Genomic DNA, 72,089 nt, shown 5'->3' with positions numbered 1-72,089 from the left:
ATAATCGAGCCTGAAAACTATGTCATTCTGGCAGGAATATGGTTTCCAGCTGTAAAGAAGTGATTTCCCGTTCAAAAGCCCAGCTGTAAATCAAATTATTTTAATTCAACTCATCTAATTTATGCTGAACATTTCATTTATGAACTCTCGGACAAAAAGCTGCAGAGACAGTTTAGGACGAGGTAAGGGAGGCTGCAGTGACAGAATTATCAGAAGTTCAAACAAGAAGTTTCTAACGAAGAAATTCAGCCTTTTCTGAGTGCATGCATATAAATGAAAGATGAACCAAAGTACCGCCAATATGCAACATTACTATTCCTAAAATAACATAGCAAAATGCACACGAAATTCCCATTTATAGGTTCAGTGAACAAGGTACCATGCATTGCACAGTAAAATAGAAAACACAGGTCCCTCTAGAAATATTGAACACAAAACTTTGTCACTCACATGGTTGATATTGGAAAAATACAGTTTATTTAGTAGAACCAGCACTGTACAAGTTAAAAGACTAAAGGAGGTAATTAGTTTGGCAATGTCAAATCATCCCTTTTTCACAGGTACAAAATATTAAAACAATGTTGCCCCTGATTGGGTTAATAAATTGCTGACATTTTTCGTCATCAAAGTGCAAATGATAAAAAGATGGTAATAATAAATTATAAAGAAATAATATAGATAGACAATTTGATGCTGAATGATTAGCTCTGTTGAAGCTTGACAGTACATTGTTTATGAAACAAACGGCTTTTTTTTTTTTCTAGAGGCAGAAGTGCACTGATGTCTTTTTTTTTAGTAGTTGCCTTCCATACCAGCGTGCAATAGTTAAGGTGGGAACAGAATATGACATGGTAAACTTGATACTGGGTCTGAAAGAGGGCATACCTACAACACAGGACAGTTTTTTGGATACCTGCTCAATATGACTATCCCATGTCAGCTGACTTGAGAGTATACACCTAGGATTTTATGCTGTATCACAACGTTTATTTCATGACTTCTTAATTTTGAGGTTTGGGGAAACATGTTTGTTTTTAGGTACAAATAAAATTTCTTTGATTTTAGTTTCATCAATTTTTAGGCTGTTTATTTGGTAGTTCAAGCAGTTTTTACAGTGCACACTGTTAGCCATTTCAAACATATCAAGTTTATTAGTTGAGCTAAAAAACAAACTTAAGTTGATGCATGAGATCATTTATGTATAAATTAGATTTAAGAACAGCCCAAGAATGCTGCCTTGTGGAACATAGGTGCAAATCTATCTAACTGGCTTAAGGAACAAATTTCTAGTTCATCCCAGTTGGATAACAATGGATCCACAACTGTAATTCAACTGCGATTAACTGGAAATTTGTTCCTTAAACCAGTTAGACCAGTTAAGGTTTTCACCTGGCATAGCAATTTAGAATGATAGCCATTGATGTGAATGTACCGAGTTCAGCCGGTTAGATATGATTGCAAAAGAGCATGGGCACTATAACAATCTAATTTATTAAGAGTTACATGGCATAATAAATAAAACAAAAATGCCAAAAGTGAATATGTCAGCCTTAATGTTGTAACCATGGAAGGGCGGATCGACCTGCCCTTTCGAAAGCCATGCCAAGATTTTGATAAAATATTGTGCTTGACTATGTCGAGGTGGCTTAGAATAACCTTTTCAAGGCCCTTGGAAAATATTCTTTCGTCTTTTATATATGACCAAAACTTTTCCTCATTTCATGTCATTTAGAAAACTTCCAGATGAAATAAGCAACTAGAGGTTGAAAATTCTGTCTGGTAAATTCTGTAAACATGTAGTGCTAACAAATGTCAACGTCGAAGCTAGTGTACCACAAGAAAGTATGATGCACTTACAATTCATTTGTGCGATGGCAAAGAGAGAGTTAAAGTGGCCCCAGTAAAAAAAGAAAAAGAAAGAAAAAACAACAACATTGGAACCCCCTGGAATGTCAGTCGGTACTGACGCACTCACTTTTTTTCCAATTGGAATTTTCCTTTCAAGTGGGCAGCCCAATTGGGCTCAATGGGTTCCAGTTGGAATTCATAGGAACCCATTGGAAAGTCTATTTGGAACACTTGATTCCATTTGAAAATCTCATTCCAGTTGGTTCCAATTTGATAGGTCAATTGGATCCTGCAACTACTTGTGCAAAGTAGTCTATAGAGTGCCATCTGTGCATAACTATACTATTAATCAGTTCATATATGTTCCAAATGATTACTCGGTTAGATGAATCTCTACCAACTGGTTAGCCCACTTTATCAAACCCATTACATACAGTGAGACAATTACCATCTGAGTACAATTGGTATGGCCAACTGCACTGGATGTATCCATGGGAACATTTCCATATTTCACAAAGAAAACAAACACAATATTCAAAATAACAACGATCAGCAGTAAACTTCTGGAAGGACAGAAAACTGGACGAGTTGGTTTGGATATATGACTATCAGTAGCTTAACCTGTAAAAAACAATTCTTCCTCTTACTATCGCTGCGCCTACAAAATTAAATGAAATAACTACACTCGAATGGCAAGACTGGCCCCAGCATGAGAGTAGGAAGAAGTATGTTTGCTGGGTGTATGGAATCTTGTGTTATATGCATCTGTGAAACTGTACAGTATTGCATTTCTTATGCGAGACGTATGCTTGCCTGTACTCCTTGATATCCATCAAGCATGTTTCCATGCAAATTGTAAGTCAGTCTACCTTTTGTCCCATTCGGTATGTTCCGTTGGACCCATTGTATGCAATGAGTGTGACCCATTGTATATACATACCATTGGCACATCCCATTGGACCCACTGAGTGCCATTGGTCTCACCCATTGGCTGCAATGGGTTAAGTGTCAAAAAACACCATTGGTTCCAGTTGGAAAATTAAATGGCTACAGTTGAAAATATCCAATTGGTCTTTTTTGACTGAGCTCGTATAATGCAGGCCCTGAAAGCATTGATTCAGGTTGAATAATTAGTACTAGTACTAGAACCCCTTTATAGTAAAGTCACTCGGACCAGCAAATTTATTTACTATATCTGCTTATCAGAGCTGCTGATCCTATAGTGGTAAAGAGTTTAAAAAACTTTGCTTTTGCGATTCTATAGGTATATTTTAATTCATGGGAAGTACGTCGGCGCGGCCAGACGCACTTCAAATTTTTGTCAAAAATGTATTTACTATAAAAGTGAAAAAATTATAGTCATCTGCGGAAGACGAACTGGGACTTGAGTTTTCATTAAATGTAACCGTGAGCTGTTTGCTGTAGCAAGTTCTATGCTCAATTCAGTTCAATTGGCTTGCCATAATTGGTCTGTACATCAGATGTCAGTTTATTTTCAAGGTGAAGTTAGCAAGCAGGAGATATATATGGCTTGTTTCTCTTCATTGGTACTTGAAGCAACCACAGTACCAACAGTCTTATATTTTAATTAATATTTTCCAAGTGCTGTACTGGAAGCTTCACTTTCAGAAGACTGCAAATATAAATAAAGTAATTGCAGTACTCAAAAGCAGTAGATATTACTGCTTCATGTCTCCTTATCCATAAAATGAATGAATGAATGAATGAATGAATGAATGAATGAATGAATGAATGAATGAATGAATGAATGAATGAACATTATATATTTTACACTTGACCACAACAGCTTGCAGTTGGTAATGTTCACGCCATAAACATTTGCACCTGTCTCTCCTCCCCCTCCCCCCCTTTTCACTCATGACGGCAAGTGTAGGCACCACTGTGCCTATAGCTGACACAACAGTGAGTGCTGCTGAGCACTTTCAACTAGTTTTGAATTTCAACCACCTTGCACCATCTGTCCCTTCGACGGACCCTCGACGCCTCACGTACCTTAAATTCTGCATGGAGAATTATGGTTGTGACTCAGTGACCGCAGACGAAAAAGCTACCACTCTGTAGCTTGAAAGTGAGTGACCCAGTGCAAAAGCAACATAAACAACAAAATGGCATACAAGGGAGCTTGCAAACAAAGCTAACGAATTACACGGCAATATGTATATATATATATAATGGAATAATAATGTTGGTGTACATCAACCATACTCACGACAAAATACAACTTTAGTGCCCTCAGAGATGGGGAAAAGAAATCATTTACCCTGGAAGTATATTTATTTACCAATTAAATGAGGTAATGAGAACTACTTTAGCGCCTCCAGTGTCTTGCATAATTTATTCTTAAGGGTGGCAGAACCAATTTATCAGTGCATCGGGTGAAGATATATTTCTCTTTTGGTTTTAATTTAGCGAGGGACACAAGAAAAGCAGCTGCTGTGGGAGAAGAGGACCTCAGATAATATCCTAGCTGGTATTTAGAGAGGACATTAATGCATACAATCTTATATTTAAGAAAACAAATCAGCTGTTATGAGCTGTATAACTGTCCCCGACAATTAATCTAATTACTTTCTGTTGAAGCATTAGTAACTTATTAATGTTAGTGCTTGATGTGGTGGCCCAGACCAAATGGCAATAGTTAAGATAAGATTCGAATATTGTGTTGTAGATTATCAACTTTAGATTTGGAGAAAATTCTGAGACATCTGCAAAGGACGCCAACAGACTGTGGCACTCTCTTTGCAATGTATGTAATCTGTTCTGTTCCTTCCGTATGTGCATCAAAAATGATGCCCAACGATTTAAAGCTGTAGATAATTTCTATTCTGTTATTAATTTTTAAGGTAAATAAAATGGGCATTGATGAAGTTACTTTAAAGTTTAAAAGTCAAAAGAGATGTCTTACTATTGACAATTTTAACAAGTCCATTTGATCTTAACCGTGACTGAAGAACAATGTTTCCTCTTTTTAATAGGTTACTTATATATGGACGACTCAGTAAGAAAAAGCTTTTATCATTAGCATACAGAACATATATAACGTCGAAAGCAAGTTTATATAACTATATCATTAATACAAGCATTAAAAAGAAACAGACCCAGAAGGCTACCCTGGGAAGCTCCACATTGTATAGCTCTTAAACTAGGCAGAATACCATCAATACAGACAGCCTGTTTACATTGACTCAAATACGATCGAAACAGAATAAGAGGGGAGCCGCGGATGCTGTACCTTTCAAGTTTATTAAGCAATATTTTATGATTGAGGAGATCAAGTGCTTTACTAAAGTCTAAAAACATACTTAGCGTTGTATTCTTACATTCAGTACCCTGAAAAATAATTTCTTTTTGCAGCAGCAGAGCAGATTCAGTGGATCGTCGTTTGCAAAAGCCGAACTGACTGTCATTAATATTAAGAGTGTTTTTTGAAGAGTTCTCAGTTTTTTTAACTATAACTTGAGCTTTTGAAGAATCGGATAGAATGGATATTGGTCCATAGTTAGATATTTCTTTCTGATCTCCTGCCTTAAAGATTATTGAAACCTTGGCAGACAGGAATGAACAGCTCAGAAATGATGAAGACACAATTCGTGATTCCTTTTCTTAAAGGAATGACCAGACAAATGAGTGCTCATCTTGTCGTTTGTTGCTATATGTGCCCCTATCCATTTTTGTGTGCTGTCATCCCTTCATGCAATACAAACATGTTCAATCTACTACATTAATGAGCTTCATTTCTTGTCATATGGAACACAGAATTTGTTCTCAAACTGCTTCATATCTTCACTTTAACACATTCTGGCGGTTGAGCTGACTGCTGTGTGAGCCACTATAGCATCAGGGTCTTTGCTATATCAGTTTTTGGTGATGACATGGTCCTGAAGATGCTGTCTAGTAGCTGAATGGGCACTTAATGAACATGTCTTGTTGCTTAATGAAAAAAAGAACTCTGAAATAGCTTCCATCCCTCCCTTATCATGTCTTCATTCAATTTTTTTCAGTTACAAAATTTTTTACATCTAGTGGAAGTACCTCTCAAGAATGAGGATGTGGCTACGAATACAACGAAGTTTGATTTCAAGTGAAAATCAAAGCCTTGCATGAACATGGCATCACATTTTGCTATTTCTGTCTTTTAAAAGGCAATAAATGATAAATGCGAGTGGCAGTCAAGTGCTGCAAAACTACACACGCTGCACCTTCACTTCTTGCCACCGCTGCCTCATGCTTTCTGCTGCACAGTGCTGGGAATGTTCGCCCGTTTCTTCCCCTTAACTATTTCTTGGTACACTTTTACTCTCCTTTACTCTCTGAACGGACCGCGCCGCTTCCTTTCCATGTTTGTAGACAGCTTTTTCCTTTTTTATCCTATGCGCTGCGTGCTTTCCCTCACGGCTCCAAGGCCTTTGTAAAGTAGGCTTCTTCTGAATACTGTTAAGTCTGGTGGTAAAGCCACTTAAAAGGATACTTGGTGTTATTTTTGTCTTGAAATACAAATATATATCTTTTCCTCGTGATTTTAGGTAGTACGCGGGCGGCGATGTCATATCTTGGGAGTCGTCGCCGCGGCCAGGACCACTTTACTATAACCGATTTTTACCAAAATTATCTTTACATAAAGAGGGGAAAAAACTGGGACTTCAGTTTCACTTTACTACATCCGAGTTTATTACAATGGGGTTCTACTGTAGTTATATGCTGCATCAAGTGGTGAACAAAGCTCACTGTTTCTAAATGCATCCATGAGTTACCAATTAATACTATCGATATTATCATATACATTCTGTCAGAATCAGTAAAACTGCATGCTGCAGAACATGCATGGTACAGCTAGTGAAGTGAAACTGCAGTTCCATTTTGCCGCCTATAGATAACTTCAGTTTTTTTTTTTTTCCATTTGATGTGCGTATGTCTATATACTATCCACATGGTAAGTATAAGTATTTAAATAGCGCTCCAACCTGATGGCACAGTGATTGGGTGCTCGACTGCTCTATTGAAGAATATGGGATCGATTCACAGCTGTGGAGCCTGCTTGGAGGTGCCCATGTGCTATGCGATGTCAGTGCACAAGTGGTAAAAATTTATGAAGCCCTCCACTACAGCATGTCGCATAGCTTGAGCCGCTCTAGGATGTTAAAGCTCATCCCAGACGAAAAAAAAACACTCATTTCCTGCTGGATTATGGAACCGTGTACCAAAATTATCCAACTGGAAAACTGTGATTTCCGGCTGGGAAAAAGCAATTCCAGCTGGAACGACATCTATTTCCTGCTAGATTATGGAACCAGAAATCATGCATGCCCAGCTGGAATTTTGAGATTTCCAGCTGGAAAATTTACACCTCCAGTCAAGCCTCTATCTGGAATATCATTTTTTTTTCCAGCTGGAAAATATGGCCGTCCAGCTAGAAATTCAGCTGGAAATGTGCTTTTCCAGCTGAAATGGGTACGTTTGAACAAAGTCTACTAGGTGTCTATTTTCATGGGGGATAACCGACCTAAACCTAGTTACTAAGGGCAATTTTAGTACACTCAAATTGATGTGCTTGATATGTGCGCCATCTTAAATGTGTGTCAAATTCAGCTGCCTATGAAAACAGCTTGTATTAAATATATGTGGGTACAATGCAGATGTTTTAAACATTAAATATCTCAGTTTCTCTTAGGCATGAAAATGTTCAACACAGCATGCCTCTCCAGGGCATGTAGGTTTCAAGTTACATATCATTAGCATAATCGCATTCACTATACAGCTAGGACAAAGGCATCTATAGTTTTTCTCCAACTAACCCTCTCCAGTGTAAACTGCTTTATCCCTACAAGCTATCTACTTCACCAGCCCACCTGGCTATCTGGGTCCCCTTGTTACATATATCTTTTCCTGGAATTCATTCCTTTACAACTAACTGTTGGATATCTTGCCTTTGAGCTCCTGCTGGTTCACTAATCCACTAGGCTCTCTTCCTACCTTCGCTGCTGTCTTAGATTCAATTTCAAGCCTTTTTGAAGTTTCTATCTCATCAATGGTCACAAGCAAGGTATCATATACTTGCTCTTGGAGGCATATCGATTACCAGCTGCTAGCCCTGATTTCAGTGGGAATATACTTGCCAGATGCACTACACTAGCATTACAATAAAGGTGCAATTCACAATAGCCCACATTATTATTTTAGATACATGAAAAGATTATCACTTAAAGTCAGGGGGGTATCATTGTGTCTGAGAACCCTCATCAGTTTTTACGAGAGGTCTGAGACCCCCCGCACTTGAATATATCCGGTGTCCAGCACTGCACGAATATGAAGCAGGTGCATCCGTTTGGCAAAGGCCTTTATTGCCTCATCGTTGTCGTCAGCCAAAGTATCACACTTTTGCGGCAGCTCTGATCGGTCGAGACAGGATGACGTCATGGAGGTCTCGACCAATCACAGAGCACCACCACAGTATGCGCGAATGCGTGGCTCCATATGGCAATCAATGACTGTTTACTAATCAATTAATGGCTAACTGCAAATAAATGACTTATTATTTATTTCATTACTAATTACACATTAATGCCTAATTCATTCATAATTACTAATTAATGCCACACACCTGGTAAAATCAACCACACAACAGTAAATGTAGAACAACTGCAAAGATACAGGGAGCGCGATCTTGTCACTGCGCTGCCAAGCAGAATGCATTGAATAAATGAACTTGCAGAATGTGAAAGAGTAGTCACTCGCTTTACTTGTAGCAGCACTCATCGCTACATGCGCAACAGTCGCGTAGCAGAATGCAGCACTCAGGCTTTTGCCTTTCATCACTTTAGTCGCCAAAGTGTCCTCGAATTTTATTCTTTTCAGTGGCAATCAGAGAATGCTTATGATTGTTAAAAAATTTTGCAGCAAGTTTTTGTGAGAATTATTACTTAATTTTAGTAAGAATTAGAATTTTCTAAAACCTGTGATGAAGAAAACAAAAGTTAGTCCCTTTACACAGAGGCTGGAACTAATTAAGGTATTTTCACATGCCATCTCTTCGGTTTTGCCGGTTCGCACTGTGTTTTGGTGCTAGCTGAGCAAATTGTCAATATGCTCACGCAATATTATTCAGATGATGTACTTGTCACCAGACAAACCAAGCTGGTAGCTCTTAGAATATTTTTTGCTAATTTTCATTGCGTTCACTTGAAGTGTAAAAATTATAGCATATGTATTTTTTACTTAGTTGATTTTACATTTAACGTGCAATTAAGATGGTACTTTCTATATAAAATGCTTTAAAGAAATATTGCATATGTTACAAGTGCTGACACTTTGTTGTTTCACTATAAGCTGCTTTACATCACAGATCATCGATCATGCTGGCAGATTGCAGGGATCACTTTTTCAGGTGCATGTCATAAAATGATCACAAAAACCTCCTTAATATATATATATATATATATATATAATTTCTCCCATTTAAATAGAAACATGTGCAAAGGCCGCCAGCCCTTTCTCTCACCCTCTTAGTTCCTCCTCAACAATTGCGCTCAAATTTCTAGAGTCTCTCAGATAGAGCCAGACTTTAAGCACTGAAAGTAATTCATTCATTTCAAAATTACTTTTACTAAAGTGACTCACTGCTGTTTCTATACTTCATACTATGTACTCCCGGTACGATTCCAAGAGAACAGTAATGACATGCAGCAAGCCTGTCCCACAGTGATGGATAAGCAAAAAAAGACAGAATTGAGTAGAACTACATGTTCAAGGCCTCAGACCTGCCCTGTGTCTCCGGATCACAACCATTCTCTAAGCAGAATGTATACATGTAAGGCATTGAGGGTCCATCGAAGTGACAGATGGTGCAAAATGGTAGAAGGTCAAAACTAGTTGAAAGTGTGCAGTAGCACTCACTATTGCATACTGGCTATAGAGTGGCGCCTGGTTACACTTGCCATCACGGGCAAACAAGGGGTTTGGGGGAAGAGACAGGCGGAAATGTTCACGGCGTGCTTGACCACGATTGTTTTTGTTGCCATTGTCTTATATTTTTAATAGCCTGTTCTGTAGGAAAAGGGGAGGGAATAGTCTTACTGGATAGAATTTGGCAGGAAGATGAAAGAATGTGCTCTAGTGTTTGGAGAGGTTTTGTTCATAAGCTTTACTTAGTTTATATACAGATAAAATCCAGACAGTAATTAATGAAAAGGAATTTGCTCTGCAGAAGTAATTGTAATGTCATCACTTTTTGGGAGCAGTATTTAGCAATTTCATTATATTTTTAAGGCTTAGCAAGTAATTGGTAATGTAATTTAATTGCTTTTGAACAGTAACTTTGCCAAGTGTGCTGCCAATTTACCCCAGGATAAAAGACACCAAGTGTCTATTAGGAATGAAATAGATTAAGACATGCCAGCTGGACTTGTGAATGTAATCAGGTAGCTCAAATGGTTTCTCTACTTCTGATTGGCACTTACTTCGGAACATTCAATTTGAAGGCCCTGTTGAACATTCAATAAAAAAATGTTACAACTTAAACTGCTGTGTAGTTTGCATAATTTCTATAACCACATAAGTTGTGATTAAACGAAGTAACTCTGACTCCTGAAGATCTGCCACTGAATGCAAGAGGAGGGTCCAATGTGCGAGGCTAAGCCCCAACAAAGAAAAGATCGTGTCAACTCTTCGGGTATATATAGTGTTACTATGGTCTATGTGTCATATGAATGCATGCCTGCCTGTCGCCCGCTTGGAGCTGCCATTTCAGGTCAGTGCCAGCAAAATAAGCATTAAAACTGGAAGCCTTAGCTGAACTGCCTAATTGGAATGTTCAATTTATTCAAACTGGTGCTTCGAGTCTGTGCCAAAAGCATATTAGAAATTTTGCAACTGCAAACCTCAATTGAAAATCATAATTTTTTTTCTTGACTGGGCCAGTGTCTTGATGAAAAACATACCATACTGCCCATATTGCAACTTTCACATAATAACAAGTCAAAAGACGATGCCACTGCACTGACTTAAACAAATCTCTGAAAGATGGAAACTATAGAAGTATGGGCGGGGAGGCTCCACGAAAACTGCTGAGTCAATTCAGATACAGGGCACACTCAGTACAACTGCACCTTCCAAAAACAGGAGTTTGCATTATGTACCGTTTTTTTCTGACTTACAGATTGATCAGCCACACTGCTGAGCCATAATGCAAACCTAGTGCGCGGTCATACATATATAGTTTCATATATAAGTACCAAAGGCAACCAAAGCAACCTCGAATATTCACCAGCTGTTGCTGCCTGCAGTTCCTTTCTGACAAGCGATATTAACCGACCATACAGCCTGTATTTCCTGTCTCTATCAGATACATTAAACACTGAATTATTAATTGCGAACGCGTAGCCTAGCTGGCCGCAAAAAGGAATTCGGAGGTAAATAAATGCAGTGCCGTAACGTACAGCCTTAGAGCTATGGAACAGAACACTGCACCAACTGCGTATTTGAAGGCGGAATACTTTCGGCAGAACAACGAGATAAGCAGCCCACGGGGAGCCTAATTCCCTTGCGTCGAATGAAGCGCACAATGCACAGCCGAACCCGAAGCCCAGAGCGAAGCTAGAAATTGCACTACACGAGAAAAACTTCGTCTGCAACTGTACGTCACAATCAAGCCCGTCCAAACTCCGCGCTTGATTGTAGCAACCAAGCGCGGATTTCTCAAATCCTCCTTGCTAATTCCAGAGATTAGCAAGGAGGATTTGACATATGAGTACGCGAAACGCTTCGACTGAAATAGGCATGGAAATAAGCCATGAGTACAAGTGCGCGACCAACGCCATGACCAACGCAACCAACGCGCCAACGCCATGCCAACGCCGCCGATACCTAGATAAGTTAAAATTATTAAGAAAATGTTAACTTATTTTAAGCCACAATTTTAAGTTATAAATTAGTATTATAAATGTTTCACTTGCTGTTGCGCACATTTTTTTCTTTTGCTTAGTTTATGATGACGTAGGGTGACGTATTTTGTGCGTGGCAGAGCTCCTTGCTGTGCGTCCTTAAATGCGCTGTTCAGGGCGCACTGGACATATAGCATATAAACTTTGCATATAAGATGGAAGGGCACTTACCGTTTGTATTTTAGCGAGCTCGTGAAGGCGATAGTCAAGCGAGATGCGCATCGTTGTTGTACACATGTACACCGGCGCCATTTGCACAAGCGCGTCCTTCGTTGTCATGACAACAAAGACTACGTTGTAACGTTTTTTTCCTAAGGATTATTTGCTTTTGCTTAGAAAGTTTACGCGTAGAAGTAATTTGCAATAGTCGTAACATTTTTTTTATAAACCCAACAACGCACCGGATGTGACGGCACCGAGAGCGCAGCCAATCGCGTGTCGTCCTGCTGCGTCTACAAGCGAACGGAATAGCGCCAATAGCGCGCTCGGGATCTGCACAATTATCCGATTATCCCTCCTCGGCCAGCAGAGCGAAGCCTAAGTGGCAGCGTGGTGAGTGCTACTGGCTGCTTAGATGTAGCGTGTTGTTATAGTTAGCTGCATTTTTGTAATATGCTGGCATTTAGCTCATTAAGATTTTGCACGCTGCTGCATCTGTGGTCATTGCCTTGTCACGATTTTCACGTTCCCATGCGCAAGCTTCTGCGTGATGAAGCAGCGGTCGCAGAGGACGCGACATTCCCACGTGCATTTCACACATTGTATGCTTTCTTCCCCTCTTTCTGCGACGTCCGCGGCCATGTGCTGCACTAGTAATTTTGGTAATTACCTTGGGTTAGCTACGTGCCGGTCGGCTACTGGTCTTGATGCTCGGCAGCGGTGTAGGTTTCGCCAGAGGTGCAAGTGCTGCTCCAAACTGGTTTCCCCTACTGCTTCGAAACGTAATATTGCTCTCAAACTGCTCCAACCTGCATGTGATTGATGGCAGGGCACTAGAGGCATATAGGTATAACGCATTTTTTGCACTGGGCTTAATACACACAGGTGCTATGGAAGCGTAATAACTATTTGTTCACAAGTAAATTTAATATGCTCCAAAAGTGTTTGGAGAAAATTAAATACGTAAAATGCAGTGTGCATGTGACGTAGCCTAGCCGGTGGAGAGAAAAGCAAATAGCGCGGACATATCTGACTGAAAAACTTGTGCTGTAGGTACAAGCAATATGAGGGTTCCAGTCCTTAGAAACCGTCTCAAGGGCGTTGGAAAGCCATACAGGAGGCTCAGCACCGCGCAAGCAAAAACATGAGAAGGTAGGAGGCAGTCAAGTAAAGAAGGAAACTGGGGACGTCCCAAAGCGACTCGGGCTATGAGAGACGCCGTAGTGGAGGACTCGGGGTTCTAACATGCACGGCACCTTCTTTTCTCCTCCATCGAAATGGCCTTTGGGAACTATAGTCGAGCGCTGTAACCACTGCGTCACGCCGGCGGGGTTGAAGGAAAAGGCTACGTTTCAGTGTTATCTATCCTGTCTGAAAAAATTTATCCACACAGACGTATAATCAAAGAATGCACAATGTAGAGAGTGGAAACGTCGTGGTCGTTGTGAACGTTGGCGCTGCTTGGGTGCATTGAAATTGTAGACTACATTATAATCTGTCAAGTCAAAGCAGACAAAAGCTTTAGGTCATACTTGGTGTTCGCTTGTGATGAGCAAGTGTTCTATTTGCTGCTAGTCTGGTCCCAATTGTTGCTTAGGTCAGCCTACATTATTTCAAACATCTTTGCATCTTTGCATGTTTCGCCTGTTTGTGTTGTTTTGTCAGAGGTGCGTGTGTAGTCTGAAAAGCGTTGAACAGTGAGTAAAAAGGAAATAAGTAGGGGTGTGCGAATAGTACTTTTTCCAAACCGAATCGAATACGAATAGTGCACTCTTGCTATCGAATCGAATACGAATAATGTAGCTAAAAAGCGAATCGAATACAAATCGAATAGTGAAAGCAGCGAATCGAATACGAATCAAATAGTGAAAGCAGCAAATCGAATACGAATCGAATACTCTGCAAGTTATGTTCATGTCATTTGTACGTTGATTACAAAACATTAAAAAGTGTCTGAAATTCAATTTTATTCAAAATGCTGTTTGATATATAGTTCACAACAATGTACAGCTGCGTCAACCTTGACTACAGGCGAGATAAAGTCTAAATATTTAAAAGCAAAAAGATTGCACACAGCCATAAGCAAAAGAAAATAGCACTCAGTAAAGTCAAGTGGAGTTGGCAGGAGTTAATAAAATTACTAGATGCAACTTGGCTAGAAATATAGCCTGGCACTACTAGAATGTACAACTAGAAATTGAGTACTGTCAACATTGCATCAGTCAAACAACATCACATCAACTAAGACAAGACATTCTCAGACAAGTCATCAAAAATTTTAAAAATGCTTGACTAGATTAAGGCTCTAACACTGCGGGGAAATCACACAGAAAATGCAGATGCATGTCTACATTAATCTGCAGTTTTTATTTGAGCCTTTAATGACTAGGACTGAAACTTGTTGCAACAGTTATGAGAAACGACCATTCACAAAGATAAAATTTGATATCCCAAAAGGTGGAACATTAGAAGTAGTGCAGATGCAGTGAAACAAAGCGCATTTAACAAAGATTTAAATGAGTATATGGAACACTGGGCATGTTGCAATGGCAGCACTATACGTAAAAAAAGTGTTTAAACTATGGGAACAAAATAAAGGCAGTCTTGTGCATCATAATGTAACTAGGGATATTCACCAACAAATGGTTCTGGACTGTAAAATTGCACAGCAGGTTTGTTGGGAAATGTTATGTGATGAAAGTGAATGAAAGTTTCAGGGAATAAACATGTAGCATTACTTCTCGGCAGATTAGAGACGTGTGAACTATGACACGACTACGAGAAGTTGCCTCCGCGATTCGTGATATGTCCAATCTTTAAGAATGTTTCCATGCGAATGGACCGTGTCGCGGCCACGCTGAAGCATGTAGGCTCCCTAAAACGGTGATCTCTGCTTCTCGCGTAGGTTTATTGCGGCAGCAAGCTGTGCTTGCTCGGAGCTGACGCTGCCTTCGCGAGAATGATCGGAGGTGACTGAGACGTTAATTCGTGCCAGTTATTCGAAAAGTATTCGAAAATTATTCGAACAGTTTCGAATAATTTTCATTTTCCACTATTTGATTCGTTTAACGAATCGAATATTATGATATTCGATTCGATATTCGAAAATTTCGAATATTCGCACACCCCTAGAAATAAGTTGGGGACTTTGGATGTCACGAATAAAAAGCTGCAATTATGAGCAGCGTTGACCCTAGATGCGCTCTCCAAAACAACTAGTATGCTTCAAAGCTGGTCTAAATTGCCAGCTTCCACCTCTGTTCCATTTACGCTCCACCATTCCTGACTTTGACGGAGTAAAAAATTCTGATTATTGACTGCTTTTTCTTGTGGGCCAGCTGTGTACCTCTTAGTTTATTGTCGACATGGCATTATATGCTTGAGGCTTGTCATAGCGGCATGGAACTATAATTATGCGAGTATCCTGTGGTGTGAGCATAATGAAGTACGATAAAAACGCTGATGAAAATTCGTAATACATATGGTTTTCGGATAAAACTCGATTTCGCTTGATTTTTGCATCCCAAACATGTTTTGGAAAAAATATGCCTGTAGAACTACTCTAAATTGGAAACTGTACTGGATACATTCAGAAGCGGATGCCGGGTCAGTCATTTGATGACTACCAACCGGCCTCTCTCAATTTCCTTGACCATTTTGCAAAGAGTTTAACAAGTACTTACTGGAAACAAGCCCAACTAATTGGCACGACGCAACTTGTGCTCCTGCAGGCTAGCTGATGTGCATTGACATAGTTCTACCTAGCTAATGGTAGCTGTTATGTTGAGAGAACATTGTCGGCTGTTCGTCGAATGTTTAGGGGAATCCCCTAAGGTGGAATAGATCTGTTATAGGACAGTAATTTCTCGTTGACATCCAGCCAAGTGCAGCCATGCGGCTATTTCTCAGTGAAGTTAAAGGGGTCATGACACCAATTTTGGTACATAAACTGCTTATTGCATCGTATTCCTGATGTGCCAACCAAATAAACCTCTAAGTTTCAGCTGCAGATATTTTTAAGACTAGTATTTTTTGGTTTCTTCATGAACAGCTTGCCGATCTGGCAACCGGCGCAGCCGGTGATGACATAGGCCAACGCCGTATTGTCTGCTGCATGTTCCGAGTACGAGCACCATCAACCGTGATCATGCCACTTACCGAGGTTACCGCAAACTGAGCTTTTCGTTGATCTCTGTTAGCGCTTTTAACTTAGGGAATAGCGGCATCTGTAGGCGGGATTCAGGTGCACGTCGACGTCCGAATACGAAAGGCGCACGAGTTGCCCTGCTCGAACAGAAAAGCAGCACTTAAAATGCGTAATGTATATAATGCCGCCCGATAATGCTTTTGTACAATCTCCAGGTACTGCCCGACAACGCAGCAGACTAGTGTAAGGGCACGGCGCACTACATCCAGGCATCCAATACTCTTATAGCAGCATGCTGCTTGTTGCCGGGCCCAAGTCTGGCGCTAGCCGCATCATGAAAGTGGACGATAAGCTCATGAGGCTTACAGCAACGGCTCCACCCGCAAACGCGAAGGGCGACGGTGCTCTGGCTGTCTGCTTCTTCCTGATCGTTGCTAGGACTAAATTACTTGGCACTGCTGCCACAGTGGACGGCACTTTGTAATAGATCAGCGAGGCGTTTTAGTAAATGGGCCACTCGATCATGAAACTTGTTTTTACTTTCAACCCCACTGTTTCGTAGTAAAGGAAATTGTTATTTTCGCCGCCTCCTTAGCAGCGGAGCTGAGGTGGGACCCGATGGCCCAACTTTGACCTCTGTCGCCGTCCGGCCAAACACCCCGCGTTCCTTTCCGGTGGGGAATTCTTGTCTCGATGGTTGAAAGCGGCAGCTCTCGCGCCAGTCTCGTTGTCGCCATCCTTAACAGCTCCTCCGCGGCCGGGGAAAATCTCGATCGGCTAGTGGTTGCAATCACTTGCCGAAGACAGATGGGCTTGTGTTCGCTCTGGTGGCTTGTCTTGAAGGAGATCGTCTCCTCAGGCAACAACACCCAAAGCCAACCAACACCAACAAAGGAAAGAATAGGTTAAACTTTCCACACAGCACAGAACTGCCACGCGCGCAAGCGCTCTGAATCCACTTAAGATGCACCAGGCTTTTAAATCCAACAAATGATATTCCTGCATCCTGATCCCCTCAATTTTGCCCGAATTTCGAGTCAGAGCAAGCTCCCATGTCTAGTATGAGGCAACCAAAGGCAAGTTTGACAGGCTGTATACGAAAAGGTGGGTGGGTGTTCTACAGAGCTAGAAAATCAAAACTAAAATTTTCATCACCACTCCCATCTCCTTATAATGAGAATAATTGAAACAGCCTTCCATTTTTTTTTTCTTGTCTGAACGATCAGCCTGACTTTGGAGCGCTCACCGAAGCCGCAAAAAAAAATACTCAAAATTGAGATGACCCGAAAAACGGCAGTCCATGATCGGCAAGCTAGCTCCTGAAGCATTGCCACAAAAGCTAAGAAAATCAATTAGGTAGTTACCAGCGGTCTGTGCTCTTCAGTGTAGCGATTGCCAAAATAATACGCAACTAAAACTGGGCTACTCTGTGCCTCAACTGAGTTTAAATTAAGTCTCTTCCATTTCAGTTCGAGTCCTTGTCGCACACTTCTGTGTATCACGAAACGTGGTAGCTTTACCGTAACTGACACCCAGCATTCGCAGCTGAAAGGTACAGCTGCCTTCTTGACCTCCTGCTGCAAAACTGAAATGTCCGAAAAATTTTCAAGAACTAGCGCAAAACGTTAGCATTATGTTCTATGTACCCGCCAGTGAAAAAAAAAGAACAGCTACTTAGAAACGCTACGCGGGAGTGATAGACCTGCCCCGTCGAAAGGATCACTTTCAGGCGTGCCCTGCGGGGTTGCAGCCTGACTCTTTGTACCTCTGTCGAGGCATGACGAAAAGCGTCGCGACAAGTCTCTGCTTGACCACCGTCTCCCTGCGCACTCGCGGCGTCATTCATACTTTTATCCTGTGCATGAAGTCGAAAAGCAGGGCCGAACAGTGAAGCGCAAGCCAGACGAGTCTTTTGCCTCCCTCGCCGCGCCGTACCTTTGCTAGAGCTCTTCCCCGACTTAGGCATTTGTTCTTTCCCTCTTGAATTTCGTGCCCGTCTCCGCTCAGTCGCGGGCCGTCTATTCGCTCTAGATACCTCGGGCTGCTTTACCTGCTATCCCATGGCCTTTGTTTCTGGACGGCAGCTTTTTATTCCTTCCGGGGCCTGCTGCATTTTCAGGGACTTCGTATTCTGTGTTGTTTGTAAAAGCGCTTTTCCTTTCCTGTTTCCATGGCTAGCGCTAGCGCTAGCACTGAGACCTCGCACAGAAGTCACCTGATCACGAACCGCTTTCGCGCGTTTCCGAGGCGCCCCGCGGGAAAGGTTTTTTTCTGAGAGTCCGGCATTCCTGTTACTACGGCTACCTACAGTCGTTAGAGAGAGCAAATTTGGAGCCTGACACTTATTCTGCTTCAATCTCGCACTGGATCTAGCTCTTCCACGCCTAGAGTGGTTCTTGCGCTTTTCGCCAACAAAATCGGCTTCCTGCAGATTTTGACCCACACGGCGTAAACACTCTTTCTCCTGTACCGAAATGGCATCTATGTTCTCGCAGCGCAGCGTCATCACTCTTGAATCGACTGGCTGTACTTCGTACACTGACGATTCTACTTGCACATTTCGCTGGTCCGTGTACTCCGCTATTCCTACCTGGCAGTCGTCCACACTGAGCTCTGGCCTGTGTAACTCATCTACTAATGACCTCTCGCTCTCTGCATCAGTGCGGCCCAATATAGGCGCACTCTCGCTGCCCAATTCCTCGACTGTCTCACTCTGGCGAGGAGTCAGGTCTGCCAACTCTGTGCTCTTAGACAGCAATTGCCCCTCACTTTTTCTCGGATTAGCGTCTGAACTATCCGCACGCGTCGCACGATCAGAATTTATTCTCTCTTGTTTCTGATACGCAGTGCGGAGGCTTTCTTGGGGTTTCGAAATAACCTCTCCCTTCTCTTCATCAGTGTTCACTACAACTGCTTACCCGAGATAAGGGTCTTTATTCTCTTCCACTTCCGGCAGACTCTTTGCTCTTTCTTCTCGCGGCTGTGTGCCTTCCTCGTGTACACTGCTTTCCCGGTTCACGAACAACGCTCTCACTGGCCTCGCAGCTAAGGGCATACTCTAGAGCCTCTACCCAACAACGGATCCCTACGTCAAGCTCGCTTTCCTGAGGGTTGCTTTGGGCCGTTTGCACATATTCCTGGCTACCTTTTAGCTCGCCTGGTTCCCCTGTGTCAGAAATCATATGCTGGCCCTGCTCCACACTGCCCTGTATACCCCTTCCAAGAGCAACATCAACTTCAGGTTCGAGACCTGTACCTTTGGGCACCTCTCTTTCTTTTCTTTGAACGCGCCGTTTAGATGCTCGCAAAAAATTCTTTCTCACGTCGCGCTTATCCAACTCCGTCTCACATGCCGCTTTCATTCGGACAGGAGTCACACTTTTCCATTTTACAGCTTTCTCTTCGCTGGACACTTGAATGGGGTCCCCTATCCTGTCAACGCGCCTATGCGGCTGAATCACGGTCTCTCTCACCTCAACGGCCTCTCTCTTAGGAGTTTTCGTTTTTCTTTTCCATCGGTTCCAATTAGACGCTTTTTTCTTGTTTGCAGCTTCGAAATTTGGCAACTCTGCAACATTCGGAAGCTGAGCGGGCTTTCTTGGGACATAGGCTACATCGCGTTTCACTCTCCCGTCGAACCTACCAGTGACGTAATCCGTCTTAGCTCTGAAACGTCGACATAAAGCTGCTCTCGCTCGTTCATAGTCGTCAAAGTCCTCATCTGATAAACACAGCACGACATAAGCCGCCTCTTGCGGCAGTACAGACACCAGCATGTGACCAAATATCCTTGTCCAATTTTGAACTTTCACAGGTGCTTTTGAAGTGATGTAGAAATTTATGCTTTCACCTATTTTGAACACTCACAGCTGACACTGCGTCGTATCCCACTTTCCGTCGCGAAAGCTCTGGTCAAGTTTTACCAGTGTGCGCTTGTGCGCAGTTTGTTGCGACTTTTCAGAGAGTCTACAGTGCAGTTCTTGAGCATGTTTTTGATGATCTACTTTCTCGCACCTTCCTTCATTTGAAGTTACAGCTTTGCCATTTTGGACTGCCCTTCGCTTCGTCCTCAGCTCTGAGCTCAAGTATCTCCAGTTCTGCGTCTAGCCTTTCTATTTCTTTCTGCTGCTTCGCCATTTCTGCTTCCCATTCTTGTTGTTTTTTTGCTGCTAGCCTGCATTCTTCCTCTTCCTCACAATCAACTTTGAGGAGTTCCATGTAAAGCTTAATAACTCTTCGTCGCCAAATTCTAAGAGAGCTTTACAAATATCAGGTTTCTCCATCTGATCCTCAACGTCTGCACCCATCTCCTCTCACATCGCTGGCAGATCTGCCTCCGGCCAACTCATAAAATCCATGGTTGCTGCTCTGAGTTGCTGCTCTGACACACTGTTGTCGTGAGGTTGTCACTTGCGTTTCACCTAACAACTTCCCTTGATTCCCAGCAGTTCAAATTAAATAACCCAAAATCCGAAACCTGGCCAATCTCAAGCAAAGTCCAAGCACTCACCCGCAGAAGCAGTACCAGGTCGCATGGTCGATCCAACCGCTGCCATCCAGTTGTTAGAGGTGGGACCCGGGTGTCGTTGGACGGATCGTCGGCCGCATTGACGCCCGCTCCACCTCAGGCAGAAGTGCCGCTGAGCGAAGGAGTTGGGAGTAGAAGGACGAAAACTTGGTTTATTTACATTGTTAACAGTAGGAAAGAACTCCGGAGAAGAACTGATGATGCCCGCACACACACGTAGTTTTAAAGGGTCCGTGTTCCCCAGGTTCCCTAGGTGAAGGGTGGGCTCGTCGTCGAGGGAGTGTCCTTATAGCTTTAATGTCACACACATTAGCGCACTTTCACTCTTGCAGACCCGCTCCCTCGAAAGTTTGAACTTGAAGGTGAGGGGGAGACCGTTGTGGCGGTGTAGAGAGCAGCACACGAGGAGCTCGCTGACTGCCGGTGTCTCACAGTCTGGCACACATCTGCGTCGATCGGAGTCTGTCTACGTCCCATTGTCGGGGGCACTCCTGCGTCGAACCATGTCGAACGCGCCACTGCGTGCCGTTGGAAAGACGAATTGGAGAAGCGTAGTGTAGATGGCAAGCGAGGAGCTCGGCGACTATTGGCACCTTTTGGTCTGGGCTACCCCGTCAACGTCGAAAAGGCCGCCGCGCGCTGTCGGCCAGATGAAGGGGATGACCGCGTTGCCGCCTTGAGGGTACTGAGCCATGCGGGAGACGCTGGGACCCACTTGAACCTTTTTGTTTCCCGATGGCCCGACTTGGTCTGCTGTCGCTGTCCGGCCGAACACCCCGCGTTCCTTTCCGGTGGGAAATTCTTGTCTCGATGGTTGAAAGCGGCAGCTCTCGCGCTCGTCTCGTTGTCGCCATCCTTAACAATGGTCAGCACTGCACTGGCTATGAGCTAGAACTCCCGCCGTATGGGGCGGCATTTCACAAGAAGCATTCATTTTTTAAATTCCTTTTTCGAGGGCCTATTATTATTATTACAAGAAAAACAATTTTGGCACACTTTTCTGACGCTGGCGCAAGGGATCCGCCGGAAGGCATGTGCGCGGTGGTGGATGCCTGGGCAAGAACTAGATTGCATTTCACTACAGTCTGTGTTCAGGTTATTGGGAGTCATGCTGGTTAGCGCGAACACAGTATCGGCAGCTTATTAGTGCCGGCACTGAGGCGGCCGATGTCGCTGTGTGATGTCACGAAGCATTTCAACATGGCGATTGCTGTCGGTGGCGGTGTCAACTTCAGCCACTTATTTCGAAATAAGGAATGCGCCTAGGGAACTAATAACAAGGTCCAGTATTATCTGCCAGACTACAAAACTATTATATTGGATGACCGTGGCATGACCCTTTTAAAGAAATATTCGTCCTGGTCCTTGGTAGCTGTATGGTTGGACTTGGGTGGATGTCAGTGAGTAATTACTCCCTTTTTATTGTCCTCTCAGCTGAGATACCTCTACTTAATAAGAGCTGTGCAAGTGCAACTTCAAATTTTAATGACAGAAAAAGGGTAGATACAGGCGTGCTTATATATCTGCTGGTACCAGGAAGAAAACTGCATGTCAGTGCGTGAACCAATAGCAAAACACCAGGAGGAAATGAAGGCGTATCAACAACGTGACAAAAGTATGGAAAATAACATGAAAAATGTGCAAGCAACATGAGCAAAGGTATGGAAAACAACATGAAAGAAAGGGTAGGACAGGTGAGAATGAATTAAAAACCGTGTAAGGTGTGGCAAAGAGCATGAATACATACAAAAATTAAGAGCAGTGAAGGGATAGCCAAGCAACGTAATAGCCACGTAAAAATTATAAAAGCGTTCTGAAGCAAAAAGCACTGACATCGATAAGAGGCTAGATGTAACCACCTAAAAAGGACATTCAGACAGGTGAATAGAAGGAGTGCTAATGCAATTCTTTTCTTTGGCCTCTATTATCTCCGTCTTATCCCGAGGTTTGGCCAGAAACCTAGTTTGATGAAACAAGGGAAGGAAGTGTTTGCAATGGCTACAATGCAGTTACTTCCAGTATTGTTCTTGAGTGTCACGTTGTGCTTGCAAGCGCACTTATTGAGACACTTCCCCGTTTACCCTACATGCACGTCAAGGATATCTCAACATCCCTTGTGTGTACACTGTTAGGTGCTTGATGTTGCATTGTTTTCCAGTCGCCATTTGACATATTTTGGCCAGCTTGCAGGGCGCTGAAAAGACCACATGCAGCCCGTGTATTGAAGGCACAGTTTTCAAATTGTGTGAGATACCATGGAATCACCTGAAAAGGTTTCTTTGTTGCGCTTTCTATGATCCGATTTCGGAGTTCTTTGCAGAAGGCATTCAGAAATGCTCAAATGAGCCAGATAGCCCGAAGACAAAAGCCTTATCTGGCACATGGCAGAAAGCTGTGACTTGCCAACTGTGTCAAGAGAAGTGGTGCAAGAAGGCAAGTTCTACTGGATTCTCTGTAGAGGACAGTTATTACTCAGTTCCCCACGATTTGTTTGATGCTGTTTGTGAGAAAAATATGGTCAAGCTAGATTTCAGAATGTCGCTGGTTTTATGATCGGAAAATTTTTGGACTTGATAAGATTTTATTTGGATTCTACTGTTGTTTGCTTCCAGGAAGAATTTTACTTAGAAAGCGGGAGTTTGCATAGACTCATTTGTTGCACCGCTTCTTTATAAAATCTTTCTTTCATGCTCTCTGATCGCCGGCTTGAGAAACATTGGAATCATTTTCACATACGTTGATGACTATCATATTCTCGTCTATGTATTCATGCACTGCAAAACAGATATCTTTTCACCGAAACTACTTTTGATTCCATGCCCATGAGTGAGCAGATCATGATAGACTCCAGTTTCTTGATGTGCAGCTGATTTTTTTAAGAACAAGTGTGTGTTGGGTCCATCAGCAGCGCTCAAAGAAGGCCCTCTTGTCCTATGATAGTGCCCATTCCAAGCTGGTTAAGCATCTGCACTAGAAAAATCATGCATCCACAAGGTAAAAGAAAGGTTGATAGAATTTTGTCTTCAAGTTATCTGGCTCATTTGAGCATTTCTGAATGCTTTCTGCAAAAAACTCCGAAATCGGATCATAGTAAGCGCAACAAAGAAACCTTTTCAGGTGATTCCATGGTATCTCACACAATTTGAAAACGGTGCCTTCAGTACACTGGCTGCATGTGGTCTTTTCAGCGCCCTGCAAGCTGGCCAAAATATGTCAAATGGCGACTTGAAAACAATGCAACATCAAGCACCTAATGGTGTACACACAATGGATGTTGAGATATCCTTGACGTGCATGTAGGGCAAACGGGGAAGTGTCTCAATAAGTGTGCTCGCAAGCACGTGGCACTTTCTTCCCGTGTTTCATCAAACTAGGTTTCTGGCCAAAGCTCGGGATAAGACGGAAATAATAGAGGCCAAAGAAACGACAACTGCGCTGGCATCCCTTATATTCACCTGTCTGAATGTCCTTTTTAGATAGTTACATCTAGCCTTTTAAGAGATTGGAAGCATGCAGAGTGGGTCAGAGAAATAACTCAAGTTACTGACATTCTAGTGGAAATTAAGATGAAGAAATGGGCGTGGGCAGGACATGTAGTGCGAAGAGACGATAACCGATGGTCGCTTAGGGTAACAAACTGGATTCCAAGAGAAGGAAAGCATAGCAGGGGGCGGCAGAAAGTTAGGTGGGCTGATGAGGTTGAGAAGTTTGCATGGGTCAAGTGGATGCAGCTAGCACAGAACCGGGTTAATTGGAGAAATATGGGAGAGGCATTTGCCCTGCAGTGGGTCTAGTCAGGCCGATGATGATGATCTAGCCTCTTATCGGTGTCAGTGTTTTTTGCTTCAGAACGCTTTTATAATTTTTACGTGGCTATTACGTTGCTTTGCCATCCTTTCACTGCTTTTAGTTTTGGTATGTATTCATGCTCTTTGCTGCACCTTGCATGGTTTTTAATTCATTCGCACCTGTGCTACACTTTCTTTCGGGTTGTTTTCCATACCTTTGCTCATGTTGCTTGCATATTTTTCATGTTATTTTCCATACTTTTGTCACGTGCTGATACGCCTTCATTTCCTCCTGGTGTTTTGCTATTGGGTCACGCACTGACATGCAGTTTTCTTCCTGATACCAGCAATATATAAGCACCCCTGTATTCGTCCTTTTTCTGTCAATAAAGTTTGAAGTTGCGCTTCTGTCGTATACCCTGTACGTCTCTGTGTTCATCCTTTAAGCACACAGCTTCAGATGCCTCTAAAGCCCTGTTCACACTGCGGAAACCCAACAGCGGCATGAACAAAGCACATTTGCTAGCAAGCCGTAAACTTGTTTCCAAAGAGCTTGTCACATGGCACAAACAGCTGAGAAACAAGGCAGGTTGCTCTGATGTTGCATCAGTGTGACGGACTTGGGCAACAAAAACTAAATGCAAGCAGCGTCTGTCAGCAGTGTTTGGCTTGTTTGCCGGCTGAGTGAGAATCCTGGCGACAACACACCATCACAGCATGCACTGATTAATAATTTTTTAATGATTTCCGTGCTTGCAAGCAGCGAAAAAAAGCTCCCATTCATCGCTTTGTTTTATGCTGCATTGTGACTTCTGGCAAGCAGGGTGCTGTATTGAAACCGTAGTTTCTATCCTCTTCCATGCGCAGGAAGAGAGCATGCGAGCGCACAATGTTTTCCTTTCGTAGCCAGGACATAATTCCAGACAGTTCATGCTGAAATGCGAACATGATGCTTACAGACTGTCTTGTATGCTGCGCATGCAACTGATTAACTGGTCCAGGCCAGCATTTATTAATCATCCAAGAAATGCACAATTCTGGAATGTTTTCTTGAGAACTGGGTTTTCACCTACCAGCCTGATACATAGCCCTAATTGTTACCCTCGGCTCAAAAAAAAAATATTACAGCTTGTAAAATGTAACGCAAGAAATATGAAATTCAGAATGTTTGCTTGAAAAACACTTTCTTTCTTATTATTAAGTAAAAAAATGGTGCCCGTTTTTTGTCTCCCCTCCAATTTGAAAAAAAAAAAATTATATATATAAAATGTACTGTGATAGTCAGCACTTCAGCCATCGACATGCACCAGTGCGTTGTGCGACGAAGACAAAGAAGAAGTACGCTGGGATATATATAAAGGACAAAAGCAAACAACCTAGTAATTTCTACGGGATACAGCTCATGGCCAAGATGGTAGGTGCTGAGAAGGGCATTCTTATGATGAACAAAAAAGGACCTTGTGAGTTCCAGATTGTGCGTTCATGCATGCAAACACAAAAAAGGGGACACTCTTTGTTGCATGAATAACTAGTAGGTTGATAATGACGTCTCAAATTTTTCTTTTTTATTCGAAGTTGATTGTAAAGTTCAGGTATTTTCTCAGCGTTATCTTGCCAGCAGGTTCTACATTTTACGATTGTACAACATAAATAGCACATACCAAGTGTCGGGAAGTTGCGTTGTTGGGCATTTGCGTTAGTTTTCCCTAGAAGCATTTGATGGCCTCTGGGGTCTCATATTCTAGCTTTTCCAGTGTTGTTTGGCAGTCCAAGAGATTCGGAAGCCTCATCTTCCAGAGTGACTGGTTTTAACATGATGCGCAGCAACACCTTTGGCGAAAAGAGCGCTTGAATCACACTCCTGTGAGTTCTTTAAAATGCATTAAACTCCTGACTAGACGTCCCCTACTCAAGTAATGAATGCAGTGTTGATAGTTTTTTCAGCACTGTTATTATAATCTTAACCAGAAGTGGGGATGGAAAGCACCAAACACAGTGCATTACTTAGACTGAGCGTCGACATTTGCCCTTCCTGCAGTTGTTCAACCATGGCTGCTGCACAGATATTCAATGCACTTGGCAAGCTTGGAATCGGTCTAGCAGTTGTGGGTGGCGTGGCCAACAGTGCTCTCTACAATGGTAAGAGGACATATAGAACGATGCTATTTATTGTGGCTGGGGAATAATGATTGTGGTTCTTTCAATATGTAACGGCTTTCACAAAATCTTGGGAGGTACCATTCTACCATTGTTCTGTCACGATGCTTTTTTTTCATCTTTAGCCTTTATATTATCAATTACCTGGACCCAACTTATTGGAATAACCCTTAATAAATAAATAATGCTTCAGTACACAGAAATATCTCTGAAAGCGTTTTACGGTAGAGAATAATGTTCCCTCCCAACTAGCGGAGTGCTTGCGGATGTTCCTGTTGTTGCAGGCAGCGGTTCTCTCTTGGTTGTTCAAGCCTATCTGACAGCATTCGCGGGCGATTGTCATTCATTAATGCTGAGAGTGTCATCACTTGCACCAATGCAACATTGCAGCAAATTCTAGCTTTCTGTGTACAGTATTCGCTGAGTTGGGCAAAAAAACAGGTAGACTCCTGGCTCTCCTCTAGTGGAAAACAACTCCCTGCGCTGCCAGCGGCAAGTAATACTGCCCAAAATACGTCACCCTGCAGATAACAGTTGTGGCCTTCAGAACAGTGATCTCTTCCGATCAGCGTGCAGCAAAAGCGAAACTTGTCGGGGGAATGGCTGCCGACGTTCCGGGTCGGTTTGATGTAGTTTTGCTGTCAGTGTCAAAGTCTAAAGAGCTGATTTCGTCTTCTGATGCATCAACTTCCGCGGAACTGCGCAGCAGGAGCGCGCGACATCGACGCAATGATGTAAACAAGGATCGCTCATAAAATAAAAGTAAAAGCAAAGACGGGTTTCTCTATTCCACACTGCATGAGGCCACTTGTCAAGGAGCGCTTTGAAAGCTAATCGTGAAACCATAGATAGCGGGCTATCGATGGGAATAGGCACGGACAGAAAAGTGTTATGGTAAGAGGCCACTTTTCGGGAGAAAATGTTATCAAAGAGGAAATTAGTGATCTATATTAAAGATTGCCTTTTTGTATTCTAATCAATGTTGAAATGCACAAAAAAATTTGTTGAAAAATGTACTAATGCATCCCACGCCAGCAATCGTAACTCATACATAAAGCCATCAGCTGTGCAATGAACTAAAATAATTATGATATCAATTCTAGTTTTTTATTTACAATATTACCAAAAACAACGGTTTTCAGCAAGGAATGTTTTTAAAACAAATGCAACAATAAAAAATCGCACAATTTTATTTTCTGTGGTTGGTTGCACAGCCTGATATACCTAAAATAAGTGTTCAAAGTTTCGTTAAAAAATCTATTCGAGGAAAAAAGTTACAAATGTTTGCGCAAGATGAAAGGGCAGAAAAGTAAGTTTAGAGGACAACAAAAAAGATTGGATATAGCTACATATGTCATAGAGCAATATCCAGGAGGTTTAAAATTCACCACATTTGTAGCTCAGGTGCTCCTTAGTTTGGTCTCTACTTCCTTTCTCTCGTGCATCTGCTGGCTTTCTTTTTCTTGTGTTTCTTGCGGCATCGGTAGACTGACTGGAGGATTTTTTGATGCACTGTTGGTCACCTCAGGCTTTCATCATCTCCTTTGATTTGTAAACTTCCTCATGTACGTAACAACGAAGTGAAAAGCACAAGAGGCACCGAGCAAGCAGTCAGCAGGTTCTTCAGTTTGCACGCTCCAGTACACAACTCACTTGCGAGCACTTTTGTTATTAAATAAGAGCAAAAAAAAAAAGACACGCGCTTAGAAAAAGTTAATATTATTGTAAACTAAAAAATTATGATGCAAAAGAAGATAAGACGGCCAAAGGAGGCAAATATTTTTCGGTATGTGGAAACCGAAACCGTGCTAGTTTCGGTTTAGCAAAATGCACAAAGGGTTACAAATTTGGCTGCATCTTTGGAACGGTTTTAGTTAGAAGCATAATTTTTTTCACAAATTATACAGAAATGAATGTGTAATTTGATAAAATAAAATTCAAACATTGATTTAAAAGAAAAAGTTCACTCTAACACGATTTAGTGATTGCATTAGGTGCTTTTTTGAGGCCTTTTTTTTTGTAAAAATTTAGCAAAACCTCGATATGTTTTCAAATTGTGGGAAAAAAAATGTATAATCCACATTACCTGAAATGTTGAATGAAGTACATTTACTTGATAAAAATGTTGATTAGAATTTCTAAGGTGGATTCTTGTTCTGTGCGTTTCCTGTATTGATCACATTTAAAGGGACAGAACACTGGCCAAAATATGCCATGAGATTATGGTGGAGATGAAAAGCTCTTGCCTCATATAGTACAGTTCGAGCACTACAATATGGAAGAAAAGAGGCTTTACAATCCTAATTTGCCATTGAAAATCTCATAAAAACAGTCGAGGCGCTATCTAGCGGAGAAACCCTAGTACTTTCAGTGTAGCCCCCAACGTTTTTAGATTAGGTCAGTTGGGAAAGAGCGCGCCCGCGCCATGTAGACGGAGCGGGCCCCTCGCGTATCCCGCACAGCGGCGGCGCTGCTGTGGCGTTAGGATTGCCCCTTCTGATGTCGTCTGCTACGTCTCCGTGTTGAACGGCGGAAGCAAGAAGCCTGCGCATCAACGTTAAGGCCTTGAAGCAGCTGGGGTCAGCTGGCTAAATGTTATTTACGCACAGAAATTAATTTCGTGATAGTACACAGGAAAAACAATGCCTAAACTAGGCAACGGCCGACTTAAACAAGCTTGAACCGACTGTTGGGTGGTGGTAGCGGCTGCACCGTGCAGACGCTTTCCACGCTCCCCTCCAGCGCGGCCCTCCTAACACAAACCTTGTTAGTGATGACTTTGCATTGTGGCATCTGGTAGGACACGTCCCTACATCAGTAGAGTATATTCCGATAAGCGGCTGTGTTTTTCAACAAAACTGGCCCACGGTTCCAACAAACTCAAATTCAGCGCATGCGTTTATTTACAAAGCCGACTACGACGTAAAAAGGTATCGTTAATCGCCTTTCACGGTTGCGGCTACCCGTTTTATGCTATATGGCGCTGTGGTCATATGAATTAGGTCAGTGAACTTGTCTCACTGCTGGGATGTTTATAACTTTACACCGTATTTACTCTACAGATGCCTCCCGTGCGCCGACCTCTTGGCTTTTTGAGTTATTCTGAGCAGCTTGGAAAAAGGCTTCTAATTGTAGAAAAGGAATGACTGGCGGTTAAGTGAAATACAAAGCACGGCTCAATACATAACAATCATAACGTATCTTTATTTACATGCATGCTTTTATGTCCCGTGGATGTATTTATTTGTCCAAAAGGACAGTCTACATCAACTTCACCTTCTTTCTCACGGAAGCAATTGTGCCACAAGCAGTCAGCTGTTTGCAAGCATCCTTTGCTGCAAAGTGCATTCGCAGGACTACATAGTATTGCAGAAGGTCTGCAGTCAGAGTGTCCCTGTGAGTGCAGCACCCAACACCTAGCACACCACAGCCTATCAGTGAATCTAGAATATCCCAGAAAGTGTCCACACAGAGGCTGTTTTCTTGCAGTAGGGTCGATATCTTGTTTTCAACACTTCTAAACATGTTGAACAGCTCCCATGAAGGATATTTAAGGCATCCTTCCTTGAACTCTCTTTCAAGAGTTAGAAAAGCTTCTGGGCATGCCGACTGCCACGGGGTAACGTCTGCCTGCCTCCTTCATTCCTTTTCCTTGTTAGCATTTTGAATTGTTTGGATTTTGAATATATATATATATATATATATATATATATATATATATATATATATATATATATATATAGTTTTTATTGGGTTTTAGCATATTGACACAATTATCTAAATTTGTGCATCGCATTTCTTTCAACTTAGATTTTGGTGATCAAATTGGTGGTATATTGACTTCTCTAAGGCTTCTGACACAGTGATTCATTAGAAACTCGATTCACGAACGTTGTATTAAAAATTCATCTTTGGCGAACTGGACATCTCTCTTTCTTTCTCTATACAATTATGGTGAAATCCAGTGTCGTCCCAGTCTCTTCTTGTGTGCCACAAGGACCTGCCTTAGAACATTAACAATTCTTATACTTTATATGAACGACCTGCCGAATAACGTCACATCTGAAATCCGCATGCATGCAGATGACTGTGTTGTGCATGCAGTACCTCATCCATTCCTCTGAGGATCATTGTGATCTTAACTAATCAGCTGCTACATTTTCGTAATGATGCAAAAATTGGCAAATGCCTATCGATTTTTGTAAATTTTTAACCGCGGCATTCTCTGACAGGTCCGTTTTTGCGTATTCAACGCATATCACTTGAAAAGGTTTTTGAATATAAGTGTTTTGATATTATTCTCACTTCCTTACTTATCTTGGTCAAGACCTATTGAGTTAATTTGCTGTAATTAAGCCCTTAATAAATTTGGATATTTAAGACGTAATTTAGCTCAAGCTTTATGTGAAGTCAAGTTATTGATGCATACAAATCGTTAATCCTTCCCATACTTGATTATGATTGCATTTTATGGAATCCTCAGGCACTAACACGTTATCTCCCAGATCGTATGTCACAGTCTTATAAAGCAACACATAAAGACGCAATCACAAGCATAAGGAAAATAAAACCGCAGCAGACACAGGACGGAGGCTAGAGACAACACAGGGCGGTACTGGCAACTGAAACGTTTATTGAAAAAACAGGGGCTTTTAAAGACAGATGGCACATGTGACCTTACAATCAGGTAAAATGGGCTGAAACATGAAAACCAAACAAGACCTTCGGCGAACCTTAAACGACAACAATCAGCACGTGGAAGTTGATAAAAGGATGATAACAAGCATAATCTGTAAAAGAGGAAATCATTACAAAATAAACTGAACAATCTACAGCAGCACATGAATGAAAAGACAAAGCTCTCCGTACTAGATGAGCATGACACGAATCCAAAACAAGAGGTTCAAAATAATTTTTAACGACCGACAACCAAGGGAGAAAGTGGATGCAAACAAACCAAACAGTATAACAACCACCCAAGAAGTCACATGACAAGGAAATCTAGTTCTTTTTGGAGGAGAGCGACAGAAGGTGAGCTAACGCATTCATCTGGATGCGAACGCTGGATGGCAACCGCCTCCACAATCTCTCTTTCAAGTTGTCCCTTCCTTCTTCCTATAATCTCAGTCTGGCTGAGCTGTGGGCGACAGCCCCGACAACTACGGCAGTGAATCGGCAAATTCCTTCCTTCCTTGGGGGAGGCAGGGGGCTCGAATTTGCCGATTCACTGCCGTAGTTGTCGGGGCTGTCGCCCACAGCTCAGCCAGACTGAGATTATAGGAAGAAGGAAGGGACAACTTGAAAGAGAGATTGTAGAGGCGGTTGCCATCCAGCGTTCGCATCCAGATGAATGCGTTAGCTCACCTTCTGTCGCTCTCCTCCAAAAAGAACTAGATTTCCTTGTCATGTGACTTCTTGGGTGGTTGTTATACTGTTTGGTTTGTTTGCATCCACTTTCTCCCTTGGTTGTCGGTCGTTAAAAATTATTTTGAACCTCTTGTTTTGGATTCGTGTCATGCTCATCTAGTACGGAGAGCTTTGTCTTTTCATTCATGTGCTGCTGTAGATTGTTCAGTTTATTTTGTAATGATTTCCTCTTTTACAGATTATGCTTGTTATCATCCTTTTATCAACTTCCACGTGCTGATTGTTGTCGTTTAAGGTTCGCCGAAGGTCTTGTTTGGTTTTCATGTTTCAGCCCATTTTACCTGATTGTAAGGTCACATGTGCCATCTGTCTTTAAAAGCCCCTGTTTTTTCAATAAACGTTTCAGTTGCCAGTACCGCCCTGTGTTGTCTCTAGCCTCCGTCCTGTGTCTGCTGCGGTTTTATTTTCCTTATGTCTCACCAACTGGCCTACACATCTACCCTGCTAAATCACAAGCACCTCAGGAGAGTGCACCATCGATCGACGACAGAACACACAGCAAACGAAGCAATGAACACGTGCGCCGCGACAGCGGCGATGGCCTCCCACTCAATCTCAACGCAACGGTAGCGCCACCCCTCGGATAGGATACGAGTTAGGGCCGCCTCTGGCGGGGTCTTTTCCAACTGACCCTAATCTAAAAACGTTGGTAGCCCCCCACGTGACTACATGTCAGCAAAATATTGTTGATTTTCGTTATTGTACATTGTTCTTTTTTCTTCTAGGAGTGCTTGCCATAATTTATTATATTTTGCGCTCTCCCCAGTGCGTCCTTAAATAAAAACCACCCCTTCTTTCGCACCACTAGATGTATGCTTCCAGGTTTTACCACTAGATGGCGCCACAGTGTTTGCTATTTCATGAATGACGCAATGACAGTGACCACTAAAACTTTCTTCGACGAGGGCGTGCGTTATTGTGCAGTAACAGCATTGAGTGTGAAACATTTTTTGCCTTACTCTACGCAAAAAATGTCTGATTACTGTCTGGCGAGTGAAAGTTGTATTTGTTTTCGGTATGTCTTTTTTGTTGCCCACCAGGCGTCATCGTAATCGCTGCTCATGGTTTCCAGCATCTGACTACATAAAAACGGGTGCGCGCATTTATCGAAAAATTCCCGATAAAAAGTTTCTACACCGTTTTTAACAAAACTGTTATGGAATCGAACATTTTAGACATCAATCTTTCCACTGCGGTGAAAAAAAAATTGCTATATTCCAGTGTTCTGTCCCTTTAAGCCAGGAAGTTGTATTAGCACAACACTTATTATGGTGTAACATGAACCATTGAAAAATTTAAAGTTCGCAGTTTTGGGTGGGGTTTTCTTCTGTGTTTTTGTTTATTATGGCCTCTCCTTCTCTGGAGATTCTTTGCACATTGTTGTGTTGGAAAAAGAAAACAGCGAAAGCTGGCTATGAAAGTAGGTGAGAAAGGAATGACAGTAAACAAACGTTTGCATCACTAGGCAGGGTCGCATGCATTTCTCAAGTCATTCATGTAAATGTGGTACTTCTGCAAGATGTAAATGGAATCGAAAACTGAATAAATTGAACGTAATAGTATTTAACTTAAATTTGAGTGCATTGTTTTCCTTGTTTGTTGCAATTGTTGAGCTATGGCGATGCTATTACCTCCGGTCGTTATTTTGGTATCAAATATTTTAAATTGTTGGAGAACCAAAATCATAGTACTGATTGTGTTGGCATGTAGTGGTGGTTTTTTGCTGCGGATATGACTTCAACTGGCAAGAGTGTGACGATTGGGTAAATAGCAAATGCAATTTTAATTGTGGCCATTAGGAAAAATATGTTATTGCGTTGTTGTATTTCATATTATGCTAATGAATCCAACGTGTTTGCTTTGCACATAGGCACTGCAAAGCAAGTAACACAAAGAGCACCAACTACTCTGCATCAAAGACGACCTATATACGTGGACCTGTGGCTATGCTGCTGAAGTTAGGCAGGAAAGGTCAAACTTCCACAACCTATATACGTCTAGAGCTATGCAGCCAAAGTTAGGCAGGAAAGAATTGAACGACCTCGCTATTGTAGGATGCCTGCAGATGGAAGGAAAGGGAGGGTCAGGGAGTGTGCTCAGGAGAAAAGGGGGTGACAAAGGAATATCTTCTTCCTCGTTCTATTTCTGCCCACATGGTCTTAGCCATGGAGGAGAGGTCGTCAACTTGAGCAACGGCATGTAACGGCGACCAGGAAACCATGAGAAGCCATCTTTCGCGATTTTGTAGTGGCATACTCTTGTAGACTGTTTTGATTGGTTCCTTTGCAGTGGGCGAGTGAAGTCAAGGGCAATTTTTGGGTTCCCTGTATTTTGAAAATCCTGTAATCCTAAAGCCAAGCGTTGCAGGCCCCTTTAAAGAGGAAGCCAATTATTTACCACACAGCAACTGATTGACTCTAGTCTGGGAGGTCCCTCCTCGTGGCTGCCATGTAGTATTCAGAAATGACATGTTTCCATTGATTTTAGCCCTGCTGCTGGTATAAACAAAGAGAACAATCTCGGGAATGTGCTCTTTCTGGGTCTCTTTTTATCAACTTACGGTCGCATTGGTGCTGTCCCATAAGTAATATGCAGGGAAGATACATACCTTTCTTAGCCTGCCATTTGTGGGAGGACTGCTTTTATGTGCGGAGGGTAGACATTTCCGCTTTGCATTAGTTGTTGGATCACTGTGTGGATAGGTGATTTCTTACCATATCTAGTCATGTAATACCCTTTTCTTTTTTTGTGCCTGCTTAGTGGGTGATGAGCAATTAAGGAGGGAGTCTGGGAAAGGATTCTTCTCCTTGGTGCTATGCATTTTTATTGTCTTGGTCATCCTTAGCGGTTCATTGAGTTTTTTGGCAGTCACTTGCTATTGGACGGCTGTAATTTATTTGCAGAAAGGTGCGAAGGCTAAATGTTTTTGCTAGCATTACTGTTATAAACTGGTTTTGTCTGCATGTTGCAGTGGACGGGGGTCACAGGGCTGTCATCTTTGACCGCTTCACGGGCGTCAAGAACTATGTGGTGGGCGAAGGCACGCACTTCCTCATCCCCTGGGTCCAGCGGCCGATCATCTACGATGTGCGCTCGCGGCCCCGCAATGTGCCGGTCGTTACGGGCAGCAAAGGTGGGCCACTAGAGATGAATTTTAATCTGCTGTAGTGTGTGTGGAAAGCACAAAAGAAATTTTCCATGTGGCACAAAGAATCATCAGAGCATGGCAGTGTTATCATGTGCAGCATTCCAGGCAGAGGCGACAAATGATGTTACATGAGATAAACACAAGTTGAGCGGATCAGCCTGCATTGCGGTGATAGTGCACCCTCCTGTGACGCTCTGGTCTAGCCCACACAAGGGTGCGCCCCCTTTTCAACGCCATTCCAACTAGCATGCAAGTCTATGGTGTCATTATTTTCAACAATGGGTGCTCTGTTTAATTGTGGGGATCGTGTCGACGTACGACCAGTGGGCACCTCCCTGAACTTGAGTTGCATGGAAATTGTGTGTGGGCACCACTGCGCTATAACAGGCTCGGCGACATCGGAAGTTCCCATTTTTCAAATAAAGGAGTCGCATAGTTTGTCTCCTAAGCTGCATCGGCCAATAGCGTCTTTTCAGACACTGCTTTAAGGGAAGACGCGAATCTTAGAATGGTCGAAAATGGGAATAAAATCGATTTTAAGAAAAACTCGTTTTTGGAACGTTTATCCTTTCGAGCACCTGCACTCAACTTATTAACGCCGAATTCGGTCGGGAAATGCGATAAAATCGGCTTTCAAAACATCACGACAGTCATGAAATGCCCCTCGAAAATAGCAAATTTGTTCGAAATTTTCGCACGCGCAGCGAGCGTTGCAGCCCGCCGATCGGTGCCATCTTGGGCTTGGTTTGAGGCTGTTTTCTTTGTGCGCAATTTTCGCTATCTCAAAATGGCGTCGCTCAAGCGGAGTGGCTGCGCGTGCTGGTTTTCCAAAGGCCGTTTATGATCTCTGATTGGTTCACATGCAGCACGCTTTTCAAATGAGCCATTCCACGTCTCCCATTGGCTGGCATGACCGGCTTGTATTTTTTTTTCTTTCTGTTCTGAGATCGCTGCTGTGGCTGCCGCTTCGTGCATTTGCGCTCGTATTTCTCGACGCACCATTTTGTGCTGAGCTTTTTTTCTTTTTCTTTTTTTATAATCAAGATGCCGGAAAACAGTAAATTGTAACCGTGCATGCAATGAACCTTTGGAAACCGTAAGAAACTAATAAATAGGCATGGAACAAAAACCAGAAGACGCAGGCTGCAGTGTGCCGTCGGGACCTACTTTAGAGCTGATTGTTAGATGTACAGGGAACTTCAATCACGCTGCCTGATAACGGCACTGCGGGTTCAAATTACAGCACGAATTGCATCACTGTACACCTCGTGTTGATGCCGCTGCCGCATACTACTCTGCAGCCTGGCGCAAAATTCGTTCTGTCAGGGATGTCAGCGACCCAACGTGAGTTTCACCTCAGTGCAGACGCAATGCAGGTAACGAGTTTGTGATTGTGGACATGAAAATGTTAAACAACTTTGTCGCTAAGTAGAATGCATGTTTTCTCAGCGCAAAAAAATACAGACAGGACGAAATAAGGGGACAGACGAGGGACGAACGCTGAGAAAATATGCATTCTACTTATCAAGATCAACTAGCCCGTCTTTGTACGCTAACTTTATCGCGCACACGAAGCGCGGAATCTGCTGCAAAATCGCGAAGACGTGAGCGGTCAACCGCCCGAGCATCACATCAGACCTTTTCAGAGGCACCCATCTGTTTTCCACAGGGGCCTCAGGCCTCCTTGGCTCCGGACTGCTAGCTCCCTCAAGGAACCATTTTCAGGGCTCGAGAGCTGGACACCCTAGCCTTGCGCTCTCGTCGGCTAAAAAAGTCAACCCATAACTTCACGAAAATATCTTTTACAATTTCATCATGCACAGTCTTTGTCAAAAGTGTAGAGCCCGGGGGGTCTGCTTCTGAGCCGTCTAGTGGCGATGATTTAGCATTGGTGAAGTTGCTTCCTAATGGAGAGGGTAGGACAAAAAATATTCTTACCATCAAGAAATTTGGAAAACTGGAAATGCATTACAAGCCGCACGAAGTCGCTTAGAAGCAGGCACCCTGGGCTCTACACTTTTGACAAAGACTGTACACATCTTTAACATTTGTTTAAGAATGTTTCCTTGGCTGGAATAAGACACTTTTGTTTTGCAGGGACAGGTAGGGAACATTCAAATAAAATCTGCAGTTGAAGATTCCACCCAAAATTTTCTGCAGTCAGTGTCAAAACTTGAAATGCGTTTTTCTCAATTTCATATTTTTTGCCAACATGAGTAGCCTAACGGAACTTTCATTATGTTCTTGTGGCACAATTCTAATAAGTCTTACACCGTTGCATTGAGGAAGAAGTGAACTGTGGAGCTATTCTATCTTTATGTTGCTAGGTTGAACATATCAAATTTGGGGGAGAGTAATGTCAGCTAATTCTAAAATTATGGTTAATTGGTATAATTGGGTATTTCTAATGAGAATGCACCTGTGTGACAATGCTGATAGCATAGCTCCACATGGCAGATCTTTGGCTATAGCTCCATTTTAATCGGAACCACATAATATTGAGGGAAAGTGTTTAAGGGGAGACGCGGGGATCAAATCACGAAACAATCAAATTTTAGAAAAGATTAGATTCGGAATCTACAAGGCCTGTTCAATCACATTGCAAAAAAATTCCACTGAAAATGGCCTCAAAGTGAGCCTAAAAATTATTTTTCTGACCGCTCGTAGCAAAAAACTGTCCGAAATGTCCACGAAAATGGTAGATTTCCAAACGCAATAATTCTGCGCCCGTAACGCCGATTGCGAAACTTTTGGTACCACTAGAAAGCTTGTTTCACCGCAGTACTCCTCCCATTGGAGCTGCGTGCCTACAATAAAAATAAACGCACAAACGTAAAAAAATGCAAAGGCCTCGCAGAGCCACTCCTAGGCGCTGATTGATCCAGTCACGTGGCGCGCTCTCAGAGTGGCTGCTGGAAGGCACGCCATTGCTTGCGTTGTCTGCTCCCGCCTCATTCACACACGTCAACTGCTCGGTAGTTTGTGAATCTGCTGCTGCCGTCACCCCCACTATTGCGCGAGGCTTTGTCTTGCCAGCGGTGCAGAAGTATAGGACGAAGTATGCGTGCGGGAAGCGTGAACGCAAGCCTCCTATCCAGGAAGAGAAGCGATCGGAATCAACCGGGTCGGAATCAACGCTTCTCGAAAAGTATCAGCGCACCGTGTGTTCCGTCTGAAAGGCAAAGAAACGGAAGCAGCGTTGAAAGCTACAAGGATATTGCACATTCGTTCCGATGCAGTACAGTTCCAACGAACGGAAGTATCAAGGCTCACGGAAAGCTGGACTGATATGCCGATGCACTTGGCGAAGATCACTGAGATATGTCGCGGAAGGCCAACCCGCCCTTGGAATCAATGCTAGGAAGTGAACCCGAAGACTCGGCGCCGTCAACCAACGTCCCGGTGCAGGGCCGACACGGGGAAAGTTACATTTTCGTGACAGCGGGTGACGCTGATGCGCAGCGCAAGCTCTCGAGTACGATGCCGAACGTTTATGTAACTGGAATAGCACCATTCCGCAGCACCTGCGCCCGATACCGATTCCCAGCAGTGAATCCAAGGTCCCGGCTCCATCGACTAGCCGCGACATTACAATGCGCGATGCAGTTCCGATAAGGAGAAACTTCCATTCGCGATGGCGAGTGATGCGCTGCTAGGTTTACGGCAAATGTTTGCTTTACCCGATTTGCACCATTCAGGTGCTGGAACTGCATTCTGTGTCCTCGGAAACAGCCCAGAAGGAAGCATGCAGCGTAGCGATTCAGTATTTCAATCCAGAGGCGTTTTGATGGGTAAAAAGTGGCTGTGCAACTTTACTGTCAGTTTTCTCAAAAGTGCTTTTTGACCTGACTGACCTGCTTGCAGAAAGTGTATCACGGCAATGGCTTGATGGATTTTCATGAGGTTTGTTGCATTGTATTCCTTGATAAATTCATTATGCAGTGACATTCCCATATTTTTAAAATATGCTATCATTTTTTTTTTTACCTTGTAGCTATTTTGAAAGGGTGAAAATGAGTATGTTATGCAAACATGGATGTAACATTCTGTTTAAAAATAATCAGGTTGATAAAAATATTTGGAGAATGTCACTGCATGAACCATTAATATGGCTAAAATATAAGACCAACTATGGGCTTCTATTTTCTTTTTTTGTCATGTGAGGCTTTCTGCAAGTTTGGTAAACAATGATGCAAATATAAATTTCTAATGTCAAAACTACTGGAAATATCTTAACACGTTCACTGCGTCGTGGCCCACTGGTGGGTCACGCAACATAGTCCAGCCATGCTGGCGTAAACAACGAGGAGTTTCTTGCAGTGCGGCGACAATATTCTTCCACAAATGCGTTATCACAGAGATATAAAGCGCGCCTGTATTTATTGACATTGGCACTTGCAATGCGTCTGTGAATAAACGGCTATCAGGAAATGGCACAGAAAATGTTCCAGCTATCCGCTCCAGCCTTTTGTTCGAGCACTTACCACATGCGCAACATACTTTTGAAAAGCGCTCACAATGTGTGCAAGGGCTCTGCTGAAGAATTAGTCTGTCCTATTCGCAATAACTTGGCTCACTCTCAGTGCCAAGCCTCGTGGTCCTCATCCTTGTGCTTTCCATTTTTTACGAGCATTCAGAAATCATGATGGGCTGTCAAAAATGCGACGGAGGTACAGAAAACCAGAAGAAAAGACCCTGCGGTGGAAGTGGATTCGCCGGGACACACGGCAGCACAAATACGTTGCCATCCACTTTGTGCGGCAAAACTTCTACTCTAGCGAACAGCCTCTAAGAGTTATTGGAAAGGTCTTCTGAACTGTAGAAACTGTGGGATGGTGAGTCAAGCGTTTGCGGTGAAGCGGTATCTGAGGATTCGGAAAATGGTGATGTTCAGGCTGCATTACCTGCTGAAAGCTGGAATGCGATAACGACTAGAGTTAGAGCAATGTCGTATTCGAGCCCTTCTGTGCTAATCAGCCTCCCGACTAGCAACGATGCTCTCAGCTTGTTTTCTCTGTTTTTGACTGATGATACTTGGGACATGATGGTTCATGTGACAAAAAGGTATGGGAAGCAGTACATTTGAACGCCCTACAAGGGAAGTTGCGCGTGAAGAAATGGACTGATACAAACGTGCAAGAAATGAAAGTGTTTGTTGGATAAACGGCCCGTTCTCATGATGACAACGGTTGCTGAGCATGACACCAGCCTTAATACTGGGGGAAAAAACGAGAAAGGGTGAGCCGACCATGAAACAGCGCACAGTCCTCGACTACAACGCGGCGAAAAAGGACGTATACTACAGTGACTAAATGACGGACTCCTGCCTACGGAAAGGGCTCAAGTTGTATAGGAAAGCTCTCATCGTTGGACCTGCAGTTGTGAACGCATGGGTTGTCCATTCAATGGTGAACAGTAAAACGTCGCCAATCATCGAATTTCACGAGGAGTTGGCACGCGCACTCTTCACCACAGCTCGGATTGAGACTGAAAGGACATGCAGAACAAAGCGGGAACAGGAAAGACCGGAAAAGGAAGAACAGGGAAGAACAGGAAAAGACCGATGGACCTGCACGGTCTGTCCGAAGGAGATGTACTGGATGCTACGCATCGCTGAGAGCTCGCAGAAGCCCAGAGCAGGCAAGGGTATTGGTGAAGATAGTTGTTACATTTTGCGCAAATTGCGCGGGAAGGCCATTTTTGCATTTGCATTGTTTCAATCTTATGCACGAATAGAACTCTTGAACATAGATTACGTTTTAGACATCGTGAACTGGTGGCACGTAAGACGTTTAGTTGCAAATGATGTGATTTGAACTGTTTTTTTTCTGGAAGTACTTGAATAAAATGTCGAGTGTATGGTCTCTGTGATACTGAAACGCAGGGTCACTCCACAAATGGGAGCTGGTTGGTGGGTGGTAAACGTAGCAGCTTCAAAACTCTTTATTGTGGAAACATGCCCAGGAAGAAGAATCGAAGGCGCAAGAGCGACAAGCGTCTCTGGCACTTGTTCAGACCGGAACGACTGATACTCTTGGCCGCGCTGTAGCACATAAAGCCAAAATTTTGTAGACAGAAAGGGCGCCATTTTTCTAGGACATCCTTGAGAACATGCTTCAGTCGCGTTCACTGGGGATTAAGCGAGCAGAGTCGCGGTAATAAATGGCTCTATAAATTCTCCAGATGCTGTATGCTACAAGAATCCATTATCCATTTTGTTTTTCTGATCCATTTGGTCCTCTATGTCAGGTTATTATTGTTAGATGACTTAGCCGTGCCGTTCAATCGTCCTTGGGAAGCGACCTGACTTTTGGCTCATTGGCGACCGGACCTCATTATTGGATGTACTTTGCAGCCAATATTGAACCGGAGTACGCGACGAATGGTGAAGGCTATCGTTAACGCGAGTATCCGCTTCCTTTCATTTCTGTGATTGGTCGACTGTTGCTTTCTTTTGATGATTCCGTCACTCTTGCGTCACGCGAAACGGAGCGGAAAATGGACAATGGATTCTTAAAAAGTACGACCCCAGGTTAAGCAACTTTGAACCATGTGATGCCTTTCTGCGCTAGCATACATGTTTCGCGTAGCCCGCACAAGCTACAGACCACGGAAAGTGCCAGTAGAGCAATCTTTCAGCAGGTGGAAAAATGGGTTCAGAAGTGTGCCCCACCGGTGTGTCACGCCGCACCTGAGGGAAGCATCAGGTGACCCACCGGTGGCGGCGTGACACACCGGTGGGCCACGACGCGCAGAGATCAAAACTATTCAAGGGGCTACGCAGCGAGCGTGTTAATGAAACTTTGTAATTAGCCATTCTGCACACTTTCCAATAAGCATGCCAAGTTTCATTGCTCTACTATAAAAATGAAAGAATTTCACTTTAATCTGCATGTCACCGTTAACGATCTAAGAAATTACCTAATTATTTATCAGTTATGTTTCCATAGCATGAGAACTAATTTAGATACAGTGAAAAATTACATTTTTGAATACAGCAGGAAGAAATACATTTACATACAGAATTTCGTTACAATATTTCTAATAATAAAAAAATTTAAGACCAGTGTCTCCCCTGTCTTGGTGTTATAACACCTACGCATATAGACAAGCGTCATGTTTGTAAACAAAGGTGGCGCTGCGATCGGCAGCGACATGAGGTATAGGCAAAAACGCAGCTTGCCTACACAGCGCCAAGCGACGCTGCCTTTGAAACCAGTTCGCGCGGGCGAATATTCTGAAGCATAAGGTTCGTTTGTGCGTAGAAATAGTTATGTTTATGCCTGGAGAGTAGTTCAGCACTTTATCAGCCGATTACTTCTGGAATTACCTGGTGAAGAGCGCTGAACTGGCTTCCTTCTCCGTGGCCTCAGCAGCGCGCGGCTACGGTGGGCGACTGTAGTGACTGAGTTAAATGTAAACTAGAAAGCGCAATTTATATAAAAAACTAACAGCCAACATTGTTCAACTCCCGTGCCTACTGTTAGCGCATGCAAGGACGACGACGAATGAATGACGGGAAGTGTGGTTTTCTTACGACAACTCTTAATGGGCTTTCTGATACCCCAAGCACCCCACACTAAAAAACAATATATTGCCGGCCGACAACTATCGTGAACTAGAAATCATTTTTAGCTCAGTGTACCGGCAGCTTAAGTCAGAATTTCACTTAAGGGGGGACATGGGTCTTGAGCAAAATTTTCTTAATATTTGTCCTGTGAGTATGAAATTTGGAGGGTTTATGTAAATTCTTGTGCTGGTTTCAAATATGTTGTTAGTTTTATTCTACATAAATTTGCTGAATAGTTACAGCAACTTTGCTGTTCCAAACTTGCGGGAAGCTTGTAAAAATATCTACTGAAGGGAAATTGCTAAAATGCACATGGATCTGTTCCTGAATGTCTAAGGAACACAATAAAACAAGTTTTGTGCTCCTGCCTTACTACAAGCCAAAGTTATGGAAGTTTTAAGTTTCAGCTTCACAAGTGCAACCACCCCCTTTCTACATCTTGGTTTAAAAATTTTTCATGCAGTTGAGACCTTGTATAATAGCTTTATTGTGTTCCTTTAACACTCACGAGCCAGTAAAAGAAAAAATCATTACAATCTAACGAGTAGGAGAGCCACAATGCCACCCGCAAAATACAGGCAACATTTTCATTTTGAGAAAAATGGAAAATACGAATTGCAATGTCAAACACTAATTTAATCAAACAAAAACTGCAGAAATGCAGGCCACTGTGGCCTAGAAGGCTCCTGGACAGTAATCTGCATTGGGTTTGCCCTTCTGCTTTCGTTTTGCTGCAGTCTGAAAAGCTGCAGAGGAAGCACGCTTCCTCTCTGCTCTCAGACATTCACTGGTGCAATGCACACGTTTACAATTTAAAATGGCTATAAACCTCCAGGAATGTAGTCTCTTTGCTTTCCAATGTCCAAGTGTCGCCTCTTTCATTTTGATTTGCAGTTGCAGCACATTAAGTTGTCACTTTTTCGTTTTTTTTTGTTTTTTTTTTACGTACGTCGTTTTGCTACGTCCTCGCATCAAGACCGCGGTGAGGAACGTTTATTGCGGAAAAGAAATTAATTTGGAGCTGTTTGCTGCTTCCCAGTGCTCTGCATTGCACTGGAAGCAAGTGAATTCCCTAAGGACTATGAACGAGGTACTACACAGCACTCCGTAGCGGCAAAAAAACATTTTTCGAAACTGACCTACCAAAAATCCTGGTCAGCAACCCTAGAAAGTTTTGGGAAATACTAAACACACAAGCGACATGTACCGTTACCCTTACCAACCAAGCAGATGAAGAGATTAGTGACGCCGACTGTGCCGACGAGTTCAATTGCTCTTTCGCTGCTGTTTTCACGACAGAAACTGATTCATCAATGCCCAGCCTACTTCCATCAGTGCTTCCAGCAATGTCACCTGTTACCATCAGTTACGCCGTAGTGGAGGACTCCGGAAATTTCGACCACCTGGGGTTCTTTAACGTGCACTGACAACGCACAGCACACGGGCGCCTTGCTTTTCGCCTCCATCGAAAAGCTGCCGCCGAGGCCGGGATTCGATCCCGCGTCCTTGGGAACAGTAGTCGAGCGCCGTAACCACTGCGCCACCCCGGCGGGAAAGAATGAAATAGAGGATGTGAAATAGAGGATGAGTGGTATGGGAATTGTGCAGCCCCTTGATCGACCTATTTGTTGCACTCCCGCCTTGTGGCACAATGCGCCCTACAGAGGTGCCTGCTTCTTTTCATTCCAACAAAGACTGTCAATAAATGTTTGAAATAAATTGTGTCAAGTTTTCTGGCTTGGCTATTTTGGGCTACTTTTATGGGTTTACCTATTCTTGGGTTACATCGCGCAGAAAGTTTGGTGGGTCATGCTGTCCATGAGCGTCACTTGTCCATGCGTTCTGACCAGGCTGCTTCGCTGACTTTGCGGTGATACTTCTGTGCACGCTATGTGTACCGGAAGAGTTAAAGAAACGTAAGCCTCATTAATTCATATCTTTTGCTTGTTTTGCGCGGTGACTTGGCTATTGTTCTGCTTTTTTGTTTGACATGTGTTCCTATTGCTCTCGCGTAAATCATACGCATCAACGCTGTTTTCGATGCAGTGAATTTTAGCGCACAGAAGTATTCTACTCTGGATTTTGGGAAAAATAAACAGCCATAGAGAAAGGGATTTGGTAAAGAGCGGACACTCCCATAGGGCCCAGCAGCCCAATGGGCGGTCGGAGCTTGACACACATCCGCTTTCGGTTTGAATGTTTTAGCAAGCGCTTGCCGTAGTGCTGCGCCCTGCTGGCACATTATTTCTGTTCTGTACGGTGTGGTATTATTTTTATTTTCATGAATGAAATATAAAGTTAGGTCACAATTACTGCTGACTGGGCATCAACGCAGCGGCGTCAAAGCCTTTGCCAAACAGCAGTTTGCAGGAAAGATGCCAGGAACTCTGTGAAATGAACATTTATTTTGCTTCATACAAAAATAAAACCGATGCAATTCTGTCGCAATTTGGTGCATAAAAGCAACCAGGAAGACAAACATCAGCCGACGTGTACGTTACGAAAAGTGAAAAAAAAAAAAAATTTGCACTAGGCAGGAAACAATACTTAAGTAGACAAATGTAGCATGACATGCAGATATACAAAGTATGGAAAATGATACATAAGAAAACAGACATACACTATGCTCACAATACACTCGCGGCTCCCTCAGAGTACCGTGTATTTTATTTTAAACACAGATTTCAAGCAAATATACTTCATCGTCTTGGGTATAGTGCCACAGAGACAACGTTGTTTTCAGCTTAAATGCATACTCTTTTTTTTTCCCACACCATTATGTGCTTTTGGGTACGACCTTGACAGCAGAATTCCAGGAGATGGTCATGTCTTTCATCCTCAGCATTACCTTTTTCAGAAAGTTTGAAGGGTTTCTAAACACAAATGTTCTGTAAGCCCGAAATATGCTAGAAAACATTCAGACTCATGCTACAAAGCGCCTTGCATTTATTTTACGACGAAAATGTAACTAGCACTCGTTAAATTCACAGCCAGAATGCACAACAGTTTTAATATAAGAATGGTTCCTCTATTATACGGGTCGTTATGGCCTGGGTCTTTTTGGGACGGTAAACAATATTAACCAACCATGCTTATTGCCATTTTATCACATGGTCAATTTGTTGGAATGTGAAAATATGCACTGATATTATTCAGGAAACATTAGCGATATTTATTCCATGCCCATTAACACTTTTTTCATGTTGATTAACAATTATATCATTATTAACAATTATATAACGTGAAATGGCAAGCCGGAAGTGAAAGCTCAAACCTATTAACTAGTGGGATGCGTGATATTGGTCTGGACCTCTAGCACGTATGCTGCAAATTGTTTTACTGGGGCACACAGCAGACAGCTGCATCTTGGCATCTGCTGAAAAATTTACAATAGAAGTATTTGTTATCATGATACACCTTTTACCGAAACTATGTAAACAGATTAAACGTGAGAAAGCTGTCAAGAAATAAAATTACGAACATGGTCAATATGATTTTTTGAACCTCGCGTGCATACCCACGTAAAATACACATATCAAACAACACGACAAAGATAGCTATCAGTGATTTTCAACATTGCTCCACTTCCCAATGTTAATCTTTGGTTTCAAAAGCTGCATTGACAGCCGACTACGCGTTTCATTCGATAAAGGTATGATACACGAGCGGCAACAACACAAGGACTACCAGCCAGACGTTCATGGTGTGCGCAGGTGGAATGCATGTTTTCAGAAGCGGAGAGGATGGATTTATCGGCACGCCACTTCTCTAATATCAAGCTGTTTAGAAATACTTTGGCGTTTCCTTTTGTATAGCCTTTTTTTTTAAGCGCATTCTCTTGCTGCGCGTGTGCAATGCGAGTTTTTCGTCGCAGATGGCAGTTTTCAGCACACAAATTTCTGGTTTTTCAGCTTTTTGCACGTTGCCTTTTTTCCTGCTGTCTTAAAAATAACTGTCCCGTTATTTCGTTCAAAACTTCGCTCCTGAGCGTAAAGCTGGCGCACTTGGACAGGCTGCGCCATCTGTAATATCTTTCTACAAGTTCGCATTTTCGCCCCGCGTGATGTTGATATGTATATACTGAAGAGTATGGAGCGACTGCGCCCACCCCCGCACCTTCTTTGCTAGGGGTGCGGTAGCTCCCTGTGCGCTACTCTATCGCGCTAAGCGATCACGCGGCGCGTGCTGCGGTTACGGGCTCAAGGGTTGTTCTGCCATCTGCCGCACGTTTGCAGGTTTTTATTCTGTTGGAGTGTCTATGATGTCATGTCACGTCACGATGTCACGATGCCTTGCGCCGTCGACACGACTCGATCGGTGCTTTCGCTCTCTTGCGGCTAGCAGCAGTAAAGGAGGTTGTTTTCATGGTTGTTTTAGCCTCTTTCCATCTCCCTTTGTCATCTTGATTTCACAACGTGCCATTGCTCTCCGTTGTGCGGGCCACCGAAAGTGCGCCCTCCGTGCGCGCGGTTACTTTCGTATGACTGACCGGATGGGACCTTTGACTGCGGACTGGAGCGATGGCTCTTTTGATTACAAAGTAGGAGCCGAGCTCAGACTCGGACTCTCAAGAAGTATCGAGCAGTTTTTGCTTATATTATTCTTATTTAGCTCATTTATAGTTAGGCTGATAATGGTGATGATGTTAATTAACACCTGCAGAACACCGAAATGTGCATATTTCGTTGATTATGTTATTTGTATAGAAATTATAATAAAAAATAAATCGCTATGCTCGTTCCCTGAAACCAAGCCGACACTGGGGGTGCGTCACAGCCAGAAGCAAAAGCAAGGTCATTACTGTCGCTCCCACATGGCAACGAAAAAGGTCAAACACATTTTGGACAAGTCTTGGAATTGTGACCATCTGTGGCCAAGTGAAGACATCATCATCATTTATTATACCCTTAAAGGCCCCGGGTGGGGTATTATATAAGGGGGGGCGTTCCACATATGTAGCGACGCTACAGCAGTGATCCATGCCAAGTACCTTGGCAGTAAAAAACTATATTCGTCTATGTCAGGAGGCAGAAGCGGATGAGAGACGGAAGAGAAAGCTGGCTGTGCTGGACAATGCAGCTGCAGAGAAGAAAATGAAGCTTGAAGAAAAACTCTGCATAGAAAAACGCCTTGTCCAAAGCAATGCTGGAGCGTGGTCAAGGCCTCCTCAAAGCAGGAGTGGCTGAAAGAATATGGATGATGTTGAATCCAGCCACCTAAAGCACAAAATCTGTGAAGGGTAGATCATGAAAGGCCTGGGAAATAATTGAAAAGCTGGGCTTGTTTTTCTTCTGAGCTTCGTGATGGTACATACTCATTGTTTTTGATTGAATAGAGATAATCACTGGTATAGATAATGCATGTAATACTTGCTTTTTTAGTGTTACGCTTGAAATAATGGACAGGGAAGGCAACAGCAAGATGGTAGCTGTAAATCGATTTGTTCGCAGTGTAGCTGAGCCGATATATTGGCTGCTTGGTGAGCAATGGACTTTCTAGAAATGGCAAACAGGTGCTCCAAATCGCTTGTCGAGCTGCTCCAAAGTTCATTTTTTACTGCTCCAAATCGCAGTTTGGCAGCAGCAGCACTGTGCTATGCTGTAACTCCCAACATATAAATGAAACAAGGGGAGCAGCGGAGTTCGTAAATTTAAAATTGATTTTTCCTGAAAACTGATTTTTCTCTTCATGTTTACGGATTTTTCAGACTGTTCGATTATTCTGACCATTCCAGGGTCCTGCGGAGTCTGAAAAATTGGTGTATTTCGTCTGCCTTGGCACCGCAAACGAATTTGCGCAGGCTAAAAAGATACGATTTTAAAATTTAGGTGTGTTGATCAAATTTACGCCTATAGTGTGAAACCATGCAACAGCAGATTAACACAAGGCCACAAGAAAAGAAGCCTCAATAGATATAACTTGCTCTTTTCTTTGACATCCTTTTAGTCTTGCGTACAGCAAGGGCCACAACAGTATATCGGCATTATAGTGACAAGCGTTAATCTAGCCGCCCCCCCAGTATTCCACTCCTCAGTTCAACTACCTCAGACATAGCAGAAATGCATGTGTGGTGGTCGCTAGATGACAGCACTTTTGCATAAGGTCTATAACGAACCTGAGTGTCACACGGAATCCGTTGGTTATATCCCGAAGTTTCTAGTAAGTGAACCAAAGCTTTAGAAAAAGTTGATAGTTAAAACACAGAATTTATTTATTTGCAAAGAAGTCCGTGATGCCCGTCTGGTTTATTTAAAACAGAAACAGGCTGTTCGCCCTTATCATAGAAAAGTTGCCTGAGGCCTGTTGTGTAGCATATGGGTACAGGTATGCTTGAGGGTGTTGGCTCTGAAGTTCCATCATCGTCAGATTCCTCTGTATTGCTCTTGGCCAACACTTTATAGACGATGCCCTTGTCCTTGCATGGTTTCGCAATATTAGCATCTTCATCAGCAGAAACACAGTCATCCAATGTCCATTGTCAGACACTTCTTGTCAAGTCGGCGACGTCCTGCCACAAATTGCTGCCTAACTGATCATCTTCAGAAGCAAGCTGACCTCGCAGAATTCACCTTCACAGTCTCAACTACAGTGAAACTCTAAATGACGGCTGGATGAGCAAGCACTTGACAGTGCGGCGAACAAAGGCGAAATTGTTGTTCTCCCAGTTGGTCCAGCCAGTGTTCATTCGACAAACGGCTTGAGCAGCACGTTAGTCTTTAGCATCTCTTTCACCTTGAGACAGTTCTTCGTAATTGCCATTTGAATCCACCCGTCATCCCAAGAATGCTCACACTGAAAGGGAGGGGCGGCAACTGATGGAGCAGGCATGCGACAATCAAGCCACTAGTGTGTCCATACCTTAATGTGCTTAGGCCTGCTTCCCAGTAACGGTGTGAAAAAAACAACTTCTTAAGCCAGTATTGAGTGATTCTAGCAACAGTAGCCCACCTTCGACAAGCGAAGAGGAGGAGGTTGTGAGATTGAAAATCTTGCCCACAGTTGTGTCTGCTGGGAAAGGATAGCTCACTTAAGAGAGCCATGAAATGTGTAGTTTGCTTGTGCAAACATGTTGTTGGAGGCTGTTTTTCATGTGCAGCACCATTGAAATACACACCCAATAAACAGAACTCTGTTAAAATAGGGCTCTTTGGTTGGTTTTTTATGTTTATTATAGTGAAATTTTTGGTTAATTGGAACACTAGTTATTTGTTACCATCAATTAAGTGGCGCAAAAGCTAAATCTGACCGGATGTATTTGGGCTCAGACAGCACAAAGGTAGTCGCGCAACCATGAAAAAGTTCTTCATAGCCAACACCGCAGTCTAGCCAAGCCAATCTAGTAGCCATCTGTGGCGACTGTGGCGTACATGGAGGAAGGAAACAACTAAGGAGAGGCCCTTGCCATTCCCAATGCATTGGAAAAAGTGTGGCGGAAATGACGTCAAAATTTAGGGTTAGCCAAGTCTGGCCATTAGCAACGGCACCGCTGTTGATATGAAAACTCTGGCCACTAGCAACAGCGTTAATAAGGGCCCGAGGTATGTGAGCGTCGTGGAGAAAGAAAATGCGGAGGGTAAAGGAGAAGGAGAGACATTGCAGCGTCCGGTCGCGGCGCGGCCACGCCAGAAGTGACGGCAGGGCCTCTCCTAAGTTGTTCCCTTCCTCCATGGTGGCGTACATTCGACCTGTGTTTCGGCACAGTGGAGAGCGTTAAACTACAATGCTTGTCCGGTATGCTTTAGATGAATTCTTTGTCACAGAAATATCAAATTGACTGCACTAGAATGAATTTTCAAAATGCAAGCAATCCAAAAACTGCCCTCAATTTTCACTGTCACTTTCCTCTTTCACTCGCCCAGTGACGACACGCTTTGGTACCAATTGAAACAGCTTACATACGCACATGACTACAACGTCGTGGAAAATGACTTCTCATGATTTCCTGGTTGCTGGACACATTCTTGCTAAGTTGATGACCTCTCTTCCATGTCTAAGACCATGTGGGCATGGGAATAGAATGAGGAGAGCAGGCAGAGGAAGGAGACATTCCTTTGTCACCATGGACCCCCAGCAATTGTGCTTTTCTCGTGAGCCCACTCCTTGACTGCCCCTTTCCCTCCATCTGCAGGCATCCTACAATAGCAAGGTCGTTAACCTCATTCAATTCTTTCCTGCCTTACTTTGGCTGCATAGCCACAGGTAGCTGTCCACGTGTAGTCAAAATCTTTGATGCAAAGTCGTAACCAGCGCCTGTGTTGGCACTTTTTGTCATTTGCTTTGCAGTGCCTCTGTGTAAAACCAACACGGATTCATTGGCTTAATATAAAATACAACAACACGATATAAAATATTTTTCCGAATGGACACAATTTGCAGTGCATTTGCCATATTTATTCAATCATCAAACGATCTCCATTTGACGTCATATTCGCTGCAAAGAACCACCACTCTGTTCCGACACTGTTAGTACTATGATTTTGGTTCTGAAGCAAATTAAAACGTTAGATCCCGAAATATGCGTGACTACCGGAGGTAATAGCATCGCCATAACTCGGCAATTGCAACAAACAAGCAAAACAATGTACTCAAATTATGTTGCAGGACTCATTTAGGAAATTATGCATAAAGTGCTATCGCTTAAAAAAAACAGTTCGAAATTTTGCGGGAGTTCGAGGAAAGCATCTTGTCTAAAACAAATTGCTAGAAAGGTTGACATCCCGAACTCGGCGCTGCTGCGGATTTCCAAAAACAAAGTTGCCATTCAAGCTGCTGTCATGAATGGCCACTAGCCGAATGCGGACAAGGACAACACTGTATGAAGAAAGTGCTTTTTTTTTTTTTTTGTATGGTTTAGCGTGAATTTGCTATAAGCAGTCTCATTTTGGAGCAGAACGCTCAGAAGGTGCGAAGGCAGATTTAAAAAGCACCTTATGGCCATCTCGGGTTGGAGATGTCTGCACAGACTGGTGCAAACTGCCTCAAGGGAGACCATGCAAGAGCTGAGGTTCATCAGACAGGTCAGAAAAGTTCATCGTATGGAAGGACTCGCCAGCCGACGGATGAAGGAGGCCAGCTGTGCAGCCAGTGAGACTTGTTTTGGCCCACGCCTGGGCTGCAGAACAGGCTTTGAATTGCTTCCCTCCTCTTTCACACGGCAGGGCTGCTAGAGATGACTTTGTATTGACTGCTTTTTTTTTTTCTCTGCATCCACATTAGTAAAGGGTGGACCAATTTAAATACAGTTGTAGTTAATGAAATTCAGCTTGTGATAAATGGAACATTTTTTAAATATTTCTCGAGTTCCGTTAAAGAGCAGTCTACTGTAATGTATACTTTGAAAGCGAAACTTCATCTTAAAGGGACACTGAACAGAAAAGTGAAGAATCGGTAGAATATTGGTTCCTGATCACAAAGAGTACTGAAACATAGTTCTAGTAATGCAGAGAAGAGCAAGAAGAGAGATATCGCCGCCACAACCAAGACGGCCGAAACAACTGTGAGTCACGTGATGCGCAATAAATCTCGGAGGCTGACAATTACGCTGCATGTTTGAATCGAGTAGTAGGTTTTGTCTCCAACATAACGTGCTTTTATCACGTGGAGGCACTGTCTGTGGGGTTGAGGCCGCTGAAGTACAGGCCAGTGGCCTAAGAACTTCGATCGTTGTTGGATTCAGAAACTGGATCCATGGCTGGTGCAAGCGAAACTATTTTGACGAGGGCACGATGCAAAGGCCGGCAGTAGCTTTCATGCTTTCATTTCGGCTGCTGCTAGACCACACCGCTCGCTGCAGGCCAGCAATCATGGGGTCTGTATTACGTCGTGGACGGCTTCATTATCCAACTACATAGTTGGGTTGAACTGTTTGAATTCAGTCGGCGGGAAAAAAAAAAACTACTCAACTTCTTACCACAATATCTCATGAATAAATGCATCTTTTGCTGCCGGACAAGTGATAGCAATGTCACGAAATATCGAACTATTGGGTTCTGCTAACAAAAATTGTCGTGTCCGTTTAAGTGAGTCGTGGCTGTACTGCGCTTTTGAAAAAGTGCAGTGACTCAAGTAGCTTTATTGGGGGAAAAATTTGACCACTAGAAGTTTACCTCGTGTGTTGCAATTTAAAATGCACTGTTTGTGAGGACGAAGTGGTGGAACACGTCTGTAGAGAAAGGCCTGCCGGTGTATGATATGCAAGAGTAGAAATTGATGGGTCTTTTTTGTATATTCTTTGATGCGAGATCTTGGTGTTATTCGCATCAGAGAGGATTGCTTTGGTACCCTGGAAGTAATCATCCTGTCACTCCACCCTCGTATTCGACCATGATTACAATATGAGGGTTGAAGTTAGCATACCCTTAACCCTTTCACTGTCACGAACGTACCAGTACATATTCGCGTTTCCTCCCCGCAGTGTCAATAACGTACCCGTACGTATTCTATCTTGCGTTCAAATCTTCACGCCTCACCGTAAAGCTACCGCGCTTGGACTTGCTCCGCCATCTGTTGAATCTTTCTACAAGCTGATATGCTCGCTCCGCGCCGATATGACACATATATGGAAGAGTATGGTGCGACCGCGCCAGCCCGTTCTTTGCTCGTGGGAGGGGGCGTGGTCGCTCCGTGACACTACTCTCTCGAGCGAGCGATCCTTCGGCGCGCGCGTGCAGTTATGGGTTCAAAGTTTGTTCTGCCATCTGCGGCAGGTTTGGAGGTTTTTATTTTTATTCTTTGTCGCGCTTCCGCTACGGCGTGGCAAGTTCAGGGCCGCACGCGGTTGCCTCTCTCCGACTGACATATGACTCGATTGCTGCATTCGCTCTCTCCACGCGCCCTCGCTTGAGGACAGCTTGCCGTTAGCAGCAGCAGCGCACGAGTGTTTTAGCCTCTTTCCATCTTTTTCTCTTTCGACTTCATAAATCTTTATGCTCGTTCCCTGATATGCTCGTTCTCTGAAACCAAGCCGACACTGGGGGTGCGTCCCGGTCAGAAACAGCCGACAGTGAAAGGGTTAATCTCCTTAGCATCTGTTTAAGAGCCAGTAATGAACAGTCTGCCTACGGACGCACGGATATGCAGGTGCTTATGGTTTGAAGAGGTGTGCCGTCCAGTCACACTGGTGTGTTGTGGTCGGATAACATGTATCAGTACTAAAAAATGAACCCAAAGAACCATCCACTAGTGTCAACATCACGGCGCAGTTCGGGGAAAGTTTTGTTTTCGCAGCGGAAGGTGACGATGTGGCCCCAGAATGGTGGCGAACGTTTGTGTGACCGGAATAGCACCATTCAGCGGCATATGTGCCTGGATTCCGAGCGGTGAACCCAAAGGTCCCGGCTTCATTAACTGGCCACGGCATCATGGTGCAGTTCCGACACGGACAGTTGTGTTTTCGCGCAAAGAATATTTGCCCTACCAGAATAGCATCATTCAGGCGCACCTGGAACCGCGTACTGCATGCTCCGAAGCAGCCCAGAAGGAAGTGTGCAGCGTCCGCGATACGGTATTGCTGCCCCGGGGCAGTTTGATGAACATTAAGTGGCTGTGCAACTTTAGTGCCAGGTTTCTTAAATGTTTTTTGACTTAACTGTCCTGCTGATGAGAAGGCTGATGAAAATATTTGGAGAATTTTACTGTATGAACCATAATTATGGCTAAATTTTAAGAGAAACTGCAGGCCTTGTCTTCTGGTTTGCTAGGCGTTCTGATACGCATCACCTGTATAATATACAGTGATGCTTATAAAAATTTATGCTGTCAAAACTAATTGAGTTATGACAGTACTTTTCCCAATAGATGTGTGCCAAATTTCACTGCTATAATATAGTGGCTCAACACTGTGTTCATTGTGCTTGTCTTTTGGTGGCAATTTTCATTGTTTGAGGACGCCAGACTGGGTTCTTGTGGTCCACCTACAGCAGGCTTGAAATAATACAGGAAAGGCGCAGTATCTGTCACACTTGTTCGGTGGACGCCTGAACCGTGCCGTAAGAGAGGGAGACCACCTGGGGATTTTCAACGTGCACTGAGATCACCTCTTCGTTTCGCCTCCATTGAAACGCAGCCGCTGACTGTAGGTATCGAACTTTGGGCACTCGGACACAATAGTCAGGCATCTTAACCACTGCACCACCATGGTGGGGCTTGAAAAGAAATAATTTTGGGCTCTACTAGTTGATGCTGGAAGGCCATTTTATTCACTGTTTTCATGTAGCACATTTGGACACCCCTGCTGGCATATGCTTTTTGAGGCTTTTTCACTTAGTGTATGTTAAGGTAGAAATTTTGTTCAACCTAGTTTTTCCACTTAGGGCGCATATATAGCATAATGGGTAAAGGTGAAAAGCTGGCATTATTTCTGTGTGAGTGGCGGTTGCATGCCTGGCAAAAATTTCCTACACTCCTGCATAGACCAGTGCTGCTCTCCAGGATGAATGCATACCAAATCTGAAAAGAGAATGGCAGAATGTGGCTTCCTCCTGGAGTGGATATATCCACTTGCTTGAAGCTCTAACCATAGTCCATTGTGTTGCCACTCAGGAGAGACTGTACCTCAGGAGAAATGCTGGCTAGGCCTTTCTGCATGCCTCCGATAGTGTGTTCTGTCTGACGCTGTGGGCCTTGCAAGGAAGAGCTTCCTCCACATTCCCCCCTTGACGTCTTGCCATTGACAAAATTTCCTATCAGTCTGGCTCAGGGTGGTCTCCTGTAATTCGAGCCGTGATGGAAAAGGGAGAACGCAGCTACACAGGGTAGCAATTGTTTTCTGCCCTGGGTTTTAGAAAATATGCTAATGTAAAATTCACTGGGAAACAGTAGAGAAGAAATGTTCTGAAAATAAAAAGTCGTATTCCTGATGAGCTGTCATTTCAGATTTGCAGAATGTCAACATCACGTTGCGAATCTTGTTCCGGCCGGTGCAAGAGCAACTGCCCCGCATGTACACGACGCTGGGTATAGACTACGATGAGCGTGTGCTGCCATCCATCACCAATGAGGTGCTCAAGGCGGTTGTGGTGAGTGACAGCCTACGTCGCACCAGTCACATGTGCAGTTTGGCGTTGATTGTTGCAGGCCCAATTTGATGCCAGTGAAATGATCACTCAGCGAGAGGTGGTTTCCCAGAAAGTGTGCGATGAGCTGACGGAGCGGGCCTCCCAGTTTGGCGTCATCCTGGATGACATCTCTATTGTGAGTGTGTGCAGTCTCTACGTACAAGCCTACCTAGGCTCCTGTGCTATTTTAAAATATTTATTTTGAGATGGCCTCTTTAACGCTTACTCATATTTTTCTTTCATCCACGTGCCTCCTCCGCTCTTCCAAGTATGCTGAACTGTTGCAGTTTGAGGATGCTTCATCACACACATCACAGTCCGTATGGTTAAGCATCCCCATAACACAAAGGGGCCATTTGAAACGAGATGCCACTGCTACTGTGTCGCAGTGCGAAAAGGGCCATGGTGGTACTTGTGATTTTGAAGCAATACTTGGCTGTTGGAAGTTTTTTGGTATTTTGTTGGGCCATTCAGCAAGGTTGCTTTTATGCTGTCTCGTTGATAGGCAGATAGTATAGCAGATACATCAGCTATGGTTTCTGTGTTTGTGCTAATGTAGCTCGAGGTGGTACATTTAAAGTTTATTTTGTCGTCAGAAGGTCGGGAAAAATTTTGATTTATTATACTGCAGTAGAGCGCTAGAAGATTTACAGATGTTGGAACATTGAAATATTATAAAATCTGCTCTGTGCACGAAATATATAACTTAATAACGTGAGCCATCGCCAGCCCCTAGAAAGCGTAAATCACAGGCTGAAAATGTGCTCGTCAGTTTTCTTTGCTTAAGACTTGCTTATCTTCCTTCGGCATTTGCCCTTTCACTTTTTGGTCGTTGTTATTTTTTTGTGTTTGCTTTTGATAAACATTTTGTTCTTTGTTTCGTTTTTATATTTTGGGCACAGGCTGATCACAGTCATGGCTTCGAATTGGGCTCTTCTGGAGCTGTCCTTGCACGACACAAGCTGTGGATTTTGCAGAAAGTAAAACATTGTTTGGATTTCGCAGACAGTAAAAAATTGTTTTATGAATCTTCGAAGTAAGATAAAATCCCGTGATTAGGATGGTCAAACTGTGCTAGATAAAGAAAAATGCATATTATCTAGCTTTTTCCATTTTTATTCGGTCCCCGAAGTTTAAATGATCTACCTCCATGGTTTTATGGCTCACATTCTTCTCTTTTAGAGCACCTCAACAGTATGGACGAGGCCACCAAGTTTACGATCGAGGAGAAGGTTGCCAAGTGTCTGTCTTTTTTGGGTGTTTTAGTGGAACGAGATGGCAACAACCTTTCCTTCCGAGTCTTTAGGAGGAGCATTCACATGGGCAGGTGCCAGCATTTTAACTGTGTAAACCCGTCCTGTCATAAACACGCCGTTGCGGCCTCATTAATTCAACGATCCCGCAAAGTCTGCTCAAAACCTGAAGACCATGCCTCAGACCTGACACAAGTACGCCGTGAGCTGGCTAGTTGTGGCTACCTGAAAACATTTGTGGACTCCATGGAGCGCCGCTCTGTGTGCCCAATAAACCCGAAGCCATTGCCAATCACATGTCACCATTCCGTATGTACCGGGCATGAGTGAGGCACTGGGACGTGTGCTGTGTACTATCGGCCGGAAAATAAAATGGACCACCGCTCAGGGTAGTGGAGCGGCTACGGGGCCGCACAGGGGCGCAGTTATCTCGCGCCGCTCGCTGGCAGCCAGAGTGCCCAGAGTGACGACAAACTTCGCCCTCGCCCTCGCGCAGGGGCTTGTCGCGCTTGATAAATATCTAGTGTTGCGTTCAGCTGCTCTGCTGTTGACGGTCCCGACGAAGGGGAGCGCACATCGCCTATTCATCGAGCACATCGGGCTGTGGCAGATCAGTTGGACAGCCGCAGTCCGTAAAAGCGCGGCTGTGTGAAGAAACGAGTCGGAGTTTTGTTTTTGGCTGTCCTTTTATATTGCCCTCATGTTAGATGTTACTGCTAATCCCGTGCATCCACCATAGCTGGATTTTAGGCAACGCGGTCCAAGACGCCGCATCGGCAGCCACCGTGACGGGTGCTTTTTCATGCCAGTGAGATAACAGAGATGGCGAACTTCCCTGCTTCTCTTTCGAAGCTGTCGTATTGGCACTGTCTTCGCAATAAGCTTGATATTCTGTTAAGCAAAACATCTGCAATTTTTTTTTAATTGGGGTCTACGATACGTAGTCTTTGACGATAATTTCTTTACAATGGTTCAGTCCCGAAGAGATTCTTAGTAAGACGAATCACAAAAATTATTGCCAGTGATGAAATTTATTTGCGAAAGCAGATTAAGAATCTCATTGGAATTCTTCAGTGTGACCTTAGTGAGACGAAAAGCTGCCGTCTGCCGCAATGACTTGACTTAGTCGCCTTTGCATAGAGTCGTATAGTGCCGCCACTAGGTCTGGACGTCGGCGCAGGTCTTCCCATTCCTCTTTGACGGCATGCCAGAGCTGTGCCACCACAAAGGCGCCGTGAGGAAAGTTCCTTCTTCATGAGTCCCCAGATGTTTTCGATGGGGTTGAGGTCAGCCTTGTTAGGTGGCCACGGGAGCTGACGCACGGTGCAGCGCTCAAGAAGGTCGCTTACAGCACGCGCCTTGTGCACGGGGCTGCGGTCGTGCTGGAACACGTAGCAGCCATCCGGGAACGGTCCGTCCAGGACGTAGGGAATCGTGACCGGTAAGGATCTCGCAGTACCTTGGCGCTGTGAAAGAGCCCTCGATCCGCACGAGTGGGCCGAGGCCGTCCCTACTGATGGCGCCCCAGACGCTGACTGAACACCGGCCACTGCTGAGCACGTTGTGGGTGTAGTCAGGGAGATACCTGTGCATAGGATAGCAAAGACGTTCCAACAAATATTAGCATATGTCGTCTTCCAAACTTAATTCAAGTAGCGCTAACATAACAAATCCAACACTCTGCTGAAGCTTTTGTTCGGCAGGAGAGAATAACCTACGTCGTAGTCGATACTGAATCTACGTCAAATCAAACAGAAGGAAAAAACGAGGCTGCACTATATTCTCAATACTACGATGTGTTGCAAAGCATACTTCATTAGCTGTAAGAATTACAGGTCATACCTGCTGTTGAGCGGGCGCCACACACGTTGCTGCTGGTCCCAGCGCGTGCAGAATGTGGACTCATCCGAGAAAATCACTTCCCGCCACTCGTCTGGAGACCACTGCTGGAAGGCTCTGGCAAAACAGAGTCTCTCTTCTCTTTGGTTTCTTGTGAGGTGCGGCTTTCGAGCTGCAACGCAGTTCATTAGACCTGCTTCTCGTCACCTTGATCTGATAGTGTCGTAGGAGCATCTCATCCCAAGTTCGTCACGAACCTCCCGGGCGTTCAAGAAGGGGTCTACAGCTACTGCAGCAATGATTAACTCATCTTCAAGCGTAGTACTCCTTAGCCGTCCACTGTGCTCAGCATCGGAAATTCTGCCGTGTTCGCCCCTGTATGCTCTAAGAATACGGCTCACCGCTGTTTTTGTCCTTCCGGTACGGCGACAGATTTCACGCTGAGGGACGCCTTCTATGCCCAGTCGCACGATCCGCCTTCTTTCCTCGATTGGAATCCTTGGTGGCATTCTTGCGAAGTACCGAAGTCGATGCAACCGTTCTCAGTTTTATAGGTTCAGTGGTCCCTCAGTGACCAATGGCCAGACAGAATGTTATCAGGATACCACCGCGCACTGCAAAAGCTCTGGCCTATAACGTTGATAAAAGTAAAATACGAACATTCAATCCAGGTTCACCATTGGATAACGGGAAAGCGCAGAATGTATAAAAACGAGAATGGTCACATTAGGTTTGGTACTTCGCAATAATGCTACCTAGGGCTAAAATCGAGGAGAGAAGGCCCAATGAACGACTCTGCATACAAGATGTCCCGCAGCGTGAAGTCTGTCGCCGCATCGCAAGGGCGAGAACAGAGGTGAGCCGTATTATTAGAGTATATAGGGACGAAGATAGCGAAATTTTCGATGCTGAGTGCAGCGGGCGCCCAAGGAGCACAATACTTGAAGAAGATAATTAATTGTTACTGCCGTGCTTGAAGACCCCTTCTGGGACGCTAGGGAGGTTCGCGACGCACTTGGTCTCGGTTTCTCCAGCGAAACCATCAAGTACTGGTAGCAAGAGATGAGTGTAATGACCTGAGTGACTGCTCAAAGGCCGCACCTCGCAACAAACGAGAGGGAAGAGCGACTCGACTTCTCCGGAGATTTCGAGCAGTGGTGTACAGAGGAGTAGCGGGAGGCGATTTTCACGGAGGCGTCCACGTTGTGCACACGCTGGGACCGACAGCAGCTTGTGTGGCAGTAGTTTAACCGCAGGTATGATCTGTCATTCTTAGAGCGAACGAAAAATGCGGCTAAGGTTGGACTAACTTATCAGTTCCCAAAGCGAACTATGGTTTGAAACACATCGTAGTCTTGAAAATGTTGTGCCGCCTCGCTTATCCCGCTTCTGTTTGATTCGACATAGATACAACATCGAAAACGAAGCTGATTATTTTCTTTTGCCGCCTAGAAGCTTGAACAGAATGTTGGATTTGTTATGTTTTAGCAATAAGCCTTATTTTTTTGAAGCGAAACGGGTTTTAGTTCGGGACCCGACATAAGATAATGTTTGCTGACACATATTTGCTCTCTTATGCTCAGGTATCTCCCTGGGTACACCTACAGCGTGCACGGCAGTGGCCACTGCTCAGTCAGTGTTTGGGGCACCATTAGTAAGGACGCCGTCGGCACACTTGTGCAGACTGAGGGCTTGGAACATCAGACCGAGGTACTGCAAGATTTTTATCGGTCACATGGTTCCCTACGTCCTGGACGGACCGTTCCCGGACCGTTCCCGCAGCCCCGTACACAAGGCGCGTGCTGTAAGCGACCTTCTTGAGCGCTGCGCCATGCGTCAGCTCCCGTGGCCGCCTAACGGGGCTGACCTCAACCCCATCGAAAACATCTGGGGAGTCATGAAGAAGGAACTTTCCTCACGGCATCTTTGTGGTGGCACAGCTGACTAGCTCTGGCAGGCAAAGAGGAATGGGAAGCCCTGCGCCAACGTCCAGACCTAGTGGCGGCACTATATGACTCTATGCCAAGACGACTAAGTCAAGTCATCGCAGCAGACGGCAACTTTTTGCCTCGCTAAGGTAACTCTGAAGAATGCCAATGAGATTTTTAATCTGCTTTCGCAAATAAATTTCATCACTGGCAATAATTTTTGTGATTCGTCTTCCTAAGAATCTCTTCGGGACTGAATCATTGTAAAGAAATTGTCGTCAAAGACTACGTATCGTAGACCCCAATTAAAAAAAAATTGCAGATGTTTTGCTTAACAGAATATCAAGCTTATTGCGAAGACAGTGCCAATACGACAGCTTCGAAAGAGAAGCAGCGCCCGCAAGGAAGTTCGCCGTCTCTGTTATCTCACTGGCGTGAAAAAGCGCCTGTCACGGTGGCTGCTGATGCGGGTGTCTTTGACCGCGTTGCCTGAAATCCGGCTATGGTGGATGCAGGGGATTAGCAGTAACATGTAACATGAGGGCAATATAAAAGGACAACGAAAAACAAAATTCCGACTTGTTTCTTCACACAGCCGCGGTTTTACGAACTGCGGCTGTCCAACTGATCTGCCACATCCCGATGTGCTCGATGAATAGGCAATGCGCGCTCCCCTTCGTCGGGACCGTCAACAGCATAGCAGCTGAACGCAAGACTATATATTGAATAAGCGCGACTAGCCCCCGCGTGAGGGTGAGGGCGAAGTTTGTCGTCACTCAGGGCACTCTGGCTGCCAGCGAGCGGCGCGAGATAACAGCGCCCCTGTGCGGCCCTGCAGCCGCTCCGCTACCCTAAGCGGTGGTCCATTTTATTTTCCGGCCGATAGTACATACAATGTTCATGTTGCCCACTTTCCCACCCGCAAGTTACGACACGAGCTGGTGAGCCTGAAGGACAAACTAAGGGAATAAGAATTTCCCAGCGTCGTGTACAAGATTTCTTGCGCTGGATGCGACCATGGTTACATAGGCGAAAGCGGGAGTTTTAAAAGGCGCTTGAAGGAACACATGAAAGATGTCGAAAACAAGAAAGTCTGTTCCAGTGCACTTGCGGAGCACACCATATCAACAGGACATCATATCTGCTGGGAAGAGGCTTCTGTTATCGCCAAAGAGAGGAAAGGACTTTCACGCCAGTATCTCGAGTCTCTACTGATACAGACGACGAAAAAGACTCCTAATTGCAACGGTGCCAATCTATCTCCTGCGTATGCAGGATGCCTCGGACGATTATTGAAACGTTCTTAAGCAGAGCTGTTCGAGCGAAGTTTCTCAGCGAACAAGGCTTCCGTATGGAAGTCGTCTACATTTTTTACCCAAACCTTTGGTCAGCGTTTTCCTGTTTTTGGTACTAATGATGACCTTTCTACCCGACTAGACGAGATTTCGTCAAACCTTAGACTTATCCTGCTATTGACTTTGTTTTGCTCCTGGCAGACACACCTGACATTTGGCAAGGAGTTCACCCAGGCGGTGGAGATGAAGCAGGTGGCACAGCAGGAGGCGGAGCGGGCTCGCTTCCTGGTCGAGAAGGCAGAGCAGCACAAGAAGGCGGCTGTCATCACGGCCGAGGGCGACTCACAGGCAGCTGCACTGCTGGCCAAGGCGTTTGGGGATGCCGGTGATGCCCTAGTGGAGCTGCGCCGCCTAGAGGCTGCCGAGGACATCTCCTTCCAGCTGTCGCGGGCTCGCAATGTTGTCTACCTGCCCTCTGGACAGAGCACCCTACTTAGCCTGCCTCAGTAGTGTACATACATGTCTCTGTGCAGCTCAAGGTGGACAGCGTAGCTTTGACGTGGCATTTCTTCTGAATAGGCATTGAACATTGCTCTTCTAAACAGACAAATGCTTGTTGGTTGTGTGTGTTTTTTTTGTAATACTGTGTAAAACATTAGGATACATAGATCACAACATGGTTCAGTAGAATTCCGTGATACAAAAAAATTGGTGTCATCCGAAATTTTGTATCTAAACAATATCTGTATGCAGATGGGAAATGGGGAATAGCGAAATAGTCAGTAATTGGATTATAAAACATGCCATGTTACGAGCCTCTCTGCAATCAGGAAGCATGGTGCACCTGCACTAGTCTTGTTGCAATGGAATACCAACAGGACACCGCAGGTGTGGCGACACACGTGGTATAGACCAGCACCGATCTGGGATGTAAGCGAGATGCGGCAGTGCGGTTGTTGTCAAGCTGGGTCGACTGGGGAAAGAAGGCTTAGCACCTATAAGAATACATGGAACCAAAAGATTTCAAAGCAGCTTTCAGAGTTTACAGTGCGCCTGTGACGTCGTTATTCGTTGTAGAGTAACTATGAACGTCGTGGACAGGGCTGGGCAAAATACTTCAAAAAGGTATCTTCGATACCGATACTCGATACCTTGAAAAATTGTATTTCCGATACCGATACAAGATACCGAACCGAAATCGATTTTTGATACAGATACTCGATACTGTATCTTCGATACTTCGATACTTCTCTGAAATTTCAATACGATAAATTAGCGAATATGATTATGATAATATTAGCGAAGCTGGAAACTTCTACCATGCCTTCTAGAACTTTCAGTGGTACCTATATCGCAGTTTTGTTTCTATGAAAGGGCCTAAACGAATCCGACAGCACGAATGTATTGAAGCTCCGCTGTCTGGGCAGCTGGCCTTGTCAGAACTTCACATTGAATTGAAGCCATGGTTACAAAGCTTCCACAAGCAGTCTAGCGAACAATTTCTTTAAGCTAATGTTCTTCATACGAACCACCCTGTGAGCACTTGACTACATACAATTAAATCTGGAACTTCTTTTGCTGCTTTCCATTTCATGTACTACACTTTACTTACATGATGGCCCTGTCTGTTTTCTTTGCTATAAAGTGCTGCGTGCGCTTGGGGAACTGAGTAGGTATTTTGATATTATTGCGATAGCAGACTTTTGAGGCTCGCATTCTGTATTAAAAGCTAGAGGATAACAAAAATAAAATGGCTGAACGTTTTTATTAGTTTCGAAATAGCTCCGCAATGTGGGCGTTCTGTAAGCGAGGCAAATAAGAAAAGCCTCTATGATTCGACGAGCACACCGCACTGTTACATTTGATGAAGGGGCCCTTTACCAGAAGAGTAAAGCATAGCGGCGTCGACTCGAGGATATTGAAGGTAGTTAATAAAGTCGATTCACTAGTGTCCCTTGAGAACTTAGTCTGGTCTAGATTAAAGAAATTGTTCTTTTTAAGAGAGAGAGTGGCTAATTTTAAGAGAGTGGCACTCGAACCCGGATATATTGAACTCGAAGGGGATCGCAAAATAGTTCGATATATCGATAATTAGATATACAGAAATTGGCTTGTGACGGCACTTACGATGCGAAAAAACGATACTGTATTTGTCGCGTGATCAACCCACTCGCATAATGAACCCACCCTCCACTTTTGCACCCGAGAATTTGAAAAAAAAAAAAAAAGAAATGCGTAAAGGCCAGTTCGCTCACATGCAAGCGATTGAGCGATCTCAGCGACGAGCGGCAGCGACAGAGCGAAAAATTTCAAACTTGTTGGAACTGCGTCCCTCTCGCCACTCGAGCCACCGCGGTCACTCAAAACAAGGTTTCTGTGTCGCCGCAGCAAAAATCGCGAGCGTTTTTGCTTGCATGTCGATGGCGCGCGTCACTGCGTTTCGGTCGTCTCATCCACAGCTCATTTCTTGGCAGCGTGCCAAGATGCTGCGCAGCGGTAACGTCCGGGCGCGTTTATCTTTTGATAGCTCCTGCGGTGGCGGGGAGCGAACTTGGCAGAGTGCCCGTGATGGCTTGATTGCACAAGCCACGCCGCGCTTGGGGCGGGCGTCATGATCGCTGCAGCTGACCACGTGCTTTCGTTGATTCATACATCCAGGATAAACGACTCCCGAAAAAAAAAATAAAAAATGCCGCCGCTTAACGTTCGAACAGCACAACGATAAGAAAGGATGACTCAAAAAAAAAAAAAAAGACAGCTGCCGCTTAACGTCCGCAGGCGCCATAGCCACGGCAGCTGCCGCGCGCAGAGGGTTCGCAACGCACGCTGGAGAAAGCGTCCGACATCTGTCTGAAAACGGGCTGAGCTGGCTTGGCGCATGCGTAGCGCGTGCTGAAGAAGAGAGATAGCTCGGCAAAAGAATGGGCACACCCACGCACATGGCTTGCAGACGTGTTGGTGCGCGGAAAACACTGCAGATGCGTGCGCCTTTGGGGAATGGGCGCGGCGCTGCCCAGACCAGCCATCACCGAACTGTTCCTTCTCATTCCTTCTGCGCATGGCTTGAAAACTTCACGCGGCAAACGGCCAAGGGTGATGCGATCGTCTTTGGGGAAGGCACACTTTCCAGTGCGTGGTGCGGAGTTCGATATAACCAAAATTCGATATAGCCGGGTTCGACAACTTATATCTATTTGCCATAAGGGAGTAATTACTCATTGCATCCACCCAAGCGCAGCCATATGGCTACAAAGGAAAGCTATACAGCTTTCTCAGAAACTTCGTAGTTAAAGAAAAATTCGTCCTGATCCGGGAATCGACCCCGGCACCACCGCCTTTCCGGGGCAGTCGCTCTACCGACTGAGCTAACCAGGACGGTCAGCAGATCAGACGGTAGGGCGAGAGCGAATTGATCTATAACTCGAAGTGGGAATGGTGTTGGTCAAATATTTAGGGGAATCCCCAAGGTGGAGTAGATTTGTCATAAGGGAGTAATTACTCATTGCATCCACCCACGCACAGCCATATGGCTACAAAGGAAAGCTATACAGCTTTCTCAGAAACTTCGTAGTTAAAGAAAAATTGTCCTGATCCGGGAAGCTTTCCTTTGTAGCCGTATGGCTGCGCTTGGGTGGATGCAATGAGTAATTAGTCCCTTATGACAAATCTACTCCACCTTGGGGGATTCCCCTAAATATTTGACCAACACCTATATCTATTTGCATATTTCGAAAATATTTTGAGTTTATTAGTTTATGAAACAAGGGCATCTTCACAAGTTTTATTCACGTTTCGCAGAAATGTTTTTGGCAAAAAAAGTCTCTGACCATGGATTTGTTATTCAAATGTATGTGCTGGAAAATTGCAGTTACATATCATTTACGTTGTGCATTTCCTAATATATTAGACGTAATAGTTTTTACAGAAAAAGCCTAGTGGAAGCCTCTTCCCGGCGCAGTTACAAAGAAAAAACGGCGCATAGCCGACTGCATAGTGGCCGACTGAGGCCTTAGACACCACCAAGCAAAGCCGACATGCTCAAGGGTCTGGAGAGCATAAGTTGCTGCTTTTGTGAGCACACTGAGCATGCCTCAGATGGATAAGGAGCCTGCAAAGCGTGGGAGAGCAGCTAGGGATGAAGTGGTCCCTCCTCCCTGTTTGTATTCTTTGTTTCTGCGTGGCTGTTAGCGGCTTCGTGGCACGCACTAGGTACTCGCAAGTAAACAACCTCATGTGCACCTACTTGCCATTGGTTCCTTCAGTTTTAAAGAAAGAGAATATGATAGAGGGAGGCTAAGAAAACTGGGCGTTTGAAGGAAACTTCGAGCAAGAGGGAAATCAGGATTCACTGCAAGCAAAGATGCCTCCCAGCTTGTACTAGCGTCTGAGCGAGCACCATCAACCAAATGTCTGGCACACAGTGAGTTCAATATTTTGCAGAGTATCGAGTATCGTTAAAATACACGATACACCAAAAATGTATTTTCGATACCGGCACTCCAATACTTTCATTTTCAGCACTCTATACCTGAACCAGATACACAAATTGTATCTAAAGATGGTATCTTCGATACTGCCCATGACTGGTCGTGGAACACATTGTGAAACTATGAAACCTCGTTACACAGGCACAATATTTTTAAGACGTCGCGAAATGTAGGGGTGCAAACCGGGAGCACGGCTCATATACACGCATGCAAGGAAAAAAATTTTTGGATTCGGAGAGAAAAACTACAGACTGTTTTGAAGAAAGTGTGACAAATCTGTCATTTTGAAGCCAAACAATTCGTAAACTGCCTCGGCAAATTTGTAAAGACCGACATACCGCAGAAAAATGCCATCCACTGGATGCTTCTCCCAATCGCGACAGCTTTTTCTGTTATCCGACATGCTGCCGTGCAGGCTAAATTCTCTCTTAAATACTGCTGTTCAAATGATAGAAATTTTTAAGCTGAAGACAGGCCTCACACAGCACATTAAACGAACAGCTAGCAGCAGATGACCAAAATGCAACGTCTACTCGCAAGTCACTTCCGCAGATGCCGGCGTCGTCTGCACAGTCTTCTATTGCAGTGGGCCGTTCTCAGTTCCCTTGGCATGACGCTTCAGAAGGGCTTTTTGAATGTAGTTTTCCTTGTGCTGCAAACCTTGAACAACCGTTATTAGTAAGCAAATTCAATGCTTATACCAGCATATCTCGCTGCAAGAGAAGCTTGTGGAGTTTGAAGAAACACCCAACGGGTATTGAGCCTGTAGGCATAGAGTTCCTTACACTACCCCTGTAGGCAGTATATACGGCTCCACAACATATTTTAGCAGCGTTTTAAATATGTATTGCCTCCAGAACGACTTTGGCAGTTCAAAACTCTAGCCAATGTTTAATGTTTGTGCTCTGTGAAACGAGAAAAATGTGTTGCGGTAAGTTAGATTTTTATGGCTCACCCTCTCAACTCCCACCCTCGTAAGTTTTGCATTGTTTTAAAAATACTGCACCTCTGAAATGGCCTTTCATTCTTGCGTAATCTATTCTACAATGTTAGTGGTTAACAGGTCGCGCCGTCTGGTGGCTGAATAATGAAGCTTGGAGGCGCGCTTTTAAAAATACTGCACCTCTGAAATGGACTTTCATTCTTGCGTAATCTATTCTACAATGTTCGTGGTTAACAGGTCGCGCCGTCTGGTGGCTGAATAATGAAGCTTGGAGGCGCGCTTTTAAAAATACTGCACCTCTGAAATGGCCTTTCATTCTTGCGTAATCTATTCTACAATGTCAGTGGTTAACAGGTCGCGCCGTCTGGTGGCTGAATAATGAAGCTTGGAGGCGCGCACGTGCGCTGGCCATGGCGCTGGTATAGCGCTGGCCTTGCTTTGCTGCCGTTCCATGGCGAGAGCTTTTTGGACCGTCTTTTGTATCCAAGAGCGGTTTGAAGGCAGTTGAATACCCGATGGCGTAATCTGAGCTATATAATCACTGATGACCGAAGTCCAGATCAAGAAAATTGGGCGTAGGTACCGATGCCCATGCTTCGAAGGCTGCAGCAGTCGCGAACTATCGCGAAGTGAGGCTGCGCAGCTCTCCACTGAAGCTTTCGAAGAAGCCACGAATGCATAATGGATCATCGCAGTGCTAAGAGTCAAGGAAGTGAACTGCTGCCTGTGAATCAAAATCTACGCTACCAAATTAAAAAAAAAACTAAGCACGAATATCATTACGTCATTCAGATAAATTTTGTTCCTCACAGTTTGCACGAGGCAGTCGCTTAGATGCCAGAGTTCACGAATGTTCGTCGGTCGATAAAATTCCCGTTAGAACTGCGCCTTGTCGAAATAAACAGCGTAACGTAACTCGGCGCCAGTTTTCAACGCCTCATGACGTAATAAACGTTTATTTCACAGGGACGACCGAACTACCCTTAGGCGTATAAATACATGTTTGCTAGGAGCCCTTTTGAGAGATTTCGTTTACCTCGATTTTTCATGCTCTTCGTGATGGCGGTTGGTCCGCGGCGCATAAAAGGCGTGCCCTATGTTTGCCGCTATCGTGCCCATTTCCGGTGCGATGTGCACTTAGCGCCACTCTATCATGTGAATTGTTAATGTTATATGTTCTGCTGTTCATTCGTAAAAATAAACTGTCGCTGCGCCAAAGCAGGGGACAGTATAGTACGTATGAAATGCATGATGCACCCTGCCGCAGTGGCTCAGTTGTTAGGTCGTTTGGCTGCTGAACCCAGAGAATCTGATTCAATGTCGGCCGCAGCAACCGCATTTTAATGGAGGCAAAATGCAAGATGACTATGCGGCGCAATACGATTGCAAGGTAGCGGGAACCCAGGTGGTCAAAATTGCCCTGCATTAAGGCGCTCATAACCTGAGACAGGGAACAAGGAAAATAAAATGCACAGGCCTGCTACTGGCTCTAGCTGAGCCACCGCTGCCTCGTACGGACACAGAGAGAGTAGAGAAGAAAGAAAAAGAGGGAGAGAGACGCGCGCCGCAACAGCCGTCGTCCACCACCTAAGCGGCGGCGGGTGCAATGACGGCCCACAACAGATAAAAATTCGGTGGCTGGCTAGCCCCCGAGAGCTCAAACGAAAACAAATCTGTGGCCTTATTTGTATGCACCACGTAATTTTCTGTTATTTTAATCGCGACATTTCGTTCCCATTTCTACATCTGTCGATAGTAAATATGTCTTTTATTCATTTTGCCTTTGGCGACTCCTCAAGCTGGCACGGTTACCGTGATTGGAGGATGCGCTTGAAGCATTTTTCGAATGGTGGAGGATGATCGTGAAAACATTTATTTGAAAGGAAAAATGAAGGAAACAGCGTGACTGGAAGCCATGTAGGCCATTCAAGGGTGTTAAAAAAATAATAGAACGCTTAGTCTTTCCACGCCACCATTAGAATTTCTTTTCGCTGCGCTTGTGCTTAGGTAGTTATAAGATTGAGCTAGATTCGTCTTCGATGGATCACAGACGACTTTTTTTTGTTAAAACCGTATTACAAGCGTGACGGTAAAACTTTCAAACGACGGAAACAGCCGCGCTGTTCTCATTTACTTCTATCGCGATAGTCTCTAATATATTCCCGGCAGTATGCGAGAATCGTAGGCTTCTAAGGCACCGAAAACATGACTGTTTTTCAGCAAGCAGCACTTTTTTTCGTGGCCAAAAATACTCGTCGCGAACATCCACAGATTTGAAAATCGCGAGTACGCTTTTGCAGGCTAGTTGGTGCCTAAGCATTCTGTTTTTTTTTTCCGCAAAAAACGACACAAAAGAAACGAGGTAGACAGGACAAGCGCTTACAACTCAGGTTTTTATTGACGGAACATTTGCTTAAATACAGCAGCTGCTCTTATCAACAAGGAGAAGAAAAGAAGGAACTTCGCATACATATCAGATCAGCACAGATCCCATCATCGCTCGAGGGAATGCATGCTGCGAGTTTTAATTCTGCGCAAGATAACTGAATTCTTTTTTTGAGAGCAAAATTGAAGGATTGCTGACACACGAGTTACCCGATTTTTCTATCTCATTAGCTTCAATTATCTCTCTTCCAAGTTGAGTCTTGCACCGGCGCAGTACTGGCGTTTTTTCGAGCGCGGGAGTGCAGTTGCGGCAATTCCGAATATCGTCAATCATTTTGCTACCTGAATTGTTCCTGACATCTCTAGCGTGCTCCCTCAGCCTATCCTTAAGGCACCTCCCAGACTGGCCAATATACTGGTTACCACATGCCAGCGGTATCGAGTACACAACGCTCTTTTTACAGGCCACGAAGCGCTGCTGGTGGCGCTTCGAACAAGCGACGCCCTCCTCCTCCGCATTCACTCTTGCAAATCCTGGAGAGTTTTTCTGGAGTGGTAAAAGCCACTCTAACACCAGCCCTAGCACCGATCTTCTTAATATTATGCGAGATTCCGTGAATGTACGGAATAACCGCCACATTCTTCTGGTCAATTTGATCGGGCATGCTGGCTGGTTTCTTCAGCAGGTTCTCGGCCGTTGATGCCAGCAAGGCCGGTTGGCAACCTGCGCTTGGAAGGCGCTGCAACTAGATGTGAAAGCTGCGTCCTACCAAATGCAGCGTTGGAAAGGCACGATCTCACAATGCCTCGTTTTACGGCTTTGGAGTGTGCCGAGCTGAAGGGAAGCAAGGGCTTGTTGCCTCTGGGCTCGAAGGCCCAACATACGTGTTCACTTGAAAAATGAAGCCCTATATCTAAAAACCTAATCAAATTATCTTCCGGTAACTCGTGCGTCAATTCTCATGGTGCTAGGCACTCTGCAAACGTCGTTAGATGCTTATGTACTCTAGCCGAAAAAGATTTTGTCACAACCTACGAACACAATGAAATCATCAACAAATTTAAAACTTTTAAAACGTTAGTGTCGCGAAGGCAGTCATGCAGTCATGTGTTTTTTGCGCAAAAAAACGTTTGAAATCGCATTGTGAAGCCGCGAGGGCGTGGGCTCGCGCCTTCTCTGTCCGGATGCTGCCTAATTAAAAAAAAAAAAGCACGTCCCGAACAAATTCATTCACGGCGCAGCGTTAAAGGATTGTAACATCGCTAGCTTAGCCCGGAGTAACGATTGAAAGACGCGCTAGAATGGCGCCTATGCCCGATGGAGCGTGATTGGCGGTAATTGGCAGCACCTCCGTTGGTGGCGCCGCCCAACGATTGCATTACTTTTTGAAGCTAGATCAGGACGCCTTAGAACACGCAGCTACAAAAAGAAATTTAACAATGGAGATGACACATGTGCTGTATGTGAAAACTCCAGTGAAACAATTGACCATATTATACTCGAATGTAATGGTATCCATCCGGAAGTTGGTGCAGGCGCAATCACTGTTCCTGAAGCTCTGGGGTTTAGAGATAACAGTGGCCGGGTGAATAAACCGGCTGTGGAAACTAGCAAAAAACGACTGGAAGATTGGTGGCTTAAAAGCAGAGAAGTGACATATTGTTAGTAATGTAGGAACAAAAATTTAATAAATAGAATGGTGGTTTAGTTAACCATTCTAAATCAATAATTAAAATATAGGGAGAAAAATGAGCATGATAGCTACTGCTACCACCCCGTTTCAAAGGGGACGCTCCTATATTCCATCCATCCATCCCATCCCATCCCATCCCATCCCATCCATCCATCCATCCATCCATCCATCCATCCATCCATCCATCCATCCATCCATCCATCCATCCATCCATCCATCCATCCATCCATCCATCCATCCATCCATCCATCCAATCCAATCCGTCCGTCCGTCCGTCCGTCCATCCATCCATCCATCCATCCATCCATCCATCCATCCATCCATCCATCCATCCATCCATCCATCCATCCATCCAATCCAATCCAATCCAATCCAATCCAATCCAATCCAGTCCAGTCCAGTCCAGTCCAGTCCAGTCCAGTCCAGTCCAGTCCAGTCCAGTCCAGTCCGTCCGTCCGTCCGTCCGTCCGTCCGTCCGTCCA

General features: G+C 44.2%; 1 protein-coding gene across 1 annotated transcript; it reads left to right on the top strand.

Annotated features, from left to right (window-relative positions):
- Window positions 1–12,211: 12,211 nt before the first annotated feature.
- Window positions 12,212–63,705, top strand: Phb1 (prohibitin 1). The gene is made up of 6 exons (XM_084600526.1): window positions 12,212–12,356; window positions 26,465–26,565; window positions 34,982–35,143; window positions 55,602–55,744; window positions 55,803–55,919; window positions 62,300–63,705. Exons 2-6 carry the CDS (start codon window positions 26,475–26,477, stop codon window positions 62,606–62,608), a joined length of 822 nt encoding a protein of 273 aa, XP_084456652.1. The 5' UTR covers window positions 12,212–12,356; window positions 26,465–26,474; the 3' UTR covers window positions 62,609–63,705.
- The last annotated feature ends 8,384 nt before the right edge of the window (window positions 63,706–72,089 follow it).

Source organism: Amblyomma maculatum, chromosome 1 (genome assembly GCF_055883805.1).
Source record: "Amblyomma maculatum isolate TAMU_Amacu chromosome 1, ASM5588380v1, whole genome shotgun sequence".
NCBI classification, from domain to species: domain Eukaryota; kingdom Metazoa; phylum Arthropoda; class Arachnida; order Ixodida; family Ixodidae; genus Amblyomma; species Amblyomma maculatum.
This window is presented reverse-complemented; position numbering and strand designations above follow the sequence as displayed.

Coding starts and splice junctions, on each gene's coding strand:
- Phb1 (XM_084600526.1), top strand. CDS start 26,475: ATGGCTGCTGCACAGATATTCAATGCACTTGGCAAGCTTGGAATCGGT. Junction 35,144..55,601: donor GGTCGTTACGGGCAGCAAAG/GTGGGCCACTAG, acceptor CTGTCATTTCAG/ATTTGCAGAATGTCAACATC. Junction 55,745..55,802: donor AGGTGCTCAAGGCGGTTGTG/GTGAGTGACAGC, acceptor TGATTGTTGCAG/GCCCAATTTGATGCCAGTGA.